At 48.1% G+C, this 70116-nt stretch overlaps 3 protein-coding genes across 3 annotated transcripts; all 3 read right to left on the bottom strand.

The window, feature by feature from the left end:
* Positions 1–1237: 1237 nt before the first annotated feature.
* Positions 1238–4502, bottom strand: LOC137855300 (uncharacterized). Its single transcript, XM_068679336.1, has 8 exons — positions 4246–4502; positions 3834–3971; positions 3185–3655; positions 2967–3122; positions 2596–2697; positions 2284–2386; positions 2012–2071; positions 1238–1365 (listed from the first exon to the last, which is right to left on the bottom strand). Exons 1-8 carry the CDS (start codon positions 4369–4371, stop codon positions 1238–1240), a joined length of 1284 nt encoding a protein of 427 aa, XP_068535437.1. The 5' UTR covers positions 4372–4502.
* A 9350-nt stretch (positions 4503–13852) lies between these two features.
* On the bottom strand, positions 13853–17117 carry LOC137855301 (uncharacterized). Its single transcript, XM_068679337.1, has 8 exons — positions 16861–17117; positions 16449–16586; positions 15800–16270; positions 15582–15737; positions 15211–15312; positions 14899–15001; positions 14627–14686; positions 13853–13980 (listed from the first exon to the last, which is right to left on the bottom strand). Exons 1-8 carry the CDS (start codon positions 16984–16986, stop codon positions 13853–13855), a joined length of 1284 nt encoding a protein of 427 aa, XP_068535438.1. The 5' UTR covers positions 16987–17117.
* A 9350-nt stretch (positions 17118–26467) lies between these two features.
* Positions 26468–29732, bottom strand: LOC137855302 (uncharacterized). Its single transcript, XM_068679339.1, has 8 exons — positions 29476–29732; positions 29064–29201; positions 28415–28885; positions 28197–28352; positions 27826–27927; positions 27514–27616; positions 27242–27301; positions 26468–26595 (listed from the first exon to the last, which is right to left on the bottom strand). The coding sequence occupies exons 1-8, from the start codon at positions 29599–29601 to the stop codon at positions 26468–26470; spliced, it is 1284 nt and encodes a 427-aa protein (XP_068535440.1). The 5' UTR covers positions 29602–29732.
* Positions 29733–70116: the final 40384 nt, after the last annotated feature.

A 70116-nucleotide genomic window follows, 5' to 3' on the forward strand; every position in this document is an offset into this window, starting at 1 on the left:
GTCAGGCACTAGCTGGCCTGCAGTTGTATGGGCCATCCCATGATGGAGAAAGCCGTAATTCTGTCCATGACACCACCATGGGAGCCACCTATTTATTACCTGCCTCTGCCTCTTTCTTTCCCTATTATTCCTTGCTACCAAGAGAGGAAAATGCTATGTGTGCCCCTGATCCTTTCACCCATTGCCCCAATGCCCTGAAGTCCCCTATGATTGCCCTTGGACTTCCCTTTGCCACTTTGAAGCTGCTGTCGAGATAGAACAGCAATGGATGATGCTCAGAGGGCCTTCCAGGGCGAGTGAGCTTTCTAGAAACATCTTTTACCCTGATCTCCTGGGAGGCAGCAGACTTCTCCATGGGTTTGGTCAGGTTGGCGTATGCGGCCCTCTGTTCTGCTCAGAAGGGAGTCGCTTATGACAGTAACCCTTCTCTTTTTCTTGATGGAGGTGGTCGTGATACTGGGGAAGGCTGACTTGCCCTAGAAAACCCCTCCAACCTGGATGGACCTTCATGCACATCATCGTTTGTGTGTCCATTAGTTCCAGAGTCTGTTGGTTCAGGGCACCTGAAAGGAAGGTGAGGTAGGCAAGGAAGGGTTCGCCTGCTGCTCCGAGCAGATCTAAACTTCCATCCCTTCGTCACTGAGATGCACTCCTTCTGCCTGATGGCCAGAGGGTAGGGGATCCTCCATTTCCTCTGCTGTGTCTGCCTGACGCATCTGTCCCAGGGCTGGCAGAGTACAGTTCAACCTTCTCCGACTCCGTGGTGCTCCTCAGCCTGCCCACCTCCTCCCGAAGCTCTGCCAGGAGGCTGAGCAGTTCTTCTACCTGGGCGCACCTACCACAGGTGGACTCACAGGATGGGATGGCAGGAAGAATTTCTTCATGGAAAGGGTGGAACCGGCTGCCCAGGGCACTGCTGGAGTCCCCAGGCCTGGAGCTATTAAAGAAATGCGTGGACTTGGCGCTAAGGGCCGTGGTTTTGTGGTGGGCCTGGTAGTGTTAGCTGACGCTTGGACTTGAGCTGAAGGCCCTTTTCCAAGCGCAAGGGTTCTGTGACTCTTTCACTGGTTGAGTAGGCACCATGCAGTCACCGGGCCCAGGGGAAAGACGTCCTTGGTGGCCTCCAAGTTAGCTCAGCGTCATGGCACCGAGTCACTTTGAAGGAGCTGCTGGAATAATGAGACAACAACCTAGTTCTATTAAAATATATATTGCTCTTTTGAGGACTGCTGCGGGGCTAGCAGCACCACGGCAGTGGAAATCTCCGTCTTGGCATTGCGTCATGCCTTGACGTCAGGATCAGGGTGGTTTGAACTGCCAGGGAACGGACCATGGGTTCCGGGTCTTTCTCTGAAGGCTGGAGGACTGCAAAAAAAAGAAGAGCAGAGATGAAAACCCCTCTCCTTCCAGAGATCCCCAGGCATCCCCTGCAGACCATGCCAGCCCCACTCGACTCTTCCCCAGGCCAGGAGGAGCAGGAGGGACAAAGGAATCCGTTGAAAGCTGCTGCTCAGCAATGTCCCAGATGCACCCACCTGCGCACCACAGGTCACGTGGGGCACCTTCACAAGCTGGTTCCCTCACCACCTGCCTCCATCCCTTGGGAGGATTCACACACTCCAGGAATCTCCTGGACTCTTTCCTCTCGCTATTGTGCTTCCCCATGAGAGCAAGGGCTAGCAATCGTGACCCTGCTCCTAGCTGCTTGTAGGCTGTTTCATCTCCCTCTTCGTCCTGGTTGCGTGCTCTACAACAGGCTCCCACCTTCTGTCAGCCTTACTGCCCTTTCCCCTGACTCTTCCTCAGGGACACTCAACCCTTCCAGCGGCACTGCCCAGCTCCAGGCTGGGAGGCCATTCCCTGACACCACGGGCTACCCCGTCTCCTCTCCCTCGTTCCTATGGCTGCATTGCTCCTCCGCCCCGAAGCATTTCCCTGGAGCAGGGCAAGGCACGGGGGCCTCTGCCGCTGTCCCCCCAGCCCTAGCACACCCCCCACTGCCCTCACTCACCACTGAGGATTTCATTCAGCTTCTCCTCGCTCTGGTCCTTGCAGTAGCGAGCAGCAAGACCTAGACACAGAGATCCCATCAGAGCCCCGCTCCCCAGCACGCTCCCAGCAGCACAGCCCCTGGCCTGGCCAGCCAGGCTGTGCCCCCTCCTGCACCCTGGAGCAAGAGCCCAGTCGGGGGGCTCTGGGGGCAACAGGGCTGTGCCTCACTGCCAGGGCAGTGCCTGGGGCTGCCAAAGGCTGCCCCAAGAGGGACCCAGGGGCTGGGCTCACCAATGAATCTGACGGCCTCAAGTCGCAAAAGGGTCTGAGTGGCCTTCAGGTAGGGCTGGCTCTGCTGCAGGTATTCTTCTACTCTGCCTCTGTCCTGCTGCAGCTGGAGAGAGAGAGAACGCAAGGTCACGGGGCTTGCACACCCTCTCCAGGGTCTCCTCCAGCATCCTGGGGGCAGGGAGGGCAGAGGGGCCTGCAGAAGAGCCCCCTGGGGCTCTGTGCTGGAAGGAAGGGAGCGAGGATGCGGCTGCAGGCAGCGGGCTCTGGTTGGGCACATTTGCCCAGCTGGGGCAAACGAAGTTGGGTCCTTACCAAGCACTCGCCGATCCTCCACATCTGTTCTGTCTGGGCCAAGCGCTTGAGCTCTTTGCATCGCAGAAACTCTGCAGCCACGGCAAGAGCTTCCCCAGAGGCCTGCGGAGCAACAGAGGTTGGGAGGTAGCACCACAGCCTTGGGAAGGAGACCCTCTGTCCCCTCCTCTTGGCAGGGCTGTGAGCCTTTCCCAGCGTGTTATGGGAGGCTGTGGTGGGGGACAGCGTGCACTGGGTTCAGTGGCCAAGGCAAGGCCACGGGACAGCCACCACCGGAGGCAGCTCATGCTGCCGGCCGGAGATCCCCCAGAGCAACCCTGTGGTGTCGGCACAGCCTTGCCCACGTAACTGCTCAGCTCTGAGATCTGTACCTTTGCTACGCTCTCACTCTGGTCTCTCGTGTGAAAGTAGAGTGGGAGAAGGCTCCTGTGCACGGTGCTCTTCATTTTCTTCTTCCTTTGCCGCAGCACAGCCTCCACCACGGCTTGGAAGAGGCAGATGGAGTGCTCCTGCACCTGGCTGGACGCCTGGCAGGGAGGAGGACAGGAGGAATTTCAGCATTAGCGTGGCCGATGTGAAGGGAGCTCACAGCACTGTGAGATGCTTCAGCGCTGGATCCTTCCCAGAGGAGCTGCTCAGGGGCAGCTGCAAGGCCTGGTGCCCGTGAAGGGCAGTGCAATCGGTTGCCATCGCAGGCTGCCCGCCAGCCACCCCACTTTCGCCACCAGCCGCACCAGCCATGCCCAAGCAGAGCTCCCCAGCGCCTGGGCTGACGAGGAGACTGGGAAGGCCCTGCCTGAGTGCTGCCCACAGGGCCGGGCTGAAGGGCAGCCCTCGTTACAGGGGGCCCAGCTGAGGGCTCGGGCTCCCGCAGCACACTTACGTGGTCAAAGAGTGGCAGGAGCTTCTCAGCCAGCTGCAGAGCCGGGCCACTGGCCTTCCTCCTCTCCACATGAGCCATCACGTTTTTCAGCACAAGCAGGGCCTTCATCACCACGTCTGTGTTGGTGTCCTGCAGGGCCTCCAGGATGTCTGGCAGCAGGACCTGAAGTTTTCTTGCCTGTAGGAAAGACACCATTTCCCTTCCGTGAGGCAGTGAGAGACCACCCTGGGCAAAGGGCTCTGGTTCCTGAGCACCAGCCTCCTGCCTTGCTTCCTGGCCGCGGGGAGGGACGGGAGGGCAGAAGAGCAAAGCCCCAGGCTGCCAACATGGCTTTGCTTGATGATGGCCCGCTCACCTTCTCAGGTCTCTCTGACACGGTGCAGAGCCCTTTCAGAACCACCAAGCGCATCTCTGGGCTTGGGTGCTTCAGGTAGCTCTGGAGGTGCACTGGGTTACCAAAGTCCTCCTCAGAAATGTGATTCTGGGCCAGCATCTGCAAGAAAGAGCAGTGAGAGCCTGGCAGGGCCTGCAGGGCTCCCTGCAGCCTCTTCTTCTCCCACCTTTGGGCAGGGATGGGGCAGCGCCAGCTGGCACAAAAGAGGCACCAGGCGCGGGGAGCTACGGGGGCTTGCCGGCCCCAGGGACCATGTGTCCGTACGTCCTGCGGGAGCTGGCAGTTTGGGGGTAGATGGGCACAGGGCTGTGCCTGTGTGCCTGAAGGGGCACACGTAGCCCTGCTGGGAGCAAGGTTTCATCTGGGAACTCACAGCCAAGCGACGGATGCAGGTGTTTTCGCTGACAGCGGTGCACCAGTTGCACAGCGGCAAGTCTTCCATCATGATGTTTAGAACCTTCTCCAAGGTCTGCGGCATGGCCAGGATCACCTCCCACATGCCCAGGTCAGTGCTGCAAGCCCAGAATACTCTGTCAGTGAGGCTGCCTCAGCCGCAGGGCCACAAACTGGGCCAGCCCCAGAGGACCCAGGCTGTCCTGCAGCCCCTGTGACTTGGGGAGCACTGAGGGCCCAGCCTGGGCAAGCAGGAGGGGGCTGAGCTGGTGTTCCCTGGGGGCAGGGGGACTCTGGGCTGCCTTGGACAGCTGGGCTGCTGCAGCCCTGGCTGGCCCAGTAGGGCTGGAACACATTGGTGGGAAGGAGGGCTGTGCTCCTTGGGGATGTCCTGCTCTTTGCCATTGGTGTGGCAAGCAGAGAGTCCCCGGGTGCATCTCCCGATGCGGAACAAGCCCTCAAGGATGTTAAGGCCAGGACCTGTCATGTGGCGGAGAGAACTGCAGCAGGTTCTTGACTTCTTCCCTGGGCATCACGTTGGTCAGCTGGAGAAGCAGGGAGTCCAGGCACTGCCGCGCCGATGCCGTGTGGATGCTGCCCAGGTTTTTCCTGATGCACTCCATGATCGTTGGCACCTTGGGGGACAAAGTGGGAATGGTGTTGCCAGCAGACTGCAGCCATTTCCACAGCTGCCACTTAAACTTTGGCCCCTTCCATTGCTCTCTGCTGGCTTCAGGTTGCTTCTGGAGCCCAAGAGACCTCAATGTGCGAGGGAAGCAGGGAGGGAGGCAGGGAAGGAGAGAGGAACACCGCCTGGAAGAGCTCAAGGGCAGGGCCATGGCCACAGGCCACTTACATCTGTCAGCCAGTAGTCAGGGTCCTCCAAGGCTGCGTCCAGCACGCTGCAGGCCCCCTGCTTGTCATGGATGCTGGAGTCTTGTAAAGCTTCAAGGGCTGTGAGGATGATGTCCAGCCTCTCAGCAGGGAAGAGATGTCCTCCAAACCCCTGTGGGAAGAAGGAGGAGCGAAGACATGCCGCACTGAGTGTCCCAAGGGTGCTGCTTAGCTGAGCAGCAAGGGCAGCTCTGGAGAGTGGGCCCTCGGGGGAAGGGGTGAGGATGGGGCATATGGGGCCAGAGTGCTGGCCCTGCAGGTAACCAGGGCTTGCTGGTGGCCAGGAGGGCTGGAGCTGCTGCCAGGACACAGGGGAGCAGCCTTTGCATAGCCCCAGCCTGGGGACAAGAGGAACCCTCTCACCAGGGCGACTGAGGCCGTGCCAGCCCCACCAGTTCTGGACCCCTTTGCTCACACGAGATGCCTGCTGATGCTGCGGACAAGATCCCCAGCAAGGCCAGAGCTCATTACCTTGGCAATTTCACAGGGAGTTGATGTTATAGAAAATGGAAGTGTTGTATGCTCCAAATTCTTGTGTCTCTTTGCATAATTTTCCATGTCCTCTCTCAATCTGCATTCTAAACAGGGGGCAACACCAAAGAGTCAGTAGGGAAGAGCATCTTTGCCAACAAGCTTGCCAAATAATGAAAAGCACTTTCACTAGGAATGGTTGAGGAGGGAGGCTCAGACCCATGGTGAGGAGAGTGATGGGCAGGGATGTAAAGCGCAAGGTGAGGAGTGCTGGGAGCAAGAGGGACCTCAGGGATGATGCAGAAGGAGGAGAAGCAATGGCGTTGGGTGCCGTGGGGGTAGCAGCGTGTCACAGATCCCCTTCTGCTCGGGGTCAGGATGTGCAGGAAGCCCCCTGACACCACCTGCCTTTAAGACGGCAGGGAGCAAACAGTCAGGGAGCATTCTGGAGGGCGTCACCATCCCTGGTGATGCACGGCTGGCTCTGCTGTTCACTCCTCAGGGAAGATGTGGTTTGGGAAGTGCTCATCGATTGATGGCTTAGACTGGGGGAGACCACAAAACAGCGTGGTAGGTGATCTGGGGAGGGTTGGGAAGGACAGCAGCAGAGAACTGCTCCTGGACATCAGGTGTGCGTCTAGCTTCTGCAGAAAACGATAGCCAGAATGCTGCGGGAAGCTGCTGTGAGGAGCAGAGGAGGTCAGGGAACCTGGCAGAATTCCGTGGGCAGCCTCCACCAAGCAAAAGAATAATCCTTCACAATACTTGGGGAAAACAAGTAGACAAATCAGTAGATGTCTGTGTGCAGACGGACGCTGCCCACCACACCTTCTTACCTCTTCCTTCTCTGACGATTTTGTAGAAGTGAAAAAGAGCATCCAAAGCTGCGCGTCCAAAGGAATCATTGCTATTGCTGAAAATGAAGAGGTGGCCCAGCAGCTTGCCCAGGATGGGGATGTAGAGCTCTCTAGAATCATCGTGGCTGTGCTTGTATTTTTCATAGTCATCTGAGTTCTGGGGGAGGAAGGGAGGAGAGACAAAGGGCTTAGTGGAGGCAGAGCCAGCCCCTGAGAGAGCACGGCCTGGGGAGGGAAGAGCAGGGGCAAAGGAGGGACGAAGACCCTCGCTTCACAGTGCTGAGGCACTCACGTGCATCCAGGTTTGCCTCACAGGCACCCCTGAGTGGCAGGATGCTCTGGGATGCAGGAAAGGGTGGAGGGTTCCTTGTGCCTTACCTCGGTCACAAAATACCTGACGATGAAATCACCCAGCCTCTCAATCCTCCTCACAGCTCTCTCACGCACAGCTGGGTTTTTGGAGTGGGCAAAGTCCAGCAGCGCCTGTGAGGAGAGAAGTTGCTGGGTTGACAGTGGTCTGCAAATGTGACCTGAGAGGATTCTTTGGAAATTCTTTGCAAATGCCAAACCTCCAAAATATTCAGCAACTCTGTGCTGGAACTGGTCTTTGGACAGCTGAGTATGAAGGCCACCAGCATGAGGTCCATGGCACTCATAGTCTGCAAGGAGGACAGAAGAGCATCGAATTACTTCTGTGGCCCTCCTCACCCCCAGGAGCTGGCTCTGAGCCCCTCTGGAGTTCAGGGGTGGCTTTGGGGCTAAAAAGCCGCTGCGTGCAGACCTCCTACAGCACAAGATCAGGTCGGGGAAGGGGAAGGGGTGAGGTTGGGAAAGCAAATCTGGACCCCAGCCCATCACTGGTCTTTGGTTGTGTCAGCACGGGGAAGCAAGGCAGCAGCTCAGCAGGACTGGGGGTGCCGGTACCTCACCCAGCACATACCTTGGCGTAGAGCGCTCCTTCTGTCTCTGGCATGTCCGACTCCGGAGGCAGAAAGAAGACGCTCTTGCAGCACACATGCAGGAGTCTCTCCTTTTTGCCACGCAGTGCTGTCGGTACGGTGTTGCTGAAGGAGAGAGAGAGAGGAGCCTGTTGGACGCAGTGCCTCGAGGCTTATGAAGGAGGACACGGACCTCCCTTGGCCGGGCATCCCTGGGAGGGACGGGCAGCCTCCCTGCCAGCTTCAGGGCCACCAGGACATTGCCACCAGGGGCTGGGCACGCACCTGAGGACGGTGACAGTCTCCATGGCCTTCTGCCGGAATTCTGTGCGCAAGCTGTCCACGGGCTCCTTTTCCAGTAGCGCCTGCAGAGCACAAGCAGGATGAGACCTTGGAGCTGCTGGCACCCAGCAGCAGCAGAGCCAGCGCTGCCCCAGCCCTCGCCTCCCAGGGGGCTGGTGCCGGGGGGCCTTGCCCCTTCCCCAACCCGCTGCGCATCCTCTCACCATGATGTTCTCCACCAGCTTATGTTTGCTGCAGAAGCCATGCAAGTTCATCGGCACACCCTTCTCTGTGACAGTTCTGCACAGATCGCAGATTTTGCTGAGGAACAGCATCTTCTGCTCCTCGTCGTCCTGGCAGCCACAAAGACACCAACAGAGCATTAGGGGGACACCCACGGCCAGCAGGACCAAAGCCTTGAGGGGTCTGGGGCTGTGTGGGACTCCTGGAGGGCAGCGCCGGGAGCACAGCTGAGATGCAAGCAGCTGCCATTACCTTTTCTTTGCCTCTGACATACGCCCTGATGAATTCCACGGCCTTGTCTCTGCGCAGTTTCCATGCCTTATCTGGAAAGGAGGAAAGGAAAGAGTGCTGCAGCGAGGGGCTGAATGCAGGGGTGAGAAGAGGAAGGGTCCCAGCCCCAGAAGGACGTGGGGAGGCCGCAGGGATGCCCAGAGGCTGCAGCAGCTCCGCTGGGAAGAGAGGCTGAGGGAGCTGGGCTTGTGGAGCCTGGAGAAGGCTGCGGGGGGACCTCGCTGCGGCCTCCCCGTGCCCAAAGGGGCCTCCAGGAAAGCTGGGGGGGGATCTTCATCATGGACTGCAGCGACAGGACAAGGGGTGACGGCTTTAACCTCAAAGAGGGCAGGTTTCTTTTGGACAGGCAGGGATTTCTATCCTTCACGCCCAGGGCAGTGAGGTCTTGGCGCAGGCTGCGGTGCCCCCTCCCTGGCACTGCCCACAGCCAGGCTGGGTGGGCTTCGGGCAGCCTGGGCTGGGGGGAAGCATCGTGATCGCCGAGGTCCCCCCCAGCTCAAAGCGTCCTGGGATTCTGTGGTGCTGCGGAGGAAGCTCGGCCCCGTCAGCCCAAGCGCCACTTTACCCAGGAAAGGAGTCCCAGAGTCAAGCTGAGGTCTCACTGTCCCCAACCCTCCCCACCCCATCCCTAAGACTCACTGGGATCCAGCAGCTGCGACTCACCGTTGCTGTCCTCTCCCTGGCTGCTGACTGCTGCCTGAGCAGTGGCCTCTGCCGGGCTGCTGTCCTCTGCCGGCAAAATGGCCTCGACTGGGGTTCTGTCCTCTGCCAGCAAGCTGTCCTCTGCTGGCCGGTTGCTGCCCCTAGAAGACCAGGTCTCCTGCCAGGCCAGCCTGGGCTGCCTGGGGGGCATGCCTCCCTCCTCATCCCATTCAGAAAGAGCCTCTGGATTGGGAGAGCTCGCAAGGAGAAACCGGCGGCTCCTCTGGGCGGGCGGTTGCGGCATTGTGGGACGTGGGCTATGCTCGGGGACTCCTCGAAGGCCCTGTGCTCCTGCCCTGTCCGTCACTGCCGTGCACCGACACTGAGGGTCTGAGCCACGGCTGCGCTCTTATAAGGCGGAGCCCTGGGGTGTCACCAAGTGACGTCACAATGGGTGCCACTGTGACACGCGCCTGGGCTGGATGGACCCCACCGGGCGCTGTAAGTTCGTGGGCGACACCAAGCTGGGCAGGAGCATTGACCTTCTTGAGGGCAGGCAGGAAGGCTCTGCAGAGGGATCTGGACAGGCTGGATCAACGGGCCGCATCCAGCTGCGTGGCATTCAAGGCCAAATGCTGGGTTCCACACTTGGAATCATAGAATATCCTGAGTTGGAAGGGGGCAGACCTGAAGGGATGAAAGACACGGTCTCCCGATGCCTCTTGAGCAGAAGGCGTTTATTGCCATTTTTCTCTGCTACATATACTTTCCCCGTAACCACATGTGCTGTCCACGCGCCCGAATCAGTCATACAATTCATTAGAGACCCTCAGCCACGCGCCTCAAGCCAGCCAGCAACTGACCACTGCGCAAAGCTCATCTTTAATGTTGTAGCCAAGTTGATTTATCTCCACCTTGTTCAAGTTTTTGTTACTAACGCTTATTAAAAAAAGGGGGCTTTAGGGCTTTGGGGCGACTACTTGAAGGATCAGGGGCACAGGTTGTGTTTGCCTCTGTCCTTCCGATAGGGAGGATGCGCACAGAATTCCAATGCTGACAAGCAGACTCATCACATTAACACGTAGCTTCGGGACTGGTGCAACTGGTAGAACTTTGGGCTTGTTGATCATGGGAGGGTCTATGTGACACTGGCCTGCCACCACCAGATGAGATGCGCCTCCCTGTAGTGGGTTTATGTGGCAAGGTTTTGGTAGCACGGGGCCATAGGAGTGGCTTTTGTGAGAAGGATCTGGAAGCTGCCCCATGTTTGCTAAGGGCCCCTCTGCTGACCAGAGCTGAGCCAATAAGCGATGTTGTTTTGCGCCTCTGTGAGAGCATATTTAAGACAGGGAAAAAAACACTGTGCCACATACAGCAGCTGGGAGAGTGAGAGCAGTGAGGAACAGCCTTGCAGGTGCCAAGGTCAGTGAAGAAGGAGGGGGAGAGGTGCTCCAGGCACTGGACCAGAAGTCCCCTGTGGCCTGTGGTGAAGCAGGATGTCCCCCTGCAGCCCATGGAGTACCACGGTGGAGCAGGGTTCCATGCTGCAGCCCGTGGAGGAGACCGCGGTGGAGCAGGTGGCCCTGCACTGACGGAGGCTGCCGCCTGTGGAAGACCCCTGCCGGAGCAGATTCCGGGCCAGACCTGTTGCCTGTGGAGAGGAGCCCATGCAGGAGCAGGTGACCTGGCAGGAGCTGCTGCTTGTGGGGGACCCAGGTTGAAGCAGTTGACCCAGGTTGAAAGCATCCTGAGGGATGGGCCCCATGGTACAGACCCATATCTGGAGCATTTCTGGAAGAGCTGCTGCCTGTGGGAAGCCCATGCCGGATCGGTTCAGCAAGGACTGCATCCCGTGGGAGGGATCCCACAACACAAGGGACGAGAGTGACCGAGAAGGAGCGGCAGAGAAGAAGCACTGTAGACTGACCATAACCCCCGTTCCTTCGTTCCCCTGTACTGCTCGGGGGGAGGAGGTGGAAGAGGGTAGATGGGGGAGAAGGTGCTTTTGGTTTCTCTCCTTTGTTTCTCACTTCTCTAGCTTGTTACTAATAAGCAATAAATCTTACTATCTCCCTATGCTGAGTTTTGTCCGTCACGATAATTACTGTGCGATCTCCTTGTCCTTATCTCAACCCTTGAGCCCTTTTCATCGTATTTTCTCCCTGTTCCTCTTTGAGGAGGGGGAGTGAGAGAGCGGTCTTGGTGAAGCTCAGCTGCCTACCCAAGTAAAACCACCACACTCTCTCAGAGAGGGGTAAGGATTTTTGCTCAGGAGTTGGCAGGGCTGATGGATAGGGCTTTAAACTAGAGTCGAAGGAGGAAGGGGATAAAACTAGGCACACCGCTGATGAGCTGAGGGATGGTGCGCTAGAATCAGAGGGACGGTGTGCTAGTGAGGTCCTGCGGTCAGCTCCACAAGGCGCTGCGTGTAGGGAGGCGCATTTGAAGTGCTTCTACACAAAAGCATGCAGTATGAGGAATCAAATGGATGAGCTAGAAGTCTTGGCCCTGTCCCACAGCTACGAAATCATCGGCATAAGCGAAACCTGGTGGGATGAGTCCTGTGGCTGGTGTGTGGTGGAATTTTCTCCCAAGAGAGGCAAACAGCACCTCTGTAGCCCTGCCATGTCACACGACCTTGCTTCCAGCGGCCACACACTTTCTTTTTCCACTTTAGCTCTAGAAGAAGATCCCTGCTCAGCCAAGCTGTCCTCCTGCCCCGCCTGCCTGACTTCCAACATTTTGGAATCGCCTGCTCCTGTGCTCTTAGGAGGTCGTGCTTAAAAAGATGGACCCCGATACCTTCCAAAACAGCTTCTCAGGGGATCTTCCTAACTAGTTCCCTGAGCAGCCTGAACTCTGCCCTCCCCGTGTCCAAAGTTCACAGAATTGGAGGGGCTGGAAGGGACCTCAAGAGATCATCGGGTCCAACCTCCCTGCCAAAAGCAGGTGTACTGGCAGTCTTCCTCCTATCGCCAAAGATTTTTAAACTCAACTGCTTCATGATTGCTATGGCCAAGATGGCCGCCCATCACCACTTCACCCACCACACCCTCTATGTTCACAAGCAACAGGTCTAGGATGGCACCTTTCCTTGTTGTCTCCCTCAGTAGCTGTACCAAGGAATTGTCATCAAGGTGTGTGAGGAATCTCCTGGACCTGCTTGTAACAGCTGTGTGGTCTTCCCAGTTAATGTCTGGCAAGTTGAAGTCCCCCATCAGGACAAGGGCAGCTGAGCTAAGAGAGCTCTCTCTTAGTTCCTTAGCCAATAATTCATTGGTATCGCAAACACCCACTGCAACAGCCACGTGATTGGTTTCTCCCTTAATCCTTACCCAGAAGCTCTCGGCCACGTCCTTGTGCCAGCCCCTTGCCTCGCCTGCCCTGCCTATCCTTCCTGAAGAGCCCATAACCGTCCATCACAGCACACCAAGTCTCGCTTGTTCTGGGATGGAGCTGAAGCTTCCAGCTCCTCCTGCTTGTCCCTCATGCTGGGTGCATCAGTGCAGAAACATTCCAAATGTGCTCCAGTGTACCCAGCGTGGCATAGAGCAGGCCGAATGATCTTGCTAGCGCACAGTCCCTCCCATTTTGGTGTGCCATCCCCTAGCATATCACCAGTGGTTCTGTTGTTATCCCTTTCCTCTTTCAGATCTTGTTTAACGCTCTGTCGATCAGCCCTGCTAACTAACTGTGCAAAATCTTTCTCCTCCTCTGATAAAGGTGCTTCCAGTCAGGCACTAGCTGGCCTGCAGTTGTATGGGCCATCCCATGATGGAGAAAGCCGTAATTCTGTCCATGACACCACCATGGGAGCCACCTATTTATTACCTGCCTCTGCCTCTTTCTTTCCCTATTATTCCTTGCTACCAAGAGAGGAAAATGCTATGTGTGCCCCTGATCCTTTCACCCATTGCCCCAATGCCCTGAAGTCCCCTATGATTGCCCTTGGACTTCCCTTTGCCACTTTGAAGCTGCTGTCGAGATAGAACAGCAATGGATGATGCTCAGAGGGCCTTCCAGGGCGAGTGAGCTTTCTAGAAACATCTTTTACCCTGATCTCCTGGGAGGCAGCAGACTTCTCCATGGGTTTGGTCAGGTTGGCGTATGCGGCCCTCTGTTCTGCTCAGAAGGGAGTCGCTTATGACAGTAACCCTTCTCTTTTTCTTGATGGAGGTGGTCGTGATACTGGGGAAGGCTGACTTGCCCTAGAAAACCCCTCCAACCTGGATGGACCTTCATGCACATCATCGTTTGTGTGTCCATTAGTTCCAGAGTCTGTTGGTTCAGGGCACCTGAAAGGAAGGTGAGGTAGGCAAGGAAGGGTTCGCCTGCTGCTCCGAGCAGATCTAAACTTCCATCCCTTCGTCACTGAGATGCACTCCTTCTGCCTGATGGCCAGAGGGTAGGGGATCCTCCATTTCCTCTGCTGTGTCTGCCTGACGCATCTGTCCCAGGGCTGGCAGAGTACAGTTCAACCTTCTCCGACTCCGTGGTGCTCCTCAGCCTGCCCACCTCCTCCCGAAGCTCTGCCAGGAGGCTGAGCAGTTCTTCTACCTGGGCGCACCTACCACAGGTGGACTCACAGGATGGGATGGCAGGAAGAATTTCTTCATGGAAAGGGTGGAACCGGCTGCCCAGGGCACTGCTGGAGTCCCCAGGCCTGGAGCTATTAAAGAAATGCGTGGACTTGGCGCTAAGGGCCGTGGTTTTGTGGTGGGCCTGGTAGTGTTAGCTGACGCTTGGACTTGAGCTGAAGGCCCTTTTCCAAGCGCAAGGGTTCTGTGACTCTTTCACTGGTTGAGTAGGCACCATGCAGTCACCGGGCCCAGGGGAAAGACGTCCTTGGTGGCCTCCAAGTTAGCTCAGCGTCATGGCACCGAGTCACTTTGAAGGAGCTGCTGGAATAATGAGACAACAACCTAGTTCTATTAAAATATATATTGCTCTTTTGAGGACTGCTGCGGGGCTAGCAGCACCACGGCAGTGGAAATCTCCGTCTTGGCATTGCGTCATGCCTTGACGTCAGGATCAGGGTGGTTTGAACTGCCAGGGAACGGACCATGGGTTCCGGGTCTTTCTCTGAAGGCTGGAGGACTGCAAAAAAAAGAAGAGCAGAGATGAAAACCCCTCTCCTTCCAGAGATCCCCAGGCATCCCCTGCAGACCATGCCAGCCCCACTCGACTCTTCCCCAGGCCAGGAGGAGCAGGAGGGACAAAGGAATCCGTTGAAAGCTGCTGCTCAGCAATGTCCCAGATGCACCCACCTGCGCACCACAGGTCACGTGGGGCACCTTCACAAGCTGGTTCCCTCACCACCTGCCTCCATCCCTTGGGAGGATTCACACACTCCAGGAATCTCCTGGACTCTTTCCTCTCGCTATTGTGCTTCCCCATGAGAGCAAGGGCTAGCAATCGTGACCCTGCTCCTAGCTGCTTGTAGGCTGTTTCATCTCCCTCTTCGTCCTGGTTGCGTGCTCTACAACAGGCTCCCACCTTCTGTCAGCCTTACTGCCCTTTCCCCTGACTCTTCCTCAGGGACACTCAACCCTTCCAGCGGCACTGCCCAGCTCCAGGCTGGGAGGCCATTCCCTGACACCACGGGCTACCCCGTCTCCTCTCCCTCGTTCCTATGGCTGCATTGCTCCTCCGCCCCGAAGCATTTCCCTGGAGCAGGGCAAGGCACGGGGGCCTCTGCCGCTGTCCCCCCAGCCCTAGCACACCCCCCACTGCCCTCACTCACCACTGAGGATTTCATTCAGCTTCTCCTCGCTCTGGTCCTTGCAGTAGCGAGCAGCAAGACCTAGACACAGAGATCCCATCAGAGCCCCGCTCCCCAGCACGCTCCCAGCAGCACAGCCCCTGGCCTGGCCAGCCAGGCTGTGCCCCCTCCTGCACCCTGGAGCAAGAGCCCAGTCGGGGGGCTCTGGGGGCAACAGGGCTGTGCCTCACTGCCAGGGCAGTGCCTGGGGCTGCCAAAGGCTGCCCCAAGAGGGACCCAGGGGCTGGGCTCACCAATGAATCTGACGGCCTCAAGTCGCAAAAGGGTCTGAGTGGCCTTCAGGTAGGGCTGGCTCTGCTGCAGGTATTCTTCTACTCTGCCTCTGTCCTGCTGCAGCTGGAGAGAGAGAGAACGCAAGGTCACGGGGCTTGCACACCCTCTCCAGGGTCTCCTCCAGCATCCTGGGGGCAGGGAGGGCAGAGGGGCCTGCAGAAGAGCCCCCTGGGGCTCTGTGCTGGAAGGAAGGGAGCGAGGATGCGGCTGCAGGCAGCGGGCTCTGGTTGGGCACATTTGCCCAGCTGGGGCAAACGAAGTTGGGTCCTTACCAAGCACTCGCCGATCCTCCACATCTGTTCTGTCTGGGCCAAGCGCTTGAGCTCTTTGCATCGCAGAAACTCTGCAGCCACGGCAAGAGCTTCCCCAGAGGCCTGCGGAGCAACAGAGGTTGGGAGGTAGCACCACAGCCTTGGGAAGGAGACCCTCTGTCCCCTCCTCTTGGCAGGGCTGTGAGCCTTTCCCAGCGTGTTATGGGAGGCTGTGGTGGGGGACAGCGTGCACTGGGTTCAGTGGCCAAGGCAAGGCCACGGGACAGCCACCACCGGAGGCAGCTCATGCTGCCGGCCGGAGATCCCCCAGAGCAACCCTGTGGTGTCGGCACAGCCTTGCCCACGTAACTGCTCAGCTCTGAGATCTGTACCTTTGCTACGCTCTCACTCTGGTCTCTCGTGTGAAAGTAGAGTGGGAGAAGGCTCCTGTGCACGGTGCTCTTCATTTTCTTCTTCCTTTGCCGCAGCACAGCCTCCACCACGGCTTGGAAGAGGCAGATGGAGTGCTCCTGCACCTGGCTGGACGCCTGGCAGGGAGGAGGACAGGAGGAATTTCAGCATTAGCGTGGCCGATGTGAAGGGAGCTCACAGCACTGTGAGATGCTTCAGCGCTGGATCCTTCCCAGAGGAGCTGCTCAGGGGCAGCTGCAAGGCCTGGTGCCCGTGAAGGGCAGTGCAATCGGTTGCCATCGCAGGCTGCCCGCCAGCCACCCCACTTTCGCCACCAGCCGCACCAGCCATGCCCAAGCAGAGCTCCCCAGCGCCTGGGCTGACGAGGAGACTGGGAAGGCCCTGCCTGAGTGCTGCCCACAGGGCCGGGCTGAAGGGCAGCCCTCGTTACAGGGGGCCCAGCTGAGGGCTCGGGCTCCCGCAGCACACTTACGTGGTCAAAGAGTGGCAGGAGCTTCTCAGCCAGCTGCAGAGCCGGGCCACTGGCCTTCCTCCTCTCCACATGAGCCATCACGTTTTTCAGCACAAGCAGGGCCTTCATCACCACGTCTGTGTTGGTGTCCTGCAGGGCCTCCAGGATGTCTGGCAGCAGGACCTGAAGTTTTCTTGCCTGTAGGAAAGACACCATTTCCCTTCCGTGAGGCAGTGAGAGACCACCCTGGGCAAAGGGCTCTGGTTCCTGAGCACCAGCCTCCTGCCTTGCTTCCTGGCCGCGGGGAGGGACGGGAGGGCAGAAGAGCAAAGCCCCAGGCTGCCAACATGGCTTTGCTTGATGATGGCCCGCTCACCTTCTCAGGTCTCTCTGACACGGTGCAGAGCCCTTTCAGAACCACCAAGCGCATCTCTGGGCTTGGGTGCTTCAGGTAGCTCTGGAGGTGCACTGGGTTACCAAAGTCCTCCTCAGAAATGTGATTCTGGGCCAGCATCTGCAAGAAAGAGCAGTGAGAGCCTGGCAGGGCCTGCAGGGCTCCCTGCAGCCTCTTCTTCTCCCACCTTTGGGCAGGGATGGGGCAGCGCCAGCTGGCACAAAAGAGGCACCAGGCGCGGGGAGCTACGGGGGCTTGCCGGCCCCAGGGACCATGTGTCCGTACGTCCTGCGGGAGCTGGCAGTTTGGGGGTAGATGGGCACAGGGCTGTGCCTGTGTGCCTGAAGGGGCACACGTAGCCCTGCTGGGAGCAAGGTTTCATCTGGGAACTCACAGCCAAGCGACGGATGCAGGTGTTTTCGCTGACAGCGGTGCACCAGTTGCACAGCGGCAAGTCTTCCATCATGATGTTTAGAACCTTCTCCAAGGTCTGCGGCATGGCCAGGATCACCTCCCACATGCCCAGGTCAGTGCTGCAAGCCCAGAATACTCTGTCAGTGAGGCTGCCTCAGCCGCAGGGCCACAAACTGGGCCAGCCCCAGAGGACCCAGGCTGTCCTGCAGCCCCTGTGACTTGGGGAGCACTGAGGGCCCAGCCTGGGCAAGCAGGAGGGGGCTGAGCTGGTGTTCCCTGGGGGCAGGGGGACTCTGGGCTGCCTTGGACAGCTGGGCTGCTGCAGCCCTGGCTGGCCCAGTAGGGCTGGAACACATTGGTGGGAAGGAGGGCTGTGCTCCTTGGGGATGTCCTGCTCTTTGCCATTGGTGTGGCAAGCAGAGAGTCCCCGGGTGCATCTCCCGATGCGGAACAAGCCCTCAAGGATGTTAAGGCCAGGACCTGTCATGTGGCGGAGAGAACTGCAGCAGGTTCTTGACTTCTTCCCTGGGCATCACGTTGGTCAGCTGGAGAAGCAGGGAGTCCAGGCACTGCCGCGCCGATGCCGTGTGGATGCTGCCCAGGTTTTTCCTGATGCACTCCATGATCGTTGGCACCTTGGGGGACAAAGTGGGAATGGTGTTGCCAGCAGACTGCAGCCATTTCCACAGCTGCCACTTAAACTTTGGCCCCTTCCATTGCTCTCTGCTGGCTTCAGGTTGCTTCTGGAGCCCAAGAGACCTCAATGTGCGAGGGAAGCAGGGAGGGAGGCAGGGAAGGAGAGAGGAACACCGCCTGGAAGAGCTCAAGGGCAGGGCCATGGCCACAGGCCACTTACATCTGTCAGCCAGTAGTCAGGGTCCTCCAAGGCTGCGTCCAGCACGCTGCAGGCCCCCTGCTTGTCATGGATGCTGGAGTCTTGTAAAGCTTCAAGGGCTGTGAGGATGATGTCCAGCCTCTCAGCAGGGAAGAGATGTCCTCCAAACCCCTGTGGGAAGAAGGAGGAGCGAAGACATGCCGCACTGAGTGTCCCAAGGGTGCTGCTTAGCTGAGCAGCAAGGGCAGCTCTGGAGAGTGGGCCCTCGGGGGAAGGGGTGAGGATGGGGCATATGGGGCCAGAGTGCTGGCCCTGCAGGTAACCAGGGCTTGCTGGTGGCCAGGAGGGCTGGAGCTGCTGCCAGGACACAGGGGAGCAGCCTTTGCATAGCCCCAGCCTGGGGACAAGAGGAACCCTCTCACCAGGGCGACTGAGGCCGTGCCAGCCCCACCAGTTCTGGACCCCTTTGCTCACACGAGATGCCTGCTGATGCTGCGGACAAGATCCCCAGCAAGGCCAGAGCTCATTACCTTGGCAATTTCACAGGGAGTTGATGTTATAGAAAATGGAAGTGTTGTATGCTCCAAATTCTTGTGTCTCTTTGCATAATTTTCCATGTCCTCTCTCAATCTGCATTCTAAACAGGGGGCAACACCAAAGAGTCAGTAGGGAAGAGCATCTTTGCCAACAAGCTTGCCAAATAATGAAAAGCACTTTCACTAGGAATGGTTGAGGAGGGAGGCTCAGACCCATGGTGAGGAGAGTGATGGGCAGGGATGTAAAGCGCAAGGTGAGGAGTGCTGGGAGCAAGAGGGACCTCAGGGATGATGCAGAAGGAGGAGAAGCAATGGCGTTGGGTGCCGTGGGGGTAGCAGCGTGTCACAGATCCCCTTCTGCTCGGGGTCAGGATGTGCAGGAAGCCTCCTGACACCACCTGCCTTTAAGACGGCAGGGAGCAAACAGTCAGGGAGCATTCTGGAGGGCGTCACCATCCCTGGTGATGCACGGCTGGCTCTGCTGTTCACTCCTCAGGGAAGATGTGGTTTGGGAAGTGCTCATCGATTGATGGCTTAGACTGGGGGAGACCACAAAACAGCGTGGTAGGTGATCTGGGGAGGGTTGGGAAGGACAGCAGCAGAGAACTGCTCCTGGACATCAGGTGTGCGTCTAGCTTCTGCAGAAAACGATAGCCAGAATGCTGCGGGAAGCTGCTGTGAGGAGCAGAGGAGGTCAGGGAACCTGGCAGAATTCCGTGGGCAGCCTCCACCAAGCAAAAGAATAATCCTTCACAATACTTGGGGAAAACAAGTAGACAAATCAGTAGATGTCTGTGTGCAGACGGACGCTGCCCACCACACCTTCTTACCTCTTCCTTCTCTGACGATTTTGTAGAAGTGAAAAAGAGCATCCAAAGCTGCGCGTCCAAAGGAATCATTGCTATTGCTGAAAATGAAGAGGTGGCCCAGCAGCTTGCCCAGGATGGGGATGTAGAGCTCTCTAGAATCATCGTGGCTGTGCTTGTATTTTTCATAGTCATCTGAGTTCTGGGGGAGGAAGGGAGGAGAGACAAAGGGCTTAGTGGAGGCAGAGCCAGCCCCTGAGAGAGCACGGCCTGGGGAGGGAAGAGCAGGGGCAAAGGAGGGACGAAGACCCTCGCTTCACAGTGCTGAGGCACTCACGTGCATCCAGGTTTGCCTCACAGGCACCCCTGAGTGGCAGGATGCTCTGGGATGCAGGAAAGGGTGGAGGGTTCCTTGTGCCTTACCTCGGTCACAAAATACCTGATGATGAAATTACCCAGCCTCTCAATCCTCCTCACAGCTCTCTCACGCACAGCTGGGTTTTTGGAGTGGGCAAAGTCCAGCAGCGCCTGTGAGGAGAGAAGTTGCTGGGTTGACAGTGGTCTGCAAATGTGACCTGAGAGGATTCTTTGGAAATTCTTTGCAAATGCCAAACCTCCAAAATATTCAGCAACTCTGTGCTGGAACTGGTCTTTGGACAGCTGAGTATGAAGGCCACCAGCATGAGGTCCATGGCACTCATAGTCTGCAAGGAGGACAGAAGAGCATCGAATTACTTCTGTGGCCCTCCTCACCCCCAGGAGCTGGCTCTGAGCCCCTCTGGAGTTCAGGGGTGGCTTTGGGGCTAAAAAGCCGCTGCGTGCAGACCTCCTGCAGCACAAGATCAGGTCGGGGAAGGGGAAGGGGTGAGGTTGGGAAAGCAAATCTGGACCCCAGCCCATCACTGGTCTTTGGTTGTGTCAGCATGGGGAAGCAAGGCAGCAGCTCAGCAGGACTGGGGGTGCCGGTACCTCACCCAGCACATACCTTGGCGTAGAGCGCTCCTTCTGTCTCTGGCATGTCCGACTCCGGAGGCAGAAAGAAGACGCTCTTGCAGCACACATGCAGGAGTCTCTCCTTTTTGCCACGCAGTGCTGTCGGTACGGTGTTGCTGAAGGAGAGAGAGAGAGGAGCCTGTTGGACGCAGTGCCTCGAGGCTTATGAAGGAGGACACGGACCTCCCTTGGCCGGGCATCCCTGGGAGGGACGGGCAGCCTCCCTGCCAGCTTCAGGGCCACCAGGACATTGCCACCAGGGGCTGGGCACGCACCTGAGGACGGTGACAGTCTCCATGGCCTTCTGCCGGAATTCTGTGCGCAAGCTGTCCACGGGCTCCTTTTCCAGTAGCGCCTGCAGAGCACAAGCAGGATGAGACCTTGGAGCCGCCGGCACCCAGCAGCAGCAGAGCCAGCGCTGCCCCAGCCCTCGCCTCCCAGGGGGCTGGTGCCGGGGGGCCTTGCCCCTTCCCCAACCCGCTGCGCATCCTCTCACCATGATGTTCTCCACCAGCTTATGTTTGCTGCAGAAGCCATGCAAGTTCATCGGCACACCCTTCTCTGTGACAGTTCTGCACAGATCGCAGATTTTGCTGAGGAACAGCATCTTCTGCTCCTCGTCGTCCTGGCAGCCACAAAGACACCAACAGAGCATTAGGGGGACACCCACGGCCAGCAGGACCAAAGCCTTGAGGGGTCTGGGGCTGTGTGGGACTCCTGGAGGGCAGCGCCGGGAGCACAGCTGTGATGCAAGCAGCTGCCATTACCTTTTCTTTGCCTCTGACATACGCCCTGATGAATTCCACGGCCTTGTCTCTGCGCAGTTTCCATGCCTTATCTGGAAAGGAGGAAAGGAAAGAGTGCTGCAGCGAGGGGCTGAATGCAGGGGTGAGGAGAGGAAGGGTCCCAGCCCCAGAAGGACGTGGGGAGGCCGCGGGGATGCCCAGAGGCTGCAGCAGCTCCGCTGGGAAGAGAGGCTGAGGGAGCTGGGCTTGTGGAGCCTGGAGAAGGCTGCGGGGGAACCTCGCTGCGGCCTCCCCGTGCCCAAAGGGGCCTCCAGGAAAGCTGGGGGGGGATCTTCATCATGGACTGCAGCGACAGGACAAGGGGTGACGGCTTTAACCTCAAAGAGGGCAGGTTTCTTTTGGACAGGCAGGGATTTCTATCCTTCACGCCCAGGGCAGTGAGGTCTTGGCGCAGGCTGCGGTGCCCCCTCCCTGGCACTGCCCACAGCCAGGCTGGGTGGGCTTCGGGCAGCCTGGGCTGGGGGGAAGCATCGTGATCGCCGAGGTCCCCCCCAGCTCAAAGCGTCCTGGGATTCTGTGGTGCTGCGGAGGAAGCTCGGCCCCGTCAGCCCAAGCGCCACTTTACCCAGGAAAGGAGTCCCAGAGTCAAGCTGAGGTCTCACTGTCCCCAACCCTCCCCACCCCATCCCTAAGACTCACTGGGATCCAGCAGCTGCGACTCACCGTTGCTGTCCTCTCCCTGGCTGCTGACTGCTGCCTGAGCAGTGGCCTCTGCCGGGCTGCTGTCCTCTGCCGGCAAAATGGCCTCGACTGGGGTTCTGTCCTCTGCCAGCAAGCTGTCCTCTGCTGGCCGGTTGCTGCCCCTAGAAGACCAGGTCTCCTGCCAGGCCAGCCTGGGCTGCCTGGGGGGCATGCCTCCCTCCTCATCCCATTCAGAAAGAGCCTCTGGATTGGGAGAGCTCGCAAGGAGAAACCGGCGGCTCCTCTGGGCGGGCGGTTGCGGCATTGTGGGACGTGGGCTATGCTCGGGGACTCCTCGAAGGCCCTGTGCTCCTGCCCTGTCCGTCACTGCCGTGCACCGACACTGAGGGTCTGAGCCACGGCTGCGCTCTTATAAGGCGGAGCCCTGGGGTGTCACCAAGTGACGTCACAATGGGTGCCACTGTGACACGCGCCTGGGCTGGATGGACCCCACCGGGCGCTGTAAGTTCGTGGGCGACACCAAGCTGGGCAGGAGCATTGACCTTCTTGAGGGCAGGCAGGAAGGCTCTGCAGAGGGATCTGGACAGGCTGGATCAACGGGCCGCATCCAGCTGCGTGGCATTCAAGGCCAAATGCTGGGTTCCACACTTGGAATCATAGAATATCCTGAGTTGGAAGGGGGCAGACCTGAAGGGATGAAAGACACGGTCTCCCGATGCCTCTTGAGCAGAAGGCGTTTATTGCCATTTTTCTCTGCTACATATACTTTCCCCGTAACCACATGTGCTGTCCACGCACCCGAATCAGTCATACAATTCATTAGAGACCCTCAGCCACGCGCCTCAAGCCAGCCAGCAACTGACCACTGCGCAAAGCTCATCTTTAATGTTGTAGCCAAGTTGATTTATCTCCACCTTGTTCAAGTTTTTGTTACTAACGCTTATTAAAAAAAGGGGGCTTTAGGGCTTTGGGGCGACTACTTGAAGGATCAGGGGCACAGGTTGTGTTTGCCTCTGTCCTTCCGATAGGGAGGATGCACACAGAATTCCAATGCTGACAAGCAGACTCATCACATTAACACGTAGCTTCGGGACTGGTGCAACTGGTAGAACTTTGGGCTTGTTGATCATGGGAGGGTCTATGTGACACTGGCCTGCCACCACCAGATGAGATGCGCCTCCCTGTAGTGGGTTTATGTGGCAAGGTTTTGGTAGCACGGGGCCATAGGAGTGGCTTTTGTGAGAAGGATCTGGAAGCTGCCCCATGTTTGCTAAGGGCCCCTCTGCTGACCAGAGCTGAGCCAATAAGCGATGTTGTTTTGCGCCTCTGTGAGAGCATATTTAAGACAGGGAAAAAAACACTGTGCCACATACAGCAGCTGGGAGAGTGAGAGCAGTGAGGAACAGCCTTGCAGGTGCCAAGGTCAGTGAAGAAGGAGGGGGAGAGGTGCTCCAGGCACTGGACCAGAAGTCCCCTGTGGCCTGTGGTGAAGCAGGATGTCCCCCTGCAGCCCATGGAGTACGACGGTGGAGCAGGGTTCCATGCTGCAGCCCGTGGAGGAGACCGCGGTGGAGCAGGTGGCCCTGCACTGACGGAGGCTGCCGCCTGTGGAAGACCCCTGCCGGAGCAGATTCCGGGCCAGACCTGTTGCCTGTGGAGAGGAGCCCATGCAGGAGCAGGTGACCTGGCAGGAGCTGCTGCCTGTGGGGGACCCAGGTTGAAGCAGTTGACCCAGGTTGAAAGCATCCTGAGGGATGGGCCCCATGGTACAGACCCATATCTGGAGCATTTCTGGAAGAGCTGCTGCCTGTGGGAAGCCCATGCCGGATCGGTTCAGCAAGGACTGCATCCCGTGGGAGGGATCCCACAACACAAGGGACGAGAGTGACCGAGAAGGAGCGGCAGAGAAGAAGCACTGTAGACTGACCATAACCCCCGTTCCTTCGTTCCCCTGTACTGCTCGGGGGGAGGAGGTGGAAGAGGGTAGATGGGGGAGAAGGTGCTTTTGGTTTCTCTCCTTTGTTTCTCACTTCTCTAGCTTGTTACTAATAAGCAATAAATCTTACTATCTCCCTATGCTGAGTTTTGTCCGTCACGATAATTACTGTGCGATCTCCTTGTCCTTATCTCAACCCTTGAGCCCTTTTCATCGTATTTTCTCCCTGTTCCTCTTTGAGGAGGGGGAGTGAGAGAGCGGTCTTGGTGAAGCTCAGCTGCCTACCCAAGTAAAACCACCACACTCTCTCAGAGAGGGGTAAGGATTTTTGCTCAGGAGTTGGCAGGGCTGATGGATAGGGCTTTAAACTAGAGTCGAAGGAGGAAGGGGATAAAACTAGGCACACCGCTGATGAGCTGAGGGATGGTGCGCTAGAATCAGAGGGACGGTGTGCTAGTGAGGTCCTGCGGTCAGCTCCACAAGGCGCTGCGTGTAGGGAGGCGCATTTGAAGTGCTTCTACACAAAAGCATGCAGTATGAGGAATCAAATGGATGAGCTAGAAGTCTTGGCCCTGTCCCACAGCTACGAAATCATCGGCATAAGCGAAACCTGGTGGGATGAGTCCTGTGGCTGGTGTGTGGTGGAATTTTCTCCCAAGAGAGGCAAACAGCACCTCTGTAGCCCTGCCATGTCACACGACCTTGCTTCCAGCGGCCACACACTTTCTTTTTCCACTTTAGCTCTAGAAGAAGATCCCTGCTCAGCCAAGCTGTCCTCCTGCCCCGCCTGCCTGACTTCCAACATTTTGGAATCGCCTGCTCCTGTGCTCTTAGGAGGTCGTGCTTAAAAAGATGGACCCCGATACCTTCCAAAACAGCTTCTCAGGGGATCTTCCTAACTAGTTCCCTGAGCAGCCTGAACTCTGCCCTCCCCGTGTCCAAAGTTCACAGAATTGGAGGGGCTGGAAGGGACCTCAAGAGATCATCGGGTCCAACCTCCCTGCCAAAAGCAGGTGTACTGGCAGTCTTCCTCCTATCGCCAAAGATTTTTAAACTCAACTGCTTCATGATTGCTATGGCCAAGATGGCCGCCCATCACCACTTCACCCACCACACCCTCTATGTTCACAAGCAACAGGTCTAGGATGGCACCTTTCCTTGTTGTCTCCCTCAGTAGCTGTACCAAGGAATTGTCATCAAGGTGTGTGAGGAATCTCCTGGACCTGCTTGTAACAGCTGTGTGGTCTTCCCAGTTAATGTCTGGCAAGTTGAAGTCCCCCATCAGGACAAGGGCAGCTGAGCTAAGAGAGCTCTCTCTTAGTTCCTTAGCCAATAATTCATTGGTATCGCAAACACCCACTGCAACAGCCACGTGATTGGTTTCTCCCTTAATCCTTACCCAGAAGCTCTCGGCCACGTCCTTGTGCCAGCCCCTTGCCTCGCCTGCCCTGCCTATCCTTCCTGAAGAGCCCATAACCGTCCATCACAGCACACCAAGTCTCGCTTGTTCTGGGATGGAGCTGAAGCTTCCAGCTCCTCCTGCTTGTCCCTCATGCTGGGTGCATCAGTGCAGAAACATTCCAAATGTGCTCCAGTGTACCCAGCGTGGCATAGAGCAGGCCGAATGATCTTGCTAGCGCACAGTCCCTCCCATTTTGGTGTGCCATCCCCTAGCATATCACCAGTGGTTCTGTTGTTATCCCTTTCCTCTTTCAGATCTTGTTTAACGCTCTGTCGATCAGCCCTGCTAACTAACTGTGCAAAATCTTTCTCCTCCTCTGATAAAGGTGCTTCCAGTCAGGCACTAGCTGGCCTGCAGTTGTATGGGCCATCCCATGATGGAGAAAGCCGTAATTCTGTCCATGACACCACCATGGGAGCCACCTATTTATTACCTGCCTCTGCCTCTTTCTTTCCCTATTATTCCTTGCTACCAAGAGAGGAAAATGCTATGTGTGCCCCTGATCCTTTCACCCATTGCCCCAATGCCCTGAAGTCCCCTATGATTGCCCTTGGACTTCCCTTTGCCACTTTGAAGCTGCTGTCGAGATAGAACAGCAATGGATGATGCTCAGAGGGCCTTCCAGGGCGAGTGAGCTTTCTAGAAACATCTTTTACCCTGATCTCCTGGGAGGCAGCAGACTTCTCCATGGGTTTGGTCAGGTTGGCGTATGCGGCCCTCTGTTCTGCTCAGAAGGGAGTCGCTTATGACAGTAACCCTTCTCTTTTTCTTGATGGAGGTGGTCGTGATACTGGGGAAGGCTGACTTGCCCTAGAAAACCCCTCCAACCTGGATGGACCTTCATGCACATCATCGTTTGTGTGTCCATTAGTTCCAGAGTCTGTTGGTTCAGGGCACCTGAAAGGAAGGTGAGGTAGGCAAGGAAGGGTTCGCCTGCTGCTCCGAGCAGATCTAAACTTCCATCCCTTCGTCACTGAGATGCACTCCTTCTGCCTGATGGCCAGAGGGTAGGGGATCCTCCATTTCCTCTGCTGTGTCTGCCTGACGCATCTGTCCCAGGGCTGGCAGAGTACAGTTCAACCTTCTCCGACTCCGTGGTGCTCCTCAGCCTGCCCACCTCCTCCCGAAGCTCTGCCAGGAGGCTGAGCAGTTCTTCTACCTGGGCGCACCTACCACAGGTGGACTCACAGGATGGGATGGCAGGAAGAATTTCTTCATGGAAAGGGTGGAACCGGCTGCCCAGGGCACTGCTGGAGTCCCCAGGCCTGGAGCTATTAAAGAAATGCGTGGACTTGGCGCTAAGGGCCGTGGTTTTGTGGTGGGCCTGGTAGTGTTAGCTGACGCTTGGACTTGAGCTGAAGGCCCTTTTCCAAGCGCAAGGGTTCTGTGACTCTTTCACTGGTTGAGTAGGCACCATGCAGTCACCGGGCCCAGGGGAAAGACGTCCTTGGTGGCCTCCAAGTTAGCTCAGCGTCATGGCACCGAGTCACTTTGAAGGAGCTGCTGGAATAATGAGACAGCAACCTAGTTCTATTAAAATATATATTGCTCTTTTGAGGACTGCTGCGGGGCTAGCAGCACCACGGCAGTGGAAATCTCCGTCTTGGCATTGCGTCATGCCTTGACGTCAGGATCAGGGTGGTTTGAACTGCCAGGGAACGGACCATGGGTTCCGGGTCTTTCTCTGAAGGCTGGAGGACTGCAAAAAAAAGAAGAGCAGAGATGAAAACCCCTCTCCTTCCAGAGATCCCCAGGCATCCCCTGCAGACCATGCCAGCCCCACTCGACTCTTCCCCAGGCCAGGAGGAGCAGGAGGGACAAAGGAATCCGTTGAAAGCTGCTGCTCAGCAATGTCCCAGATGCACCCACCTGCGCACCACAGGTCACGTGGGGCACCTTCACAAGCTGGTTCCCTCACCACCTGCCTCCATCCCTTGGGAGGATTCACACACTCCAGGAATCTCCTGGACTCTTTCCTCTCGCTATTGTGCTTCCCCATGAGAGCAAGGGCTAGCAATCGTGACCCTGCTCCTAGCTGCTTGTAGGCTGTTTCATCTCCCTCTTCGTCCTGGTTGCGTGCTCTACAACAGGCTCCCACCTTCTGTCAGCCTTACTGCCCTTTCCCCTGACTCTTCCTCAGGGACACTCAACCCTTCCAGCGGCACTGCCCAGCTCCAGGCTGGGAGGCCATTCCCTGACACCACGGGCTACCCCGTCTCCTCTCCCTCGTTCCTATGGCTGCATTGCTCCTCCGCCCCGAAGCATTTCCCTGGAGCAGGGCAAGGCACGGGGGCCTCTGCCGCTGTCCCCCCAGCCCTAGCACACCCCCCACTGCCCTCACTCACCACTGAGGATTTCATTCAGCTTCTCCTCGCTCTGGTCCTTGCAGTAGCGAGCAGCAAGACCTAGACACAGAGATCCCATCAGAGCCCCGCTCCCCAGCACGCTCCCAGCAGCACAGCCCCTGGCCTGGCCAGCCAGGCTGTGCCCCCTCCTGCACCCTGGAGCAAGAGCCCAGTCGGGGGGCTCTGGGGGCAACAGGGCTGTGCCTCACTGCCAGGGCAGTGCCTGGGGCTGCCAAAGGCTGCCCCAAGAGGGACCCAGGGGCTGGGCTCACCAATGAATCTGACGGCCTCAAGTCGCAAAAGGGTCTGAGTGGCCTTCAGGTAGGGCTGGCTCTGCTGCAGGTATTCTTCTACTCTGCCTCTGTCCTGCTGCAGCTGGAGAGAGAGAGAACGCAAGGTCACGGGGCTTGCACACCCTCTCCAGGGTCTCCTCCAGCATCCTGGGGGCAGGGAGGGCAGAGGGGCCTGCAGAAGAGCCCCCTGGGGCTCTGTGCTGGAAGGAAGGGAGCGAGGATGCGGCTGCAGGCAGCGGGCTCTGGTTGGGCACATTTGCCCAGCTGGGGCAAACGAAGTTGGGTCCTTACCAAGCACTCGCCGATCCTCCACATCTGTTCTGTCTGGGCCAAGCGCTTGAGCTCTTTGCATCGCAGAAACTCTGCAGCCACGGCAAGAGCTTCCCCAGAGGCCTGCGGAGCAACAGAGGTTGGGAGGTAGCACCACAGCCTTGGGAAGGAGACCCTCTGTCCCCTCCTCTTGGCAGGGCTGTGAGCCTTTCCCAGCGTGTTATGGGAGGCTGTGGTGGGGGACAGCGTGCACTGGGTTCAGTGGCCAAGGCAAGGCCACGGGACAGCCACCACCGGAGGCAGCTCATGCTGCCGGCCGGAGATCCCCCAGAGCAACCCTGTGGTGTCGGCACAGCCTTGCCCACGTAACTGCTCAGCTCTGAGATCTGTACCTTTGCTACGCTCTCACTCTGGTCTCTCGTGTGAAAGTAGAGTGGGAGAAGGCTCCTGTGCACGGTGCTCTTCATTTTCTTCTTCCTTTGCCGCAGCACAGCCTCCACCACGGCTTGGAAGAGGCAGATGGAGTGCTCCTGCACCTGGCTGGACGCCTGGCAGGGAGGAGGACAGGAGGAATTTCAGCATTAGCGTGGCCGATGTGAAGGGAGCTCACAGCACTGTGAGATGCTTCAGCGCTGGATCCTTCCCAGAGGAGCTGCTCAGGGGCAGCTGCAAGGCCTGGTGCCCGTGAAGGGCAGTGCAATCGGTTGCCATCGCAGGCTGCCCGCCAGCCACCCCACTTTCGCCACCAGCCGCACCAGCCATGCCCAAGCAGAGCTCCCCAGCGCCTGGGCTGACGAGGAGACTGGGAAGGCCCTGCCTGAGTGCTGCCCACAGGGCCGGGCTGAAGGGCAGCCCTCGTTACAGGGGGCCCAGCTGAGGGCTCGGGCTCCCGCAGCACACTTACGTGGTCAAAGAGTGGCAGGAGCTTCTCAGCCAGCTGCAGAGCCGGGCCACTGGCCTTCCTCCTCTCCACATGAGCCATCACGTTTTTCAGCACAAGCAGGGCCTTCATCACCACGTCTGTGTTGGTGTCCTGCAGGGCCTCCAGGATGTCTGGCAGCAGGACCTGAAGTTTTCTTGCCTGTAGGAAAGACACCATTTCCCTTCCGTGAGGCAGTGAGAGACCACCCTGGGCAAAGGGCTCTGGTTCCTGAGCACCAGCCTCCTGCCTTGCTTCCTGGCCGCGGGGAGGGACGGGAGGGCAGAAGAGCAAAGCCCCAGGCTGCCAACATGGCTTTGCTTGATGATGGCCCGCTCACCTTCTCAGGTCTCTCTGACACGGTGCAGAGCCCTTTCAGAACCACCAAGCGCATCTCTGGGCTTGGGTGCTTCAGGTAGCTCTGGAGGTGCACTGGGTTACCAAAGTCCTCCTCAGAAATGTGATTCTGGGCCAGCATCTGCAAGAAAGAGCAGTGAGAGCCTGGCAGGGCCTGCAGGGCTCCCTGCAGCCTCTTCTTCTCCCACCTTTGGGCAGGGATGGGGCAGCGCCAGCTGGCACAAAAGAGGCACCAGGCGCGGGGAGCTACGGGGGCTTGCCGGCCCCAGGGACCATGTGTCCGTACGTCCTGCGGGAGCTGGCAGTTTGGGGGTAGATGGGCACAGGGCTGTGCCTGTGTGCCTGAAGGGGCACACGTAGCCCTGCTGGGAGCAAGGTTTCATCTGGGAACTCACAGCCAAGCGACGGATGCAGGTGTTTTCGCTGACAGCGGTGCACCAGTTGCACAGCGGCAAGTCTTCCATCATGATGTTTAGAACCTTCTCCAAGGTCTGCGGCATGGCCAGGATCACCTCCCACATGCCCAGGTCAGTGCTGCAAGCCCAGAATACTCTGTCAGTGAGGCTGCCTCAGCCGCAGGGCCACAAACTGGGCCAGCCCCAGAGGACCCAGGCTGTCCTGCAGCCCCTGTGACTTGGGGAGCACTGAGGGCCCAGCCTGGGCAAGCAGGAGGGGGCTGAGCTGGTGTTCCCTGGGGGCAGGGGGACTCTGGGCTGCCTTGGACAGCTGGGCTGCTGCAGCCCTGGCTGGCCCAGTAGGGCTGGAACACATTGGTGGGAAGGAGGGCTGTGCTCCTTGGGGATGTCCTGCTCTTTGCCATTGGTGTGGCAAGCAGAGAGTCCCCGGGTGCATCTCCCGATGCGGAACAAGCCCTCAAGGATGTTAAGGCCAGGACCTGTCATGTGGCGGAGAGAACTGCAGCAGGTTCTTGACTTCTTCCCTGGGCATCACGTTGGTCAGCTGGAGAAGCAGGGAGTCCAGGCACTGCCGCGCCGATGCCGTGTGGATGCTGCCCAGGTTTTTCCTGATGCACTCCATGATCGTTGGCACCTTGGGGGACAAAGTGGGAATGGTGTTGCCAGCAGACTGCAGCCATTTCCACAGCTGCCACTTAAACTTTGGCCCCTTCCATTGCTCTCTGCTGGCTTCAGGTTGCTTCTGGAGCCCAAGAGACCTCAATGTGCGAGGGAAGCAGGGAGGGAGGCAGGGAAGGAGAGAGGAACACCGCCTGGAAGAGCTCAAGGGCAGGGCCATGGCCACAGGCCACTTACATCTGTCAGCCAGTAGTCAGGGTCCTCCAAGGCTGCGTCCAGCACGCTGCAGGCCCCCTGCTTGTCATGGATGCTGGAGTCTTGTAAAGCTTCAAGGGCTGTGAGGATGATGTCCAGCCTCTCAGCAGGGAAGAGATGTCCTCCAAACCCCTGTGGGAAGAAGGAGGAGCGAAGACATGCCGCACTGAGTGTCCCAAGGGTGCTGCTTAGCTGAGCAGCAAGGGCAGCTCTGGAGAGTGGGCCCTCGGGGGAAGGGGTGAGGATGGGGCATATGGGGCCAGAGTGCTGGCCCTGCAGGTAACCAGGGCTTGCTGGTGGCCAGGAGGGCTGGAGCTGCTGCCAGGACACAGGGGAGCAGCCTTTGCATAGCCCCAGCCTGGGGACAAGAGGAACCCTCTCACCAGGGCGACTGAGGCCGTGCCAGCCCCACCAGTTCTGGACCCCTTTGCTCACACGAGATGCCTGCTGATGCTGCGGACAAGATCCCCAGCAAGGCCAGAGCTCATTACCTTGGCAATTTCACAGGGAGTTGATGTTATAGAAAATGGAAGTGTTGTATGCTCCAAATTCTTGTGTCTCTTTGCATAATTTTCCATGTCCTCTCTCAATCTGCATTCTAAACAGGGGGCAACACCAAAGAGTCAGTAGGGAAGAGCATCTTTGCCAACAAGCTTGCCAAATAATGAAAAGCACTTTCACTAGGAATGGTTGAGGAGGGAGGCTCAGACCCATGGTGAGGAGAGTGATGGGCAGGGATGTAAAGCGCAAGGTGAGGAGTGCTGGGAGCAAGAGGGACCTCAGGGATGATGCAGAAGGAGGAGAAGCAATGGCGTTGGGTGCCGTGGGGGTAGCAGCGTGTCACAGATCCCCTTCTGCTCGGGGTCAGGATGTGCAGGAAGCCTCCTGACACCACCTGCCTTTAAGACGGCAGGGAGCAAACAGTCAGGGAGCATTCTGGAGGGCGTCACCATCCCTGGTGATGCACGGCTGGCTCTGCTGTTCACTCCTCAGGGAAGATGTGGTTTGGGAAGTGCTCATCGATTGATGGCTTAGACTGGGGGAGACCACAAAACAGCGTGGTAGGTGATCTGGGGAGGGTTGGGAAGGACAGCAGCAGAGAACTGCTCCTGGACATCAGGTGTGCGTCTAGCTTCTGCAGAAAACGATAGCCAGAATGCTGCGGGAAGCTGCTGTGAGGAGCAGAGGAGGTCAGGGAACCTGGCAGAATTCCGTGGGCAGCCTCCACCAAGCAAAAGAATAATCCTTCACAATACTTGGGGAAAACAAGTAGACAAATCAGTAGATGTCTGTGTGCAGACGGACGCTGCCCACCACACCTTCTTACCTCTTCCTTCTCTGACGATTTTGTAGAAGTGAAAAAGAGCATCCAAAGCTGCGCGTCCAAAGGAATCATTGCTATTGCTGAAAATGAAGAGGTGGCCCAGCAGCTTGCCCAGGATGGGGATGTAGAGCTCTCTAGAATCATCGTGGCTGTGCTTGTATTTTTCATAGTCATCTGAGTTCTGGGGGAGGAAGGGAGGAGAGACAAAGGGCTTAGTGGAGGCAGAGCCAGCCCCTGAGAGAGCACGGCCTGGGGAGGGAAGAGCAGGGGCAAAGGAGGGACGAAGACCCTCGCTTCACAGTGCTGAGGCACTCACGTGCATCCAGGTTTGCCTCACAGGCACCCCTGAGTGGCAGGATGCTCTGGGATGCAGGAAAGGGTGGAGGGTTCCTTGTGCCTTACCTCGGTCACAAAATACCTGACGATGAAATCACCCAGCCTCTCAATCCTCCTCACAGCTCTCTCACGCACAGCTGGGTTTTTGGAGTGGGCAAAGTCCAGCAGCGCCTGTGAGGAGAGAAGTTGCTGGGTTGACAGTGGTCTGCAAATGTGACCTGAGAGGATTCTTTGGAAATTCTTTGCAAATGCCAAACCTCCAAAATATTCAGCAACTCTGTGCTGGAACTGGTCTTTGGACAGTTGAGTATGAAGGCCACCAGCATGAGGTCCATGGCACTCATAGTCTGCAGGGAGGACAGAAGAGCATCGAATTACTTCTGTGGCCCTCCTCACCCCCAGGAGCTGGCTCTGAGCCCCTCTGGAGTTCAGGGGTGGCTTTGGGGCTAAAAAGCCGCTGCGTGCAGACCTCCTGCAGCACAAGATCAGGTCGGGGAAGGGGAAGGGGTGAGGTTGGGAAAGCAAATCTGGACCCCAGCCCATCACTGGTCTTTGGTTGTGTCAGCACGGGGAAGCAAGGCAGCAGCTCAGCAGGACTGGGGGTGCCGGTACCTCACCCAGCACATACCTTGGCGTAGAGCGCTCCTTCTGTCTCTGGCATGTCCGACTCCGGAGGCAGAAAGAAGACGCTCTTGCAGCACACATGCAGGAGTCTCTCCTTTTTGCCACGCAGTGCTGTCGGTACGGTGTTGCTGAAGGAGAGAGAGAGAGGAGCCTGTTGGACGCAGTGCCTCGAGGCTTATGAAGGAGGACACGGACCTCCCTTGGCCGGGCATCCCTGGGAGGGACGGGCAGCCTCCCTGCCAGCTTCAGGGCCACCAGGACATTGCCACCAGGGGCTGGGCACGCACCTGAGGACGGTGACAGTCTCCATGGCCTTCTGCCGGAATTCTGTGCGCAAGCTGTCCACGGGCTCCTTTTCCAGTAGCGCCTGCAGAGCACAAGCAGGATGAGACCTTGGAGCTGCCGGCACCCAGCAGCAGCAGAGCCAGCGCTGCCCCAGCCCTCGCCTCCCAGGGGGCTGGTGCCGGGGGGCCTTGCCCCTTCCCCAACCCGCTGCGCATCCTCTCACCATGATGTTCTCCACCAGCTTATGTTTGCTGCAGAAGCCATGCAAGTTCATCGGCACACCCTTCTCTGTGACAGTTCTGCACAGATCGCAGATTTTGCTGAGGAACAGCATCTTCTGCTCCTCGTCGTCCTGGCAGCCACAAAGACACCAACAGAGCATTAGGGGGACACCCACGGCCAGCAGGACCAAAGCCTTGAGGGGTCTGGGGCTGTGTGGGACTCCTGGAGGGCAGCGCCGGGAGCACAGCTGAGATGCAAGCAGCTGCCATTACCTTTTCTTTGCCTCTGACATACGCCCTGATGAATTCCACGGCCTTGTCTCTGCGCAGTTTCCATGCCTTATCTGGAAAGGAGGAAAGGAAAGAGTGCTGCAGCGAGGGGCTGAATGCAGGGGTGAGAAGAGGAAGGGTCCCAGCCCCAGAAGGATGTGGGGAGGCCGTGGGGATGCCCAGAGGCTGCAGCAGCTCCGCTGGGAAGAGAGGCTGAGGGAGCTGGGCTTGTGGAGCCTGGAGAAGGCTGCGGGGGGACCTCGCTGCGGCCTCCCCGTGCCCAAAGGGGCCTCCAGGAAAGCTGGGGGGGGATCTTCATCATGGACTGCAGCGACAGGACAAGGGGTGACGGCTTTAACCTCAAAGAGGGCAGGTTTCTTTTGGACAGGCAGGGATTTCTATCCTTCACGCCCAGGGCAGTGAGGTCTTGGCGCAGGCTGCGGTGCCCCCTCCCTGGCACTGCCCACAGCCAGGCTGGGTGGGCTTCGGGCAGCCTGGGCTGGGGGGAAGCATCGTGATCGCCGAGGTCCCCCCCAGCTCAAAGCGTCCTGGGATTCTGTGGTGCTGCGGAGGAAGCTCGGCCCCGTCAGCCCAAGCGCCACTTTACCCAGGAAAGGAGTCCCAGAGTCAAGCTGAGGTCTCACTGTCCCCAACCCTCCCCACCCCATCCCTAAGACTCACTGGGATCCAGCAGCTGCGACTCACCGTTGCTGTCCTCTCCCTGGCTGCTGACTGCTGCCTGAGCAGTGGCCTCTGCCGGGCTGCTGTCCTCTGCCGGCAAAATGGCCTCGACTGGGGTTCTGTCCTCTGCCAGCAAGCTGTCCTCTGCTGGCCGGTTGCTGCCCCTAGAAGACCAGGTCTCCTGCCAGGCCAGCCTGGGCTGCCTGGGGGGCATGCCTCCCTCCTCATCCCATTCAGAAAGAGCCTCTGGATTGGGAGAGCTCGCAAGGAGAAACCGGCGGCTCCTCTGGGCGGGCGGTTGCGGCATTGTGGGACGTGGGCTATGCTCGGGGACTCCTCGAAGGCCCTGTGCTCCTGCCCTGTCCGTCACTGCCGTGCACCGACACTGAGGGTCTGAGCCACGGCTGCGCTCTTATAAGGCGGAGCCCTGGGGTGTCACCAAGTGACGTCACAATGGGTGCCACTGTGACACGCGCCTGGGCTGGATGGACCCCACCGGGCGCTGTAAGTTCGTGGGCGACACCAAGCTGGGCAGGAGCATTGACCTTCTTGAGGGCAGGCAGGAAGGCTCTGCAGAGGGATCTGGACAGGCTGGATCAACGGGCCGCATCCAGCTGCGTGGCATTCAAGGCCAAATGCTGGGTTCCACACTTGGAATCATAGAATATCCTGAGTTGGAAGGGGGCAGACCTGAAGGGATGAAAGACACGGTCTCCCGATGCCTCTTGAGCAGAAGGCGTTTATTGCCATTTTTCTCTGCTACATATACTTTCCCCGTAACCACATGTGCTGTCCACGCACCCGAATCAGTCATACAATTCATTAGAGACCCTCAGCCACGCGCCTCAAGCCAGCCAGCAACTGACCACTGCGCAAAGCTCATCTTTAATGTTGTAGCCAAGTTGATTTATCTCCACCTTGTTCAAGTTTTTGTTACTAACGCTTATTAAAAAAAGGGGGCTTTAGGGCTTTGGGGCGACTACTTGAAGGATCAGGGGCACAGGTTGTGTTTGCCTCTGTCCTTCCGATAGGGAGGATGCACACAGAATTCCAATGCTGACAAGCAGACTCATCACATTAACACGTAGCTTCGGGACTGGTGCAACTGGTAGAACTTTGGGCTTGTTGATCATGGGAGGGTCTATGTGACACTGGCCTGCCACCACCAGATGAGATGCGCCTCCCTGTAGTGGGTTTATGTGGCAAGGTTTTGGTAGCACGGGGCCATAGGAGTGGCTTTTGTGAGAAGGATCTGGAAGCTGCCCCATGTTTGCTAAGGGCCCCTCTGCTGACCAGAGCTGAGCCAATAAGCGATGTTGTTTTGCGCCTCTGTGAGAGCATATTTAAGACAGGGAAAAAAACACTGTGCCACATACAGCAGCTGGGAGAGTGAGAGCAGTGAGGAACAGCCTTGCAGGTGCCAAGGTCAGTGAAGAAGGAGGGGGAGAGGTGCTCCAGGCACTGGACCAGAAGTCCCCTGTGGCCTGTGGTGAAGCAGGATGTCCCCCTGCAGCCCATGGAGTACGACGGTGGAGCAGGGTTCCATGCTGCAGCCCGTGGAGGAGACCGCGGTGGAGCAGGTGGCCCTGCACTGACGGAGGCTGCCGCCTGTGGAAGACCCCTGCCGGAGCAGATTCCGGGCCAGACCTGTTGCCTGTGGAGAGGAGCCCATGCAGGAGCAGGTGACCTGGCAGGAGCTGCTGCCTGTGGGGGACCCAGGTTGAAGCAGTTGACCCAGGTTGAAAGCATCCTGAGGGATGGGCCCCATGGTACAGACCCAAATCTGGAGCATTTCTGGAAGAGCTGCTGCCTGTGGGAAGCCCATGCCGGATCGGTTCAGCAAGGACTGCATCCCGTGGGAGGGATCCCACAACACAAGGGACGAGAGTGACCGAGAAGGAGCGGCAGAGAAGAAGCACTGTAGACTGACCATAACCCCCGTTCCTTCGTTCCCCTGTACTGCTCGGGGGGAGGAGGTGGAAGAGGGTAGATGGGGGAGAAGGTGCTTTTGGTTTCTCTCCTTTGTTTCTCACTTCTCTAGCTTGTTACTAATAAGCAATAAATCTTACTATCTCCCTATGCTGAGTTTTGTCCGTCACGATAATTACTGTGCGATCTCCTTGTCCTTATCTCAACCCTTGAGCCCTTTTCATCGTATTTTCTCCCTGTTCCTCTTTGAGGAGGGGGAGTGAGAGAGCGGTCTTGGTGAAGTTCAGCTGCCTACCCAAGTAAAACCACCACACTCTCTCAGAGAGGGGTAAGGATTTTTGCTCAGGAGTTGGCAGGGCTGATGGATAGGGCTTTAAACTAGAGTCGAAGGAGGAAGGGGATAAAACTAGGCACACCGCTGATGAGCTGAGGGATGGTGCGCTAGAATCAGAGGGACGGTGTGCTAGTGAGGTCCTGCGGTCAGCTCCACAAGGCGCTGCGTGTAGGGAGGCGCATTTGAAGTGCTTCTACACAAAAGCATGCAGTATGAGGAATCAAATGGATGAGCTAGAAGTCTTGGCCCTGTCCCACAGCTACGAAATCATCGGCATAAGCGAAACCTGGTGGGATGAGTCCTGTGGCTGGTGTGTGGTGGAATTTTCTCCCAAGAGAGGCAAACAGCACCTCTGTAGCCCTGCCATGTCACACGACCTTGCTTCCAGCGGCCACACACTTTCTTTTTCCACTTTAGCTCTAGAAGAAGATCCCTGCTCAGCCAAGCTGTCCTCCTGCCCCGCCTGCCTGACTTCCAACATTTTGGAATCGCCTGCTCCTGTGCTCTTAGGAGGTCGTGCTTAAAAAGATGGACCCCGATACCTTCCAAAACAGCTTCTCAGGGGATCTTCCTAACTAGTTCCCTGAGCAGCCTGAACTCTGCCCTCCCCGTGTCCAAAGTTCACAGAATTGGAGGGGCTGGAAGGGACCTCAAGAGATCATCGGGTCCAACCTCCCTGCCAAAAGCAGGTGTACTGGCAGTCTTCCTCCTATCGCCAAAGATTTTTAAACTCAACTGCTTCATGATTGCTATGGCCAAGATGGCCGCCCATCACCACTTCACCCACCACACCCTCTATGTTCACAAGCAACAGGTCTAGGATGGCACCTTTCCTTGTTGTCTCCCTCAGTAGCTGTACCAAGGAATTGTCATCAAGGTGTGTGAGGAATCTCCTGGACCTGCTTGTAACAGCTGTGTGGTCTTCCCAGTTAATGTCTGGCAAGTTGAAGTCCCCCATCAGGACAAGGGCAGCTGAGCTAAGAGAGCTCTCTCTTAGTTCCTTAGCCAATAATTCATTGGTATCGCAAACACCCACTGCAACAGCCACGTGATTGGTTTCTCCCTTAATCCTTACCCAGAAGCTCTCGGCCACGTCCTTGTGCCAGCCCCTTGCCTCGCCTGCCCTGCCTATCCTTCCTGAAGAGCCCATAACCGTCCATCACAGCACACCAAGTCTCGCTTGTTCTGGGATGGAGCTGAAGCTTCCAGCTCCTCCTGCTTGTCCCTCATGCTGGGTGCATCAGTGCAGAAACATTCCAAATGTGCTCCAGTGTACCCAGCGTGGCATAGAGCAGGCCGAATGATCTTGCTAGCGCACAGTCCCTCCCATTTTGGTGTGCCATCCCCTAGCATATCACCAGTGGTTCTGTTGTTATCCCTTTCCTCTTTCAGATCTTGTTTAACGCTCTGTCGATCAGCCCTGCTAACTAACTGTGCAAAATCTTTCTCCTCCTCTGATAAAGGTGCTTCCAGTCAGGCACTAGCTGGCCTGCAGTTGTATGGGCCATCCCATGATGGAGAAAGCCGTAATTCTGTCCATGACACCACCATGTACTGCTCGGGCGGAGGAGGTGGAAGAGGGTGGATGGGGGAGAAGGTGCTTTTGGTTTCTTTCCTTTGTTTCTCACTTCTCTAGCTTGTTAGTAATAAGCAATAAATCTCACTGTCTCCCTATGTCGAGTCTGTTTTGCCCGTTACAATAATTACTGCGTGATCTCCTTGTCCTTATTTCAACCTTTGAGCCCTTTTCATCATATTTTCTCCCTGTTCCTCTTTGAGGAGGGGGAGTGAGAGAGCAGTTGTTGTGGAGCTCAGCTGCCCACTTGAGCGGAACCACCACAGATGTAGAGCTTAGTGATATGGTTTAATGGAGGACTTGTTAGCGTTAGGTCAGAGGTTGGACTAGGTGATCTTGGAGGTGTCTTCCAACCTAGATGATTCTGTGATTCTGTTAAGTCTTGTACTGAAGTTATTATCTGGGGTTACATTCACACATCGGAAACCCTGCAATCAAACTAAATTCCTAATTAAATTTGTATGTTGCCTGCTTAGAGGAAAAGCAAAGATGTGCAACTCTGCAGGAGGAATACAGCCAAATTGGTGAGTTAAAAGGACTTGCATGATTCACTTATTTCCTTGTTTTTCAAACTTTGTCCATTCTAGATGGCAGTTTGACAGGTATATCTCTTGTGGGAGCTGTTCTACTTGAAATCAGTCATGGAATTCAGTTGTCTTTCAAGTATGTGTATTTTCTGCACTAAATGTTTATATTCTTTGTACTCTGAATTGCCAGATTAAATGAAATAACTGGACAAAGTGTTGTCATATTTACTTGTAGGCTGATGTTCTGAAAATGCACTGTATGTAGACCTACATACTGAACTATTTTAAAAGCTGTACTTCCATGAGAATACACTTGGAGTACAAGCTTGGAATTGTTTCTATTTTCTTTATCCTTTAATAAGAATATTTTAAAGCTTTTTTTCCCTTTTTCTTCAAGGAATTATTTTTTTTACACATATTTCTAAGACTGTTTATATCATTGAATTCAAACAAATGTATCCAAATATATATAACCAGCTTGCAATTAAATGTGGCCCAGGCTGGGAAGCCTCATTAAAGGATGAGGTGCAAAGTTATCAATAAAGTATCATATTCTGTATTATGATTCATCTACACATACAGCAGGGAGTTTCACATATATATTAAGCTAAAGCCAGGAAATCAAAGTCTGCAGATGTATGTTGGAATAATTATTCTAAAAAGAGTACTGTTGAAAACTGAAAGAAAAATAGCTTTCATGTAGATAATTCCTACAATTAACCTTTCTTTTGCACTTTGGTTACATCAATGATGTTGAGATTGGATGAACATATATTACTCCTAAATTAAAATGCTGGTTTCTTTTGTGGGTACAGCTGAAAAAATTCTTAGCACATGCAGTGCTAGACTGGTGCAAAAGGTGTGTTGTTACAACAGTGCCTTCAAACATATTTTTTGTTGTGTTAGATTTGAACCTCTCATCCTCATCAGGCTGGGCATGGTGTTTACATCCAAGAGACAGAGCTGTAAAATTTAGAGCTTACAGGCAAGCTATTTTAGGCTAACTTCTGAGATAATATGTCAACACAGCAGTAGGGAGAACACTGTATAGCGCAGTTATTAGCGTGACAATTGAGGTGACAGCAGTTCCCAGTTTATCAACTGTGAGACCTACATAAACACAACAATGCTTATAAATGCAAGTACTTCCAACTACAGGAGCAAAGGGACTACTCTTCTGGTGGGCATGTAACTACTTGTCTTACATATTTTAAATTTTGCCGTCCCATCACAAGCTTGACAAAACTCAGTGATGTAGTCTTCTTTCTCCAAGAATAAGAAAAAGAAGCTTTTTAAAAATGTCATGTCATTGATGAAAACAGAAAGAGATTCATTCCATAGAAATATTTTTAAGCCCAGGTTGTAATGACTTGGCCATCAAGGACAATCTTTTAGTAACACTGTTCATCAAACAGAGTTCTCTTAGTTTGTTAAAACAACTTCAATTATGTATTATAACAAAGCAATGGTTACAGTTCAGACTGCTAAAGCTTTTTCAGTCTGAAAGCCCATGAAGAGAAAGGAAAGCATTCCGTTGCTTAAATAAAACCAGAGTACAGAATAAAGATGTTTTTCCCATTCCTTTAGAGGACAAAAAATCACTATCACTTTGACAAACCTTGTTGATTCCCCCCTCAGTGAAACTGGAATTAACATTGCTGATTTTGTTTCAGAATCACAACTACAACTGATATGACACTTTATCTTGCCAACACTTATTTGTTCATGCAATGCACCTGCTTCATCAAGTTTGTCAGCTGAGCCCTGAAAAGGGTGATTTCTAGATAAATGCTACTGCAGAACAAACCATGATACCAGAAAACCTATGAGCAATTATTCCATTCCTTTTTGGTTAAAAAAAAAAAAGGGGGGGGGGGAGGGAAGAAAACAGTGGACACAAAGTAGTGAGACTGTTAGTGCCAGGTTTACCTGGGTTTACCAGCATTGTGGGGAGATGCTAACTGCCCACAATACTAGTATTAACATGTTTTATCTTAAGTGGCCAATAGGCTTTTAAAATCTTGCCTGCAGCCTCATGCACCTCACGTTTTTGTACCTGACAGCTGCCAGCCAAAGCATGCAGGGTCTGACCTAGCTTTCCAGGGCTCAGTTAGAAAAATTAAATGTGGTGTGATAGGTCTTGCAGCTCAGTGTTCATACACATGCTGCAATCATCCCCAGATGTGAGCTGGTTAGAACATGATGATCCTTCTGGAAGGTTCTAGAAGAAGCTCACACACAACAAAAGGCAGGAACCTTACAACAAAAGACCACTTCTTTCTGCTATCTTTGGCAAATTCTCAGCAATAAAAGAAAGAATAGGTCACTTAAACTAAAAACAAACCAAAAAAACTTTTTCAAAACTAATTTTCAAAACTAAGTAAGAATCCAGATTTACAGCATAGAAGTTCCACTGATGATCAAATTATTAATAATTAGATTTCAGCTTGAATGCACTATTCAAAAAATATTTATAAAGCATTGAATTTTGTTTTAAAGTATCAAATTCTTGAGTCTTTTACATAACCGTTGCCTTTTCAATTCGCTCTGCTTCTTGCTAACTTTTTTCTTGTATTTTTTTTTCTTCCACACCACTTGTGTGGAAGTGACACCGAGCATTGACGAGTGCAGTAAATGTAAAGTCAAGGTAAGGATTCCAGCCTTCTGAGCTTTCAGTAGCTCTCCACATTCATGTATCAGCGTAAACTGACTCTTCTAAGCATCTTAGCATGCAAATTTGCCTCTCTTAGACTTGCATCTGATTATTAACATGTACCAACAGTGTATCATTATGCTGTCTCACAAACTTATCTTCTGCCACAAGGTTAGGCTACATGAGTATTCAAAGATGCATTAGCTAATGCTGTATTTCCACTTCTGCTTTATTACTGAGCAGCATCACGGACTGTTTAAGAGCACTTGGTAACATAATCTCATCACACAGAATTATAATCCAGGGTGGAAGGTGATGACCTCCAGAGATCATCTTAATCCAGCCTCCTGCTCACATGGGAATAACCATATCAGGTTGCTCTGGGCCATGTCCAGTTTGGTCCTGAACACCTCCAAGGAGATACCATAATCCTTCTGGGCACTTGTTTCAGGATGTAAACACCATTAGGTGAATGGAGAGCAAAGTTCTGAGTTTATGTGCATACTGTGCACACCAACCATAAACATCAGCCTGGCACCACACCCCACCATGGGTTGTGCCCTGTTGGATCTACTCCACCAGTGAACTAGTATTTTAACTCACCTTTTTATACTATTTGTTACCACTGTGTTAATTCCTGATTTGATGAATAGAACATATTTTACAGTCAAAAAAGTGTGTGTATGTATATATATATATATATATATATATACACACATATATACACATATATAAAAAGTCTGGAAATAAACTAGGTATACAAAAATTCATTCATAATTTTGGATTTCCAAACAGTGCCGTAAATATGCAAGTCTGCAGCATATTATTGAATTACTAGCATTGGAAAGGTACCCATAATCCAATTAGTAGTTTTATTTATGATAATATTCTGTATCATTCAGTCAAAAACATTGGAAGCAGAAAAACATTGTGCTTTTATTTTTTCAACTTTCAATGCTAATAACTTATAACTGAAGGATAGATTGCTTCTCTTTAGTTACCAACCAGAGCAAGATTCTTGTTTCATCACCCATTACATGTTCTGAGTGGCCTGCACAGGCTTTCTCTCACAATACTGTTCATCCAAATTCTGTCCAGCTCTATACAGTGTTAATTTGCTACTGACTGGCACCAGTTCAAGTTGAGCAGAACGGTCTGTTAAAGGCACAACCAAAATTCAATTCATTTTCAACATTCTTTTTCATTTACTCTGGAAGGAAGAAGACAGATAGATACTTAAGCAGAAATTATATGGAGCAATTCCAAACTATGTGCCTTTGGATCCAAAATCAGCTCGTGCAAGTTAGAAAGGAGGTTTTTACATCTTGTCTGTAAAAGTGGGAAGCACAAGCCCAGGCAGGATAAAAGGAAACCAAAAAGGAAATTTGTTCCAGTAAAGAAAAACAAGCTACTAAAAGCCTTTCTGTTGAACTAAAGTAACATTTTTACTAATTACATAATGCTACTTTTCAAATATTATAGTTCCTATAGATCTGTCTTTAAATAGCCATTACTGGTAAAAAGATAAAATGGAAAGGTGACAGAGAGCTAATAAACAGAGATTTTACATCTCACAGACCACTGTTCTGACTTTTTAAATAAAATGAAATACTGCATATTTTATGATGCAGGATAAAATAATCTATTTCAAAAATTAAACAGAGTTGAAAGTTTAGTAGAAATGTATTACGCTTGAACAGAATCTGGCATTTTTGAAAAAAAAAATATATTAGGCTAAGTAAGAATTGTTGTTGGATTGAAATTAATGAGCAGAGAAAATGTAGTCATCTGTATTGTTGCCAGTGATTGCAGGTAGCATGAGATGAAAGAAAAATAAATGGGTTTCTAGAAATTCTAGTCATTTTGTCTTAGATTCATCTTATTTTATTTCAGCCATCAAAAAGATACAGCTCTAATCTAAGGTAGTCATCAGGTTCACTCTCTAGACAGTGCAGAGAAATCGCTGTCTCCAGAGAACTATTCATTCTGTCATAAGATGGATGAGATGAATTGTCTTTTTCCATGTCCATCTCTCTTCATTGACTAGAGGAGTGTAGATGGCAAATTTAGTCTAAGAATGGGACTTATTTCACCAACCTTTTGCTCTCCAAAATGTGGCTGTCTGGTGTTATGATTGGGCTACAATCATTCAAGGCTTTTTTATTTTTGTAAATCTAGAAGGCTACACAATGAGGATTTTGTGGTTAGAATCTTGAGGCATCAATCCAGCAAGCACCAGCAGGTCTTATTTGCTAATTTTCAACTACTGTGCTGAAAGCACAGTCAAATTTCTTCCATTACAGAGGCTGACTATGTTCTCATTATTTTAAGCCCCTAGCTTTTTTTTCTGGCCTCTCATGTAGCCTCTACCTGCCATGCTTTCTGATTTGGGCTATGGAGTTTGTGACAGAAAGCACAAATTGAAAGCCAAGAAGGTGAAGAGGCCATGTGACAACTTCATCTGCTACGTCTTGTTTCCTGCCTCTTCCAACAGTATAGGTGCAGATATCTTTCATATAAACCCTCTGTACAATCCTCTGTGCAACCGTATTTTTAAAGCAAAGATTATAAACACTTATCACCAGCATTTATTTACATTTGCAAATGATTTTCTTTTCCTTCCTACAGCAGGTTTCACTTCTGGTAATAAATCAATACTTCATCTGTTGGTACTAATTAGCTTGTATCATGTTCTCCACAGCAATTTCACTTAAGAATCATGTTCTTTAGGGAGTTGAGTAAAATGCCAGATGTCAAAAGTTAGACAACAACCAGTAATCCAAAAACTGCTATTCGGTCACTCTTTGATACCTTAATGTTTCTGCTTACGCATCGCATTTCTAAAGATAGATACTTTAAAAAAACAAAAACAAAAACAAAAACAAAAACAGGCTTTCACCTTTAACTAAATTACAATTTCTAGATATCAGTGCTTTAATAAAGTGTAAAGAAAAGTGACAGTGAAGCATGAATGGACTTTTATAAATCTGACATACCATACTAGCAGGTCAAACAGAACAACAGAAAAGCAAGAAAAGACTGAAATTAATCAAGAGAGTCTCAGCATAGAATGATTAGATTCTTTTCCTTCCCCACTAGAATGTGTGTAAGACTCTACTTTACTATTACAAATGAAGATACTAGCAATCTTTTAAAGGAATGGGCATATTGGAAAGAGGAGAACCCATCAGTATAAAAAGTATTATACCCTTATTTTGTAAAGATGTCCAACATTATACTCCTGAGCTCCACCAAAACCGACCTCTCACTCCTCCTCCACAAAGGGAATGCAGGAGAAAATACGATGAAAAGGGCTTAAGGGCTGAGATAAGGACATGGAGATCACTCAATAATTATCGTCATGGGCAAAACATACTCAGCCTAGAGAGATTAGAGAAATTTACTGCCTATTAGTAACAAGCTAGAGAAGTGAGAAACAAACAAACAGACAAACAACAAACAAACAAGTTTAATCCACCTTTCCCATATTGACCCTATTCTACTTTCTCCTCCCAAGTGGCACAGGGGAATGGGGACTGCGGTCAACTCATGATGTTTCATCTCCTCTGGTCCTTCATGGTCGCTCTCTGCCCCTGCTCCATGTGGGGTCCCTCCCATGGGATGCCATCCTCCTGCATGGGCTTCCTACAGGCAACAGCTCTTCAAGAACTGCTCCCACATGGCTCCATACCACGGGGTCCATCCCCCAGGAACAAGCTGCTCCAACACTGGTCCCCCACGGGCGGCAGCTACCCCCAAACCCCTGGTCCTGCATGGGCTCCTCTCCACGGGCTGCCGCTCTGGCCCGGGGCCTCCTCCTGCAGGGGCTCTCCATGAGTTGCAGCCTCCTCCAGGCCACATCCTCCTGCTCCACCGGGGGTTCCTCCACAGGCTGCAGTGTGGAGATCTGCTCCATGTGGGACCCATGGGCTGCAGGGGGACAGCCTGCTCCACCAGGGTCCTTTCCACAGGCTGCAGGGGAACTGCTGCTGCATGCCTGGAGCACCTCCTGCCCTCCTTCTGCACTGACCTTGGGGCCTGCAGGGCTGGTTCTCTCACATTTTCTCAGTCCTCTCTCCCAGCAGTTTCTCTATATCTTAAATTTGCTCTTCCTTAGTCCCAGCCAGCGTTGCTCACTGGCTTGGCTCTGGCCAGCAGCAGGTCCCTTTGGAGCCAACTGGATCTGGCTCTGATTTGACATGGGGCAGCTGCTGGGCTCTGCTCACAGAGGCCACCCCCGCAGCCTCCTGCTACCAAACCCTTGCCATGTAAACCCAATACGTTATTGTAGTCCATACACATCTCAAGAGCAGAGAACTGACATATCTAAGGCTCTTTAGCAAAATTTCTGTTGGGAAAGCTAAGTTCCTAAATGTTATTCTTGATCAACTTAATTTAACTGCCAACTAGTGCTGAGTTCATGCTAAGTTATGATGGTTTCCAAAGTGTATTTGGAAGATATCTGTGTAGAAATCTTGTGCCAGTGAAGCTGTCCTTCATTCATCCTGACAAGAGTAGAAAGTTTCTTCATCTTGAGCTTCTATTAATCTCTAAGTAAAATAGCCCATGTATATAAAACAGTTTTGAAGCTGCTCTTTTCACTGTCTGTCAATGTAAAGAGCTCTTTTCCTTCCACAACATTTAAAAACACATTTATAGGTGATTTTGTTTCCAGAATCTCGACCTTATTTCTGAGGTATGTCATATGTCATCAAGTCTTAATTCATTTAATAGTCCAAAATAATCTTTAAAAATTTTAAATGCACGCCTGTAAAAGCTTAGCAAAACACAAGTAAAAAAAAAAAAAAAAAAAAAAAAAAGTTTGGCTTTAGTTATGTAAATAGGAAATAAGATAATTAAAAACTTCTTGTCAGAAAGATGAATCAGGAAAAGGAAATGATTCAGGACTTTCCATGAGCAGAGACTGAAAGACAGCTTGGTCCAAAACTGACCAATATATATATGTATATATTTAACATGAAACAATTTAAATTACTAATAGATGTATTTATTTTTGTATGTAGATAAGAATCACATAGTAGTATTCACTTACCTCATGTAACATAAGAAATCTCCCTGATCTTCTTTGAAATGGTCTCCAAGCTGAAATTAGATGTATTTCCAGTGGAACAGCCATTTGTTAATGATATTCAAGATAACATTTGAAAATATTTTCCATTTATTACCTAGGCCCTCAGATTTAATATTGCTTTTGTGTATAAATTCTCTATGTTTTATCTACAATGCACTGTTCTTTATTTATCATTGTGTTATGAGTTTATGATTTTAAGTGATTTTTTTCTTTTTTAAGTCTGAGAGGGCAGGTTTCTCTGTGGCAGCTGTTGTTTCCCAGCTCACATCAGCTATCAACACTTCTGGTTGGAAAAAAAAAACTTCTACAACAGAATTTCCATCAAGTTCATGACCTCAGTGATAGCTTCTATGACCCCAAAATGTTTTATAACCTCTGTTTTGGGAGCTGTTGGTCAAGTGCCTCAAAGACTATCTGCTAGTCTTAAGAGCTGTTTTTATTTCTTTTCTTATTTTTTTCCTCTTCATTCTTTGAACACATTTTATTTTATATTCATTTATTAATTCATTCCATTTATGCATTTTGTTTGTTGTTTATTTTTTCTCTGCCATGAAGGATTTTGCCATGCAATGCATCTGCTAAAATGAAAAAGAAAACACACACACACACAAATGTGATTTTTTAAAATAGCATACAACACTGATAACTTTCAGAATTTATATCTCTTGATATATAGCTGATGCAGTTGTACTAAATATATCACAGCTATCTTACCCACAGTAGTAACACTTGCAATCAGTGCAACTAGTATGCCAATAAAGCTGTGGGATTTGTCCCATAATCCTGTGTATGGTGCAGGTACTGAGCCACCAGAAACTGGCATGATCCTGTATATACTGAAACATAACTGGTATAGACCATTCGTCAGAGTAATGCTGTCATGACAAAACATAAAATTGTGTTTAGAGTATAGAGAGAAATGTATGTAGGAGCAAAAGGAAGGCCAATTTAAATGTCAAAGTAAATGTTATTTTGTAAGCAGTGATAAAGCTAGTGGCAAAATGTAGCATGCTTTGTCACATATTTGTTAAATTTTAGTCAGAATCTGTCTTCTGCCTAGTGAAGTGGAGAGCATAAAAACATAAATTCCACCAACTTGTTCTCAGGACAACGTATTTCTTTAATACACATGGTTTCTTGTATAGTAAGTAATATTTTATGATGGCTCAGGGTTTAAGGCTCTGATTTAAGTTGTGAAATTGTAGGCTTAGGTTTCCATTTCCACAGCAGATTTCTTGTTCAACCTGGGTAAAGTCTGGTGACAGAGTTGCTTTGCAGTATGGATTACAGTACTGTGGAGCACAGTACTGGGGTTATTGAAGACTCTGTGATCGAGGTGCCAGTGAAAAGAAATACGTTAGATAAAGCATGAAGCAGATGAGTATATCTCAAGTGTCCCAGTACTTCCAGTTAAGAAAACAGATCCCACTTTGAAAACAAATTAAGTACATCTTCTTTCTTTGCCTTTTCCCTTCTCATGTAGGATTATGACAAGAAAAATACAGACAATGAAGAGAGAGATCAGTGTGAGACATTATCTTTGTGGCAGTGAGTATATTTCTGTATTCAGTAAGCTTGGTTAGACAGTGTAAGAAACTGCAATGGCAATCTCTAATCTGTTATGTCAGAAAACAGTCTATGTACTCTGAATTTTTCATTTCTGTCTATCAGAAATGGTATGAAAAAAAAACATTGGCACTTCTGCTTTTTCAGAAAACAAAGCATATTTGTTAGCAGATCACTCTAGCTAGCAGTATTTTTCCCTAAGAATCGACTTTGTGTCTCTCGCTTTCCTGATCAGATGGAAAACCTTGCCTCCAGCCAAAGTGTCCTAAGTACATGTTTTAAAGGACAAAACGATTCCCAGAATTTCCACGAGAGTCCCACTGGAGGTGGACAATGAAGTCTATTTTATGTAAAATGTTTTGTCTTTTTTTTTTTTTTTAATATATATATATATATATATATATATATAGACATATTGGTTCAGAACAAGGTACCTGATTTTTTTTTTTTTTTTCCTGTATAAAAAATTCAACGTTGCATCCAAGCATGTATCTGAAAAACCATAGTGGCACTACTTAAAATAATCTGAATAAGAGATTCAAAAAACACAGTAAGTTTAAAATTAACCACACACAGCAGAAATATTATATATGTTGTACAAAAGGGTCATATATTCTCTCTAATGCCTGAGTGCCTGAGTTAAATTTATACAACTTATTTTATTATAAAATTAAAAATAAAACAGGTACTGTCACCAAGTTATTAGCTACCAGGAGTAAACAGCTACTAGAAACAGAAAAATAAATTCATCATTTTGTTGACAATAAAGAAAATTATATGTCACAAAGCTGTTATGGAATTTATGAGAGTTAACCACCAAAAAAAACCTTATACCACCACCACCAAAAACAAACAAACAAACAAAAAACACCAACAAGCAAAACCTGCAGAGTTAAAGTTACAGCAACAGCTCAAGCTGGGTGCCTCTAAGAAGGGACAAATAAATCTTTGGGCAGTTGTGCCCTTGCACTCTACATTTCCAACCCCTTACTCGGCAGTCCATATCAACAGTGATAGTAGGGTTGGAGATCTCTGCTCTTGATTGGTTCCTTTCATTGTCTATAGGTGAGCAGTTTTCTCCTATCTTCAGGGTTGTAGAATGTGCTGATGAATGCAGAATCTGTTAGCACAGTCTTTCTTACATTCTTATCTTCTAGTTCAAGACATCTTTGTGACCATCCTTACTTATACCTGGGTAAAAATTCAACCGCCTGCAGCCTTAGGCTTCAGAAAATTTAGCTATTTATGCTAAGCACGTTCTATACAGGATCCTTCTATACCAGTAGCAATACCAAATTGCACAACAATAACTGTCTTCCTTTAGAATGACTGCATTCAGGTGTCTAGATAATCTCAGATCTTGTGTATACATAGAAGATGTAACATATTAACAATAGTCATAACACTGGAAAACCTCAGGGATAGAGTTAATCTTGTATAATAATGCTCTGAGTTAATAGAGCTTTCATCTTTCCATATAAAGAATAAAAGGTCTGGAATGGCATAATTGCATCCATTTGGTGCTATATCAGTAAAGATAGATGGTAAAGACTTAAATACCTCTTGGAACTACAAAATAGTCCCAAATATACTTTCTAGGATTTCCTCATATTAGCTGAGGCTGAATATATTCAAATCATAACAATTAAATGCTGATAGCTTTTGGCAATTTGATAAGAAAATTGTAATTATACGGTCATTAATGAGGTCCCTTTTTCATATTGTGTCTGGTGTTCCTTTTACTTTAGCTCTTAGGTAGAGTACATGTAGGAGGCCTCAAAGATGTTGAGAGGCAAGAGTCTGTCAGCTGCAGAGTTCCTATTAACTGCTGGGAAATAGAGAGGAGATCAAGTGGGAGGAAGGAAGAGAAATATTTGGTAATAACCAAAGGAAGAGAAAGGATGTGGAAGTAAAAAATATGAGTTGAATACATGATTTATATATATATATGTAATAATAATAATAAAAAATAGAATGCACAAAAGAAGGTGAGAATTAGAGCAGGATAAAGGTGAGGATGACATGAAAACCTGAGAAAGCGAAGTATGGTCTGCTGGGATCAGTAGAGAAGAAATAACGGTGGAAGGAAAAGATTAAGAGAAGCAGGAACAATGAAGAGAAGGTTAAAAAAAACAAATTAAGCAAACCCTTAAGATCCCCCAGATTTGTAATAATTAGTGGATAACATTTTGTTTTGATGATATGGTTGGAACTGGATGATATTCCATGATTTTAATCTCCTCTTGATGAAATTTCAGGAAGGACTCACAGGTAATGTGTTCTAAATCATGAGGGTGCTGGCCTGGTGATAGTAACAGTAAATCATATGTTTCCACTAGATTATGTTTTATTCTTTGAACTCGAAGCATGGTAGTCACTGACCGAGAGATTAAAACTTGCTCAGTCTTCCAGAATGGAAAGGATATAAAAGAAATGTGGATCTTCACAGGTCAGTCAAAGAAATTGGCTTGTAATCTGCTTCTGCTGGCCAACTCAAATGTGTTTCTCCTAAAGACAATATAAGATCATGGCTTGTCTTCATCCAAAAAAATGGGGGTCACTTGTTAAATGGTGTATGAGACTGAAGATCTGTCTCCTTAGAAGACTGGAAAGACAGAGACCTTTGAAGGACAGAATGTGTGGATTGAGGAGACTGAGCTGTGGGAGTAAAATGAGAATTGTTAGAGTTGAAGATCTGAGGGATTGGGAGCCACTTCAAAAGATAGTTTTAGATACATTTATGATTAGAATCTATAACTACAGAGAGCTATGCATATGGCATCAATTTAGTTCTATTGCTAGTTTTTATTATTTCTCGTAAAAATTCAACAGTTTAAGGAGATCTGTCTGCAGTGGAGTTGTATTATTTCAGCCACAGATCTTCTGAACTTCAAGTGTGCTCCCGACATACTGTGTGAGAGAGAAGACTATGGAACTTGGGCAGGTGTCTCTTAGATTTTTGGAGCCTAGCTTTTACCATCAAAACTGATGACGCACAAAGGATCTACATCCATCCCCTGCATATCTTTAGTGTGTTTTGCCGAAAAGAAAATCCCATCACAGTAAAAGGTCACTAATTCGGAGTGAAGGGGGAATATAGTGAGAAAACAGTTATCATCTGTGACAAGTGATAAGGAGCCAAACAGATAAAATAACCAAGCCTTTCCTTTCTTTAACAGTTTCAAATATATTTACAAAAAAATATAATCTCAAGTATATTTCAGCTTAATATCATTTTGATTATTGCCAGGTATTGCCAATCATTACCTTTTTATGAGGGTATGCCATGCTTTGTTGTTTATCCTAAGTCATCAATACCACGATTACTATGAGTAAAGTAAGATTAGCATTGCATTATTTAATTGGTATCACAACATCCTAATTCCTTTACTTTGTAATATTATTTATTAAATTTTCATTGGGGGTAGATTTTTTCAAAAGAACTAGTAAGTTGTTTCTCTAGTCATAGCTAATGTGGATGTGTGAAATGTTGATTTGAATTTTTATAAGTGTTGATGGATGCAGTGAAAATTAGAAAAGAATAGGAACACTAACTGGAGCAGTTTTGGTACAAAAATTGCCAGAAACTCAAATAATTACAGGAATCATTTTGGTCAGTTAAAAATAGTAAAACTGAAATTTATTTACAAATATGCATCAGTTTAGGAAAGGAAGCAGTAGAGAATTTCCACTCTAATGTAAGAACAATGAGGAAGCAGGAGTTAAGTAGAACACAACAACCTGTCCAGAACCTTGCTAAGATATCATTGACAAAATAAGGTTGAGAAGTCACACAGTAACATCAGTGACTGCTAATAATCATCAGATTGGTTTTGTTTCTAAACTGAAAGTGGAGTGGTGGAAGGTGGCTGTGACACATGGCATGCATCTGTTTTGGACAGTCTTGTACTTTGTGTTATGTTCAATGTATGTTTAAGCTTGCCCAGGCAAATCTGCCATGGTGTATTCCACAGGTTAGTAACAAATTCTGCAGGGCTAGAGACTGGGAAAGCAGTTAAGGACCATCATCTTTAATATCTACAACTGCTGATCTAGTTCCTCATAACGGTGGATTGTCTCCTCAGCAACAGCAATGCTCTATCTGTACATACGCAGCTTGTCTGCATAGCCAAAACAAAGGAAAGCTTTTCTCAACAAAGGAACAGATAATCACCACAAATCTGCACTGGTTTTAAAAAGCAAGGGTAAGGTATACACTTTGGTTAAACCTGGCTTAGCGTGGCTAAATTTGCGCTCCTTTGTCTCCTGCTCTATTAGTCTAAAAGAAAGCTTAATGAGGAGTCAAAGAATAACTAGTCAAAGAATAGTCAAAGAGGAGTCAAAGAATAACTAGTAAGAGACCAAGTGATACTTCAGTATAGGTTATGCAAACGTGAGAGTGGTCTTAGGCTGACTAAGCACCGATTACAGGGTCAGAAATAAATGCACTGCAGAATCTTAAGAGCTGAACAAGGACCCCAGTCCATGGACGGAGTTTAGTCCACACTCAGAGTGTTGTCATGTCTCAAATCCACAGTCTGAGTCTCAACTTTGGTCAGTTATGCTAGGGTGCTTACTGTGTTCTGCCTATCATCTGTTGACTAGAAAACACCTAATACTCTGAATGTAGATTTTTCTGTGCCTGATTTCAAGATTAGGGACATCAAATTTATCAAATCAAATATCTATTAATCTACCTATCTATCTATCTAGATATAGATATCAAATATATATATATGTATATATAGGTGTGTGTATATATGTATATACACACGTATATATGTATACACACACCTATATATACATATATATATATAAAAAGAAATAATTTGGTTTAATGACATATAGTATGCAGAACTGTTTGCCCTTGATAAAGCAATTTCTAATGTTTTTTCTTTACAATTCACACCCTTTCAACTGAATCAGAAAGGGATGGAGAGCATTGGTTAGATGCAAAATCACCTAAGAAAATTCGCAGTGTCAAGGAGATACACCCATCTTAATTTATAAGCACACTAGAAACAAAAGTGAAATACTGTCTTCCACATTGGGAAGGAAACATTTTGCAAGTTACATCCCTTGCTTTATGGTAAAGTGCAGTACATTTTGGGACCCTGCCTTCAAAGAATTTTTTGCTCTGTTAAACTGGATGTAGCAGAAGTTTCCAGGCACAGACATACAGTTGGTTCTGTGGGTTTCAGTGCATTGATGCATTTGATTCAAACACAGTAGGAAAAGGTTCCAGTTCAGAGATGAGAAGGATTTACCAAAACTCATTTAACTTTTTTAGAAACATGAATGCGCTGTCTTGGCACAAATCAACTGCCAAGTGCATTTTAATAATAATATAATCAATTTACAGTAGAACTGCACCATAGATTTAACTTGACCTACTTTTTTTTTTTTTTTTTTTTTTTTTCCTGTAAGTTATTCATTTGTAGAAGAATTGCAAAATTGTACTAATATTTTAAAAATATACATTAATTCAGGAAATACTGCATTGACACCTGTTTTTCTCACCAGTTTTAAACATTTGGAGATTTTATTTTCCCAAATTAACATGGACATGGAGAGAAAGCAAGGAAAAAACAATAATTATTCTAACAGTAATTGCTCCCATGATGTGTATGTTCTTTCTAAAGGTGTAAATGTTAAACGTGTAGGTGGTTTTCAACACAATCTTAAGAATCATGCTAAAAGTAGTTTAGTGTTCAAGAAATCCCTCTTTGCTGAATGTAGGTGCCCTACCCATCAGAGCCCACTTACCACTTTGAGTTGTAATCACCAGTAATGAGCACTGCCATCCACATGGGAAATCTAAGGGCCACTGAACTATCTCTGTACCGCACATGTTAAATTTTCCTATCCCCAAAATGATTTTGTGGGCCAGTGAGCTGTGTTCAGGTTTATTGGATTCACTGATTAATTTTATAGTTTGTGATATTAGATTTTTGGCATCAAACTTTGTAAGTGTTTTGGTATTTATTCATGTTATTATATGGTAGCAGTATAGTAGCTACTTTTGAATGTACAGATCCGAATCTTATTTTTCCCTTAATATTTGCAGAGTCAAAGTTTGCATGAACAACTGATAATTTGATTTGTTAATGTTTAGAATTTCTGCAAGAACTTGTTTAACTGCCTCAAAGAAATGACTGATCAGTGGAAAAAAATATGCAAAAGTTCATTTTTCAACATAATTTTTAAAGACATATTTTTAATATATGCTTGTTTAAAATATGAATTTCTGCATTGTTTATCAGTTTCCGTAGCCTTTTATATCAGATTAGAATATGCCCTCAAATGTGTTTCTTTCATATTTCTGAAAAGTAGGTTCCCTTAAGGAAAACATCTGAATATCTCCCATATGGCCTTCTTTATTAAGCTACAGAATAATTAGTAATTTTCTTTATTAAATGAGCTTATCTGCATTCCGTGTAAGCATAGCACTGGATGTAGATGCACAGAGAGCTTACAAAACTTATTGTAATATAGTGATATTGCATAGGGAGAACTGCTTTGACACTGAAAATATTATTTATTCATATTTCATTAGGCTGCTAAATCTTAGCAGCAATATATTCAGATTAAACCAAAGTAGGCAGCTCATTACCAATACTATCCAATAAGAGTAATGATAAATTTAAAAGTTAGTGGATATGTCAAAGGGAAAAGAAAATAAATATTTTCAAAATTAATTAGTGGTCCCATATTACCTCATTCCATCTTTGTTCTATCATGGATATTTGTTTTAGTTTGTGTATCATGGTCAACTCTCAGATATTCCATCTACAGAAGGTACTTGCCTAGTTTTATTTTCATAAGTTTTTCCATTTGTAATCTGTTGACTTGCCCTGGTTTTGGATGGGATATGATCCCAACAACTAATTCTATTGGAGACCAAAGTGAGCCTAACTGGGAAAGAGTGGTAAAAGCACCCCATTGTGACTGGCCTGGATGCTCTGTGCATCATTGGCATAGACTAACTCAGGAAAGGATACTTTAAAGACCCAAAAGGGTACTGACAAGCTTTTGGCATGTTCTTTGGAGACAGAGATAATTAAACAGCTGTCTACCTTGCCCAGTTTCTCAGAGGACCCTTCTGTTGCTGATGGTTGAAGAATATCAAGTACTGATCATTACCTCAGTGGTGCTCTGGTGGTAATATTGCATCAACCAAGACACCCTAATTTCCATCCATAAGGTGATTCATCGATTGGAGAGACAAGGAGTGATCAGTTGAAGGAGTGGGTAAATTGAGCAAATTTTCAGAATTTTAAGCCATTTAGACAGCTTTAGATATAGCTGAATGGGAAAAGTGGCCCATGCTCTATCTCTGTACTGACTCATGGCTGGTGACAAATGCCCTGTGGGAGTGGTGACAGCAATGGAAGCAGAGAAACTGGCAGCACAGAAGGAAACCTGTCAGGGCTGCCACATCATGGCAAGATGTTGCTGCATGGGTAGAGACCCTGGTTGTAACATTACGTCACATAGATTCTCATGCATCCAACAGTCAGGCCACTGAAGAACATAAAGCATTATTGCACAGGCTATCCATGAATATGAAACATGTTCTGCAATTAAGTAACCCAAGAGGTTAAAGCCTCTGGTATGGAAGATGATGGCTTAAACATCAATATGGGGAGGCCTAGCAGATTGATTATAGCACATTCCCACAAACCTGCCAAGGCAAGCACCATGTGCTTGCAATGATGGAAGCAACCATTGGATGGTTGGAAACATCACATGCTTCATGCCACTGCCAGAACACTATGCTGGGCCTTGTAAAGCATGTTCTGTCATGACATGGCATCCCAGAAAGAATTGAATCAGACAATCCAACTCATCTTTGAAACAACTTGGATACCTGGGCCAAAGAGCATGGCATTGAATGGGTGTATCACATCCCCTATCAGGCACCAGCCTCAAGGGAAACCAAATGACACAATGGCCTGTTAAAGACTACAGTGAGAGCAATGGGTGTTGGGACATTCAAACATTGGGATACACGTTTGGCAAAAGCCACAGGGTTGGTCAACACTGCGAATCATGGTTAGTCAACACCACCACTTGATCTACCAGCCAACCTGGCCCTGCCCAATAAAACTGTTACATACTATAGAAGGGGATGAAGTCCCTGTAGTGCACAGAAGGAGCATGCTGGGGAGGACAGTCTGGGCTATTTCTGCCTCGGGTAAAGGCAAATCCATCAGTGGGATTACTTTTGCTCAAAGACCAGGTTGCACTTGATGGGCAATGTGGAAGGATGGGGAAGTCCAATGTCTACCTCTAGGGGTTTTGATGTTGGGTTAGAGTAGAAAATAATTTGAATTGTACGATGTTAATTACTATATAACACTGTATGTCAGTACTATTATGGTTACTATATGCCATATCAACGATATTAAAGTAAGAATCACCCAGACTAATGAAAAATGAATTTTGATGGAACTGAGAAAAGTACAGTGGTGACAGAACTGGACAAGCACAGTGGTGATGGAAAAAGAACTGGCTTCAGCATGCAACAGTTCAACACCACACACTATCTCTCCTGCACTGCAAGACTGTTAATGGCAGATGGATCCCAAACCATGGACTAAAAAACCTCAATGAACATTTTAGAGGGATGACCCATAAACTATGGGAATTATAGCTGTTTGTATATATCAAAAGACAGGAAAGGAGGTGTTGATTAATTGAGATGTATTAGAAAGTGTACCTGAGCATGACATAGATGATATAGAATAAGGGGTGATTTTGACTGTAATAGAGTTAATTTTCTTCCTAGTAGCCTGTATGGTGCTGTGTTTTGGATTAAAATGAGAATAATGCTGATAACATACTGATATTTTAGCTATTGCAGAACAGTGCTTATGTAGAGCCAAGATCTTTTCAGCTTCTCATGCTGCCTTGCCTGAAAGGAGGCTGGGGGTGCACCAGCCAGGACAGCTGACCCTGGCTAGCCAAAGGGATATTCCATACCATATGGCATCATGCTGAACAATAAAACTGGGGGGGTTGGTAGTGTGGGGGGTTGCTGCTGCTCGGGGAGTGGGTGAGCATCATTCAGTGGGTAGCAAGCAATTGCTCTGTGCATCACGTTTTTTGTGTGTTCCAGCTGGGGTGGAGTTGGGGGTGGTTGGGGTGGAGTGAGCAAACAGCTGTGTAGTGCTTAGCTGCCTGCCAGGTTAAACCACAGCATGACTATATCTGTCACTTGTGCTGTAGGTTCATATATTATTCTGTTCATCCAAATACCTGAGTTGTATGTCATGTAAAGAAGAAAAAGTTACCATAATTGAATATTATCAAAGTTTTTTTAACCATTATATAGCAAATTCTTTCACCTGGTGACTCCACATGACATGACAGGAAATTTGTCAGTTACCTCAGCAGGATGCCTGAAATTTGACCTATTACTCAAGCCTGTATTCCTTTTGTCCTTGATGCTGGTGCATTTATTTTATTTTTCATGTCAAATGATGTCTGACTATTTGCCCCCAATATCCATGCCTTTGTTCTCGTGAGAGCCCTAGGAGAAAAGCAGTCACATAATTTTACTTTGGTACATATCTTTTTCATTTTTTCTGGACTCCCACTAGGATAGAAGACATAGGTTAGAATACAAGAAAAAAAAAGTTTCTATTTGTAGCTGTATGTATTTGTTACGTGCTCTAAAACCGACAACACAAGCATACAGCTATGACTATTGCTTATATCATGCAGTTATAATCATGACCACTTAATCATATTTCAGGCTAGTAAGGCAAATAACAACACTCAGAAATACATGTAAAATGTTTTACTCAATCAGAATAGCCAATTTAAACGTTATTCCTGATTTTGTACCCACCAAAGGCACTAGAATTAATAGGTGGATGTTGGTACCATGATATGAATGGCCTACTGCAATTGTTATTAGTAGCATGAACTGCAGAATCTGATGCTGACTTCTGCTATTTAGCACGCTTAATTTTTAATCTTGCTAACTCAATTAACCCAAGCTCTTTAAAGGGATGATACCAAAACCAGAAGGATTTTCTGAGGATTATGTTTAGTAAGACTCTTACAACAAAACTCCAGAAAAATCTGCAATATGACCTTGTATGATTTTGAGAGTTTCAGGGTGATAAAGCTGAAGTAGTCAATTTGTTCATTTCTACCCCAAAGGGAATCCATCTCAGAAGCATACTGTTCCAGCTCAACCTTTTAGTGAAGTTTGGTTGTGTTAAATTTTGCCTGGAGCTTGTCCCATCAGTTTATAGTTTAACAGAAGTGGTTATTAGTTATTCCACCTTGTAGAAAAGGAAAATCTGAGCATGCTAAAAGTATTCAAGTGTATTAAGACAAACACTCAAATTTCACAGAAGCAATTCATGTATCTATAGTAAGTGATTGTTCATAAGGGAAGTTGCTGATAATTGATGTACCTTTAGGTGAAAAGTAACAGTGTTTTCTTGGAAAACAGACTTTGGGAACCATCAATATAAAGTTTAGCAAATGCACAGCAAAGCAGTCTTCAAAAGCTGAATTTACTGTTTTAAGATTACTACACTACCTTTTAATTTCATTTTTTGCTGATGTGCAAACAATTAAATATTAATTATTATGATAATTCCTGTGTTCTCTATTTTGTTTCCATCATTAAATCTCAAAGCAATCTGCAGTTGAGGTCAGTATTGTAGATCCTGTATCATGGGAGAAGTAGAAGTGAAATGACTTGTCCAGCACACCCAGGGGCTGAATTGGGACAGGAAATATGACTGCATGAAATAAAATTAGGTTCTGTTGTCCAGTGGGACATGTTGTCTCCCCAGTGCAGTAGAGCACAGGGAGAAAAAATCCTATTTGTTTCATCTTATTTATGTCATAGCGTAGGTGGTTGCTTTAAAAATATATATATGTGGAGATCTGATTCAACAGCACATACTGGATAAAGAGAGACAACAAATTTGGCATGATTAAGCACTTAGCTAGGCTATATAGTGATTTTATATATCCATAATATACATTTGACATCATCTGCCAATATTTTAACCTGGATATTGTAAAAAAGAATCAAAATCCCATTCTAATTTCCTCAGATCAGGTTTTGATTGGTTATTTATGCTTTAGTTTAAAAACAAAACAAAACAACAACAGCAAAAGCAGCCACAAAATACAGCCCAAATAATTATAAGGTTTATGTCTTTACAATAGCAGGATTGAGTAAATGGGACTGTCCTTCAAAAATGTACTGTTTTGATGTAATTAAGTGACAGCAAATTCATCCTTGTTTTTTCCCATCATTGATTTTCATCTTTGTAAAAAATTCAGCAGCTCTCTTCTAGAGCCACGCAAAGAACATTGTGCCCCTTTGGCACAGACTAGTAAACAAGTCCCACAGAGCTTGGAAGATTATCAGCTGCTGAGGGAGCAGACGTTTGCTGTGAGCCTGTAGACATACACAGCAGGGTGCATAAAATAAGGTAAAAATAATTGTGCCAATGTGTCTGGTTGAGAAAATCAAAATTCCTGCAAGAGAGAAAATAAACAAACATACAGGATAGAATACTGTAGTAACATCAGAGTAAGGTGGTTTGTGGTTGAGCTGCTTGAGAACTCAATTTTGCTCTTTGCATTTTGCAGTGATGAGAAGAATAGTGGTGTATGACAGGAAAAAAAAGGAAAAGGACAGAAAGACAAAGATGTAACTGCAAGTATAATCTAAAATAACTGCAGATGGGAGACAGAATGTAGACTTAAACATTGATCCTTAATGAGCATGAATCAACACAAAAATCACTGGATTAATTTATACCATTTAGACCAGTTTATTTAGTTATCCTTCCAAAACTCCATCCTCAGAGAGAAAATAATATTAACTCTATAATAATTTGTGAAGAAGAAAAGATATCCAAGAATTAAAAGTTGTAAAGAAGTCTTTTTAGGTTTTTGCTTTTTACCTGCCTCAGATAATATGTGCTCCATTGCTTTTGCTTCGTGTGCTGCAAAAGCTGTAATATTCTCCATGTCATTGCTTTAGTGTCTCTAAAGTTTGTGTTAGAGTAAGTGAAGTGGTGCTGTAAAGAGGGTGTGGCTGAGATCTCAGCCATTCTGTTGTATACTTTTTTACAGGGTTATGCAGTCAGAACGGACAGAATTTGAGACCTTTAGACTACTCTCAGGAATGGCAGGTCTCATGGTGGAGTGGCTCTCCAAAAAATGGTGGCCTAAGGACAACCTTTGCATAAACATGCTGTGTAGAACTGTCAGCATGCCCTGATGGGATATGAAGGCTAAAGCAAGGCAGAGGTGCGCTGAGGAACTATGTGATCCAAAAGGCATCTTTTAGACACCTCTGACATTTTGCTGACAAATTACAGAAAGAGCATCTGGCATCTTAGGTACCTACATGAGCCAATGTATAGAAGAGTATCCAGTATCACAGAAAAGAGCCAGAGCATGTATGGGCAGATTCAATATGTATGTCTGATCATTTCAATCGTTGGAAGAAGCCTAGAGGAGAAAAAAAGAGAAAATAAGTATTAGGTGAGGAAGTAGTAAAATGAATCGTCATGTAAAGTTTGAACAGTTTTCTAGCTTATCTCTACTTGTGCGTATTTACTCCAGAATATTCACATATTGCTGTAGATTGTGATTGCTTTATTGACTTCTTCTTTTTCAGAAGTGTGCCTATGTCTGGGCCTTTTCTTAACTGTCAACTACTGCTGCTGTAGCATTGCCTTTCTGCTTTCATTTGTGTCATTGTGGCCTTGTATCTGTAGAAAAGTTCCTACATAGTTAATAGTTTCTACATAGATAATACATTATCTATGTATTTTACTTGGTTTTCTTTTTCTTCAATGATTTGTTCTCTTTTTGCATGTTGCAGCAAATTTTCCTCTGCTTTTGGTGTCTACTAAAGTTTTTATTAATCTGAAAGGGAATCAAATAGAAGTATAAAAAATAACTTGTGTCACATGCAAATTCCTTTCTTCTTCAAAGAAAATTTTCTTTTTCTTTGCAATAGGTGTTGTGTCACTTCTCTTTTCTACAACATTTTAGAAAGCAACGAATAAACTTATTTAAGTTTGTTTAGACTTACTGCGATTACTAGTACCATAAAGATATAGACTTACTAAAGTGAGTCCAGCAAAAGGTCACAAAGACGAGGGAGGAACTGGGCCATTTTTTGTATGGGGAGAGGTTGAGAGAGCTGGGACTCCAGCCTGGAGAACAGTCTCAGGGGGGTCTCATCAATGTACATAAACACCTGACGAGAAGGAATGAAGACAAGAGAGCCAGACTTTTCTCGGTAGTAAATAAGAAAGAAGAAGTGGGCACAAATGAAAAAAAAAACCAACATGACATTCCATCTTAACACAAGAAAGGGTAACCAAGCACTGGCACAGGTTGCCCACAGAGGCTGTGGAGTTAACCTCCATGGAGATATTCAACACCTGACTGGACGTAGTCCTGAGCAACCTGCTGTATGTGGCCATTCTTGAACAGGAGGGTTGGACTTAGATGATCTCAATATGTCACTTCCAACATAAATTGTTCTGTTAATCCATGATTTATTGTAGTTCTTTTCCCTATGTTTTATGATTAATGCTTGCCCAAAAGACATTATTATTATTATTATTATTATTATTATTATTATTATTATTATTATTATTATTATTATTATTATTAATTTTTAACCTGGTAATCCTGAAATCCTAAAATGTTCTCTCTCTCTCTCTCTCTCTCTTTTTTTTTTCTTTTTTTTTTTTTGTTTTTTCCTTCCAGAATAAATCCATAAATCTATATAATCTTTGTAAATCTATCTTTTATTTAGGAAACAGATTGTGTCCATAAAATTCTCACAATTCTCACAACCTTGTAAATGTGCAAATCAAATGTCACCAAGTCAAGTGCTCAATTAATTTCTACTCAGCAAAAGTTCTTAAAATTCCTGCATTACACTTGGTATTCTTGTTCTTTCTGAAATAAACAATAGTCAGTAAATGTTTGCGGTTTCCATTAGAGTTTATGTATGTTTGGTTATTCGGCCTTTCAATTCTTGGTCTAGTCTTGCAGTCTTGTCTCTACTACCCCTTTACTTGTGTCATGTGTTACTATACAGAATGAACAGGAATGAAGGAGTTAGTTCCTATATCTGATTAAAGTATAAGTTGTGACAGGCATCACCAAACTTAATCAATGATAGCCACTGATGGGAATAAGGAGAACATGATATATATCATATATTAAACAATAGAAAGGAAAAGTAACATATGGCTTTGGAAACACTGATCAAGACGTTGAGTTGTAGCTTATGAAGGGAAACAGCTTTGGAGTCTTTGTTTCTGTTGGTTTACCTGAAATAGGTTTCCACTTGCTATGAACTGTTTAGAAGAAGTCAGGTTTTCACAGTCATCTTAATGTACAATGTGGTGTAGCAGAACAGATGCTTAGCTTCAGTGTCCTAAGGCACAGCATATGGGACTTATGGCTTATTGCATTACGATAACCAATTGTCAGATTGTGGAGTGATTTTCAGGGCTATTTGATGTGATCTGGAAGGATGTATTCTAATTGAGATACAGAGCTACTTTTAAACTTGGTGTCTAGATGTAAATAAAAGTAGATTTAATCTATTAAAGTGTCTGATACTTAAGAAATATCTAAAGAATCTGTATTTGGAAATGAAGACTTTGATCTTCACTGAAATAAAAGTTTTTGTGACTACTGTATCACTGTATCATTATATATGGATTCCACAAAAATATGCAGGTGTATTGGCAAAAATTGGAGATGAAAACTGATAAGTCTCTTTTTTCTAAATTATTATCTGTAGTTGATCAACAAACACTGAATAATCACAAATTCATGATGTAGTTTCATACTAGGTTCAGTTACACTGGACTTGATGCCAAGACTACTGTCAGATAAGACACTCTTCTGTGACTTGTACCATTGAATCAGATACAAGTGTTACTGTTTTCCTTCTGTAGTGATATTATATTCCCATTCTTCTAAATTCTCTCTGCTAATATTAATTTTGTTCATTCTTTTCTTGCTCTGTTCTCTTTTCTTACTCCCCTTTTATTACTATCCTGAATACTAGTGCCATGAAGCAGTGTCTGAAATTGAGCAGCCCTATAGTCTATGCTCATAGAAATATGCACCATTTGTTATTGCCAATGACTGCTCATTTAGAAATTTACTGAAGAAGAGAGTAAACATAGCCACTGTGCTTTGAGACAGTTTTCTTATTTTTCTTCTTCTTCTTCTTCTTCTTATTATACTGTCCAAATGTCTTCATTTTTCATTTTTGTTTTCGTAATATTATGACAGAGAGATTAAATCTTAATCACATTTACAAAAAAAAATTGATTCAGCAGCAGTCTAGGAGTTTTGTTTTATTCTGTTCTGTTTTTTAATCACAGTGTTTATTTTGGACTACATTTGACACAATCTCTGTATTTACTGAACTCTGATTCCTACAGTAGAGATGCAGTATTCCTTTAAATGTGTCATTTATGCTCATAAATGCATTTTCTTTTCTGCCTTGCAGTTTCTTGCATTTTATTATTATTGTTAAGGAAATCCAGGGAAAGTGACAATGCAAATAGAGCTCTACGATTTACAGAGAACACTGTCAGGACATAACATAAGCTATAGGGCCCCTGGCTGCTCATTCTTCTTTCCTTCTGCTTACATGATACTATTCATTAACTGACAGGAGCTATGGGAGAAGTGGATGGAAAGATGATGCTGGTTCTCCTTTAAACTATTTCCACCTATCAAAGACATTGCGAAGGTGCAACATTACACTTGATTTATCTTTCCTGTTTCCTGACAGTACCTCCCTAGTCTTACTTGATCACTGATAATGTGGGTTAGAAGAAATTGTCTTTATTTTATTTTATTTTTTTTTTCTGAACAAGTATAATATTTATAGAGTCAGGCATCAGCAGTGCAGCATCCCCTCTGGGTGCTGCTATGGCAGTCTCTGTTATAGCCAAAGCAGATTAAAAATAAAATCAGAAAGAAAGGAAAAAAAAAATAGATGAGTCATTTGTCTGTTAAAACCAAAATATTCTTTAGAAAAATTATAGTTCTAATGACCACATTTGGAAAGGTTTTCCAGACTCAGGATATGGAGATGAGAGGTTACTTCATGACTTCTCTTCTCTTCTTCAAGAGGCAGGACTGTAGATTATGTTCCACTTAGTGGGAAAATGGATTTGAGAACAAGTCCATTGTCTTCCCTTTGATAGAAATGAAAATATATCTCAATTTTACATCAATGAAAGTTGAGAACTGTCAGCCCCCCCCCCCTTTTTTTTTCAAAATTCTATTTTTTACAAAGTCCTACAGATGACACCGTGTAGAGTGATTTTGAAAACAAAATTAACCTTCAATGGTACAATATTGTTCTTAAATTTTATTAGGTTAGGCTTCAAGTCAGGATGACTGGGTGACAAAATTGACTTACAGGAAACCTCCTTCTCTCTTACTGAGTCTATTCTGTGAGGAAATAAGCTCCAGAGTCAAAGCAGCACAAAAACCCCAACAGATTCTACAGGATTCTGGAAATACTTATTAATTTCAATATTAATATTTTATTTTGAATTACACAACACTTTAAAAAGAAACTTTATCTCCTAATTTATGTCTGACTGCAGTTTGCTTGCCATTGGTTTTACAATGCTGTAAACCACAACCTCCAGTTTCCTTTTAGCCTGTCTGATGCTAAAATAAAATTGACAACAAAACACAAGCCAACAAAACTACTATGGTAAGACCTTGCACTGGCTTGTATTTTTAATGAGCACTTGACTTATTTGCTGCTATCTGTATTAGTAGAATAATCCTGAAGCAGCAGTAGCAATATTGTCTGTTTAGCTGTTGCCTTTTGAGCTATGTGTGAATCTACATCAATTGTCTGAGGTTTTGCTGTAGTGACTTGTTGAATCTTACCTCCCACATTAAATAGTAAGTTATTTTGGTCAGAGGCCTGATTTCATCCTACTGTCTACAACAGGAATTAATTTTCCTAGTCACCCTTATAACCAATGCAAACAATATAGTGTGATTTCTACTTAAATTAAATCTTAGAAATGTAACATGAGCTCTGCCTCCAGCAATGTCTCTGTCTTCTTATTAAGGTAAAGCAAGGCTAGTAAGCTAGTTGTACAAAGCTGTAGAAAGAAATAATTGAGGTGAGTCTACCTACTAAATCTGTCAGCTGATTTTTGTGAGTGGTGGGTTATACCTCTGTCCTACTGACAAAAGCTCCAACAAATGATCAAGCAGAGAGTGTTTGTTCACACTGTGCAAAGAAAATTAAGTGAAAGAAAGGGGCAGAATGCATGGAGATGACCATGACTTGTATTCCAAGACAAGATCAGTATTCATCTCTCAATTAGAAAGTTAAATGAAGTAGTTTTGTGTTGAATGAAAAGATATATATATATATATATATGGGGTCTCTTTTAACCTCAGACTTGTAGAAAACATCAATCAAAGCTCCAAGACAAGCGGAATTGGTGAGATACAGACAAAACTCTCAGGCTTTGTTTATATTAGGGCTTCCACTGTCAACCTTTCATTGAAATCATAGAACAGATTGGATTATAAGGGACCTTAAAAATCATCTAATTCCTTCTATTCATAAACTGAATAGTCCACCCTTCAAATCCATACATCTCCAATTTAGAGATAAGGCTACCATATGGGACCACATCAAAAGCCTTAGAGAAGTCCGGGCAGATGACATCAGTCTGTCTTCCCGTGTTGACTGATGCAGTCATGCCATCATAGAAGGCTACCAGATTGGTAAGGCATGGTTTTTCCTTGATGAAGCAGTGGTGGCTGTCTCTAACTGCCTCCTTGTCTTGCACGTGCCTTGACATTGCTTCCAGAAGGATCTCTTCCATGGTCTTCCCAGGCACAGAGTTGAGGTTTACCAGTTGGCAGCTCCATATGTCTTATTTTCTGCCCTCTTTAAAAGTGGGAGTATTGTTTCCCTTTTTTTCCAGTCACTAGGGACTTCACCTGACTGCCCAGACTTTTCAAATATGATGGAGAGAGGCTTTGCAAATCCATCAGCCTCAGGACCCATGGATGTATGTCATATGTCCCTACAGACCTGTTCAGTTTCGTGAGAGCTAAAAGCATCCAGAGATGTCATAGAGGTTCAGCTTCAGGCATGTAGGAGTACCTGTATTCTGACTCCAACAAGAATCATTGCACATGCTGCTATTATAGTAGGCTCATCTGGTTGTGTTTCACATTAGTGAGGTAACATTTACAAATGATAGAGGGTACCTTAAGATCGAGACACTTCTTTGTTACTGGGGAAGTATATTAATTTCTATGCCCTCCTACAGCCATGAGGTGCTTTGTTTCTAACCAGAGCTCTAAGCAACAAACAGTAAGATAATGTGTCTTTCCAGCATGTGTGTTAAAATTGGATCAGAGTCATCACAGAACCCCTAATCCTACAAACGCTTAGCAGATCTAAGCAGATGAGTAGTATCAGAGATTAAAGTATTGTCTGCTTGAAGTTACCTGTGTATTCAGAAGATCTAAGCTGCAGTGGCAGAATTATGAAATAGGTAGAAAGCTTATGGTTAAAGTAAAAACAGGTTATGGAGAAGTAATCTTGTTAGTAGTTACATCAATGGCAAAAGTCTCTCTGACTTGCAGAGGGCCAAAATGCAATCAAGCATTAAGTATCTAAAGGATAATATATGACTTGAGGAATATAGATGTGGATAGAGAAAGGACAAATGCATCAGTACCTTGAATTAGAAGTGAAAAGAGGTGCTAAATATGTTTGTCTGTAACACTGTTAACATTACTGAAGCAATATTTGTAAAAGCTTTTAAAAAAGTGTTTTCATCAGGTATGAAAATATGATGCATTTTCCACCATCTGTTTACCTCACCACAAACAAATGTTGGTTTGTGCAAACTAGTTATTATGGATACTATAACTGACTTGACAAGCAAACACCTGTTTCTGTTTCTGTTTTTGTTTTTGTTTTTGTTTTTGTTTTTTCCTACAAATACCAGTACTGAAGTTTATACTTACTCCCACAGACACAGAGGGGCCATCTGAAGACCTGAACTCACACTGAACAAGAGCAAATGGAGATAACATTAAGTACTGACCACAGCGTAATCTTCATAGTTCCTTCTGTATGGGAAAAAAAAAGTGAGTCTGTATTACATTTTCTTAACTTATAATCATTTCAGCATGATTACTTTAACTTTCAACCTTTTCATTATATTTTAAAATTATTATGCTTATTTCAATCAGAAAAGATATTAGACGCACATAAGCAGAAATGCCACTGCCTCCTGTGTCTGCATGAGAACCAGAGGGTGAAGAAGCTAAGAACTATATTGTACTGGCTGGATGGTATCAGTTTATCACGTTTCCCTCTGAAGCCTCTGGCAGAAAGACATCTAGATATGGAGCCCTGACTGGAAATTCAAACTTCATGTTTGTGACAGAAGACTCACAAAGCAAGTGACTACCTACCTGAAGAAAGGCAGAAACTAGCTCCAGATAAAACATGATAAAACACTGATTTCTTTAACTAACAGAATTCCCAGTTATAAGAAAGTGATGTCTCGTGAAATATAAGGTCTTTTTATTACTGTCTTATGAGAGGATTGACTCCCCCAGTGGAGCCATGCTAGCTGGAAAAGGTCATATTTACATTTCTTTTCCATAGCTCACTCATTGAATGCGTTAAATTTAATGTGTTAAACCAAAACACCCCCCCCCCAAAAAAAAAAAAAAACCCTTACATCTTTGGGGACAAATTTCTAAGTATTCAGAACAAGAACTGTCCCTCATTGCCCTCAATTCTTCTGCGAGCTTTCATTCACTGTTAAGAGCAGCTTCTGAAGTAGAATGGTGCAGTCAGACCACCAGAAGGAGCTTGTGGCAACTATGTAGGAAAAGAGCAATTCTATAAATCCTTCAGATTTCATCATTTGCTTTATTATTGAGTACTGTGAATGTATGTAATCCCAGCATTCACTTCAGGAAAACTCAGCTCTGTCTGTCCTAGAGAAACCATAGGAAAGCAGTTTTCACACATATTCACAAAGAGAACACATTACTGTCTCATCTGACAGTCTCTCCAGAAGGTACTAACATTGAAAGCAAAGGGGTCAGATTCACCTGCGTGCAGCTGTCTTCAGTGTTATTATTAATGGCTGCTGGGTCCCAGCTGTTATTTTGTTTGGGGGATTTTTCACTCTTCTTGGCCCCTGACCCCCATTTTAATCAACCCTAGCTTTCCCTCTGCTTGAAGTGTACAAATAGAGCAGATTTGCTTGCCCCTTCCAGACATGGTGGGTAATATATTAGGACTTAGTTCAAGGAATAGCTTACTGTTGAAGCAGTTAACAGTATAGCAACTTCATTATGGACCAGAATTCATAAACTGTACCTGTGTGGGTTCTTCCAGTTGTCAAGAAACAGGGTTTGCTCCTGAATGGGAAATGGAACAAACTACCAAAACGACAGTGTAATCAGATAAAGTAACTCTGGCAATATAGGTAGCAACACAAAAACTTATATGGAAACATAAAATGCAGTAACACTACTGATAAGCTTGTTGAGTGGACCAGATGTTAGGCTACAACAAAAGAAAGATGTTGCAAACCCTCAGTAATTTTATGGGATGAGACCAAGAAAGAGAATTATTTCTTTCCCACTCTCAGTAAGAGTACTAAATTACCTTTACTGACTCTATTTTATATCACATCTTGGCAATTGTCTTGATTCCTGTTGTAATAGATTTTTTTTTTTTTCCCCTTTTCTGTAACTCTTCATGCTCTACTTTCTTCTATCCACATGATGGACAACCACAATGAAAACAACGGGCATGTGAATTAAGAATATTTGATCTGATCCATTCTCTTTGAAAAAGTGGTACACTAGATGAATACTGCTAGTTTATACTTACAGATGAATGTATAATAGAATAATCTATTTTTTAAAGCACATTTATTCTTTATGTGTCCAGTCATGGATTTCACAAGCTAAAACGGTTTTTAGAGACCAGTAGCCAGCTATTTGGTTCTTTGTGTAATCTTTTCAGATTTTTTTTTTTTTAATAAAGGAGAAAGTATTGTTTGTGTTTTGAAACAAATAATAGCTTCTTACATAGATTCTACTGCCTATTTAAAAAATCTCACTTTCTGAAGCACACTATAAAACATACACATCCTTCATCTTTATCCACACAGATATTGATGAGTGGAATAAAAGTAGTAATTAATAATGTATTATTTAATGTAATTTCTGACATAAGCATGCAGTGAAAGTGGATTAAATGGCCAAAATGAAAGTAAAAATTGGAGCAGAATACGGAGCTTATTAGGTTGTGCTGCTGCTTTTGCTCTGACCATGTTGCCTTACTTGATGGAAAGATTTCTCTTTCACACAGACATATAGCTCAATGTATACACAATGTGTACAGAATATATACACAGAGGTCCTTGGGTAAATTCTGTTGTAGAAACACAAACTATTTAGTGGGCATATAAGCACTGAAATCTCTTTGTAGAAGAGGAAAAGTTTAAGAGTATTATACCTTATCTTGATTCTTTTGGTATTTTATGCTGGAAAACAGCAGTTCCCAATCTTTTCTGAAAACAAGCTTTATATGAGTTCATATGAGTCTACTGTAGTGGTCTCTTTGCCACTTGTCAGCAGTTACTCTGCCTACTTCTTCTTTAGCTTAGCTGGCCTGACCATTGGTAAGATATCTCTGTTTTGGGATAGGGAAAGGGTCAAAGGAGAAGCTGATTCCACAGCAAATAATCAAGGAAATCAGGAAGACAAAACTGCAACATAGTTCCTTTAGTCAAGTGGTCTAAACGCATGGGAGAATGTACATGAACTCACAATAGACAAAAATTTAACTGGGCAGAGATGGCATAGGTCTAGCAGATTTTGTTTGCACACCTTGCTATGTTTCATCTGGGAACCATTATGACAGATGCAATGGGAGAAACATATTGTACATGGAGGAAAGTGCATGGAGGAAAGAAACATTTTCAGTTTGGGGCATTACTGCCTCTTCCCCTTCTCTCTCATTACTTCATCACAGCTGACAGAGAGAATGATAAGGTGTGAAACCCATCTAAAGAAAGCAGTAATTAGAGGGAAGCTGAGAAAACAGAAGTGAAGAGACAGTGAATCTTTTGCCCTCCAGTCCTCTGGATCTATTTACAAAAGTACAGACACCAATGTTGAAATTAGAGAGATTAGATTTCATTACGCTGAGAAATTTCTCCCAAGAGGATTACATTTATCATCCTG

This window comes from Anas acuta, chromosome 4 (assembly GCF_963932015.1).
Source record: "Anas acuta chromosome 4, bAnaAcu1.1, whole genome shotgun sequence".
In the NCBI taxonomy this organism is placed as follows: Eukaryota; Metazoa; Chordata; class Aves; order Anseriformes; family Anatidae; genus Anas; species Anas acuta.

Bases quoted from the DNA above. Each gene is read 5' to 3' on its own strand.
- LOC137855300 (XM_068679336.1), bottom strand. From the start codon at position 4,371: ATGTGGGAGGTGATCCTGGCCATGCCGCAGACCTTGGAGAAGGTTCTA. The intron at 3,972-4,245 runs GTGAGTTCCCAG...TCTTTCTTGCAG, and splicing joins CCTGCATCCGTCGCTTGGCT to ATGCTGGCCCAGAATCACAT. The intron at 2,072-2,283 runs GTGAGCCCAGCC...CTCTGTGTCTAG, and splicing joins TGAGGCCGTCAGATTCATTG to GTCTTGCTGCTCGCTACTGC.
- LOC137855301 (XM_068679337.1), bottom strand. From the start codon at position 16,986: ATGTGGGAGGTGATCCTGGCCATGCCGCAGACCTTGGAGAAGGTTCTA. The intron at 15,313-15,581 runs GTACAGATCTCA...GTTGCTCCGCAG, and splicing joins AGAGTGAGAGCGTAGCAAAG to GCCTCTGGGGAAGCTCTTGC. The intron at 14,687-14,898 runs GTGAGCCCAGCC...CTCTGTGTCTAG, and splicing joins TGAGGCCGTCAGATTCATTG to GTCTTGCTGCTCGCTACTGC.
- LOC137855302 (XM_068679339.1), bottom strand. From the start codon at position 29,601: ATGTGGGAGGTGATCCTGGCCATGCCGCAGACCTTGGAGAAGGTTCTA. The intron at 28,886-29,063 runs GTGAGCGGGCCA...TCTTTCCTACAG, and splicing joins TGTCAGAGAGACCTGAGAAG to GCAAGAAAACTTCAGGTCCT. The intron at 27,617-27,825 runs GTAAGGACCCAA...CTCTCTCTCCAG, and splicing joins GGAGGATCGGCGAGTGCTTG to CTGCAGCAGGACAGAGGCAG.